This window comes from Humulus lupulus, chromosome 8 (genome assembly GCF_963169125.1).
Source record: "Humulus lupulus chromosome 8, drHumLupu1.1, whole genome shotgun sequence".
In the NCBI taxonomy this organism is placed as follows: Eukaryota; Viridiplantae; Streptophyta; class Magnoliopsida; order Rosales; family Cannabaceae; genus Humulus; species Humulus lupulus.
The window spans coordinates 71,584,654-71,656,742 of record NC_084800.1 but is presented as its reverse complement, the minus strand read 5'-3'; the positions used below and the strand labels follow the sequence as shown (position 1 = coordinate 71,656,742).

Here is a 72,089-nt window from a genome sequence, read left to right as displayed (position 1 = left end):
AAAAAAAAAAAGAGAGAGAGAAGGGGGAAAGGAAAAACAGGGCAAGGCATGATAATCAAAAACCATAAAAGGTTGAGGTTAGCTTACCGTTAGGGCCATGCCCATTGAAGACTCCACCACGCCCACCGGGCTCCTGGTTTCGATGGCCCTGAGCTCCTTCTCGTTGAACTTGTATATGTGACAGACGGAGTAGTTCGCCGACTCATACATTATCCCCCGGAAGGCCTCTGGAATCTTTTCCAGGTCCTGGGGATCAACCGGGATGCGCACCTCGGAGGTTGAAATTGCCGAAGTCCCGAGCTCCGCCCCTGTGTCCCGGACGAAGGCCGGAGCTCGCGGAGGGGGTGGGGGCATGCTGCTCCCCCCTGCAACAGGAGGAACAATTCCCACGACCTGAGCGGCGGGGGGCTGCTCTTTCTCCTTTGCAGGAGACTTGGTCGGGGTCCCGGCGGTTTTCTTTAAAGTCCGGGGCTTCTTCATTTTGGGCCCAGAGGCCCCGGCTGAGGGATTCCCCCCGGCGAACGCAGCTCGCAGACTCCCTCCGGGCTTAGACATCTCCTCTGTCAAAACAAAGATATGGTTAGTTCACAAGTTAGCAGCCATTCAGAAACAAAAGCAAAGGGGGAAAAAGAGAAATTCAAGTATATATATACATACTAAAAGGGATCCTACCCCCCGAGCTAGAAGAAGAACCTATGGTTACGACCATCGGCCCCGGAGCTCCTGCGGGAGAATCTAAGTCGATTATTTCCCAAGTTGGCGCAGGTTCTGGATCCGACACTGGTTCCGGGCTAGATTCTTCTACATATTGCCTAAGTCCCAGAGCTATGGCACCCCTCCGGAGTGATGGCCATGATCGAAGGTTGGTCCCATACTCCTCGAATAGGATCGACCTAAAGGCTAGGGTGTTATCTACAACTACGGTACCCCTAGGGCGGCTATCTCGGTAATCCAGCAAAAGCTGGTCGACACAGTGAAGCAGGGTTATATCCAGGTCTGGATCACTTCGGTGACGTTGGAAGAGCTGCCTGGGATTGAACCTAGCTAGCCGGGGGTCGACAATGGCCCTATCTAAATTCCTAAACATGTAAGGGTTACCTTGGCCAGAAGGACCCGCAGCTGCTCCGGACTGGATCCTCTCCTCGTCCGTTCTCTGGGCGACCTCCAACGCCCGCTTCCTGTTCCTCACGATGGGAACCTCGTCCTCCTCATCTTTGTCCCCCGCGACCCCCTCCACGATGGTAGTCCTAGTATCGCGAGCTGGGGGAAGCGCCCGGGTCCTCCTCAAGTTCAGAGTCTGGCCTGGGGAGATCAGCTTACAGGCCACCATCCTCTCGTCTGTCACGAGCTGACGATAGTCTTTTTCACTGGGGGGCAAGCCCGCCAGTGTCTCGTATTGGGCCCCGAGGGTCACAGATTTCTCTGTCCTCGTGAAGATAGCTGCAAAATTATCCTAAGTCAGAAGCAGATAAAAGGGGAGTTAAACGATACTTAACTTACGAGCTAAGGTTGAAAAGCACTTACGAGGACGATTGAAGTAGTGGAGCTCGCAGTTTCGGAACCCCGTCGACATAAAGAATTGATATTTGAAGTCGTTGGGGTGGCTGGGCAGCTCGATGACCGCAGTCGTGTTGGGGAACCGGGTTAAGTAATAAAACCCGTCGCCTCGCCCCCGCTGCTCCGGGCTGGCCTTGAGGCAGAAAAAGTACAAAATATCTGCAGGAGTGGGGACCTCCCACTCCTGTTTCAAGAATAAATATCTTAACCCCGCCTATAGCCGATAAGAGTTGGGGGGGAGCTGGAATGGGGCCAACCTCACGTAATTGAGGAAATCAGCGAAGTACTGATCCAACGGGAGGAAGGCCCCCGCCTTAAAATGCTTGTCGCTCTAGGCCGAGAATGCCTCGTCAAGTGGCGCGCAGCTCCGCTCGCCCTCTGCGAGAGGTCGGGCAATCACGGATTCTCTCCCCAGCTCTATCTTGTGGGAGAGGAAAATCTTGTTTACCTTCGCCTGGTTGGTAATCTTTGAGATGATCCTCTCTGATGAGGACACCAAGACTAAAAATCCAAGTCAAGTTCCAGTTGATCCAAGTCAAGAGGGGAGGAATGATGAGGACACCAGTTTAGGAGCTTGATCAATATTTAGCTTCCTGTAATGAGTCTTTTTATTTTTAATCACGTTTTTTATTTAGTCTTTGTTTATTTTGTGATAAGTCAAACATTTGACTTGTGTGAGTCCAATAGTCCTTTTGTCTTTAATTTTCGGTTTTCATTAGGAAGACAAAAAGCTTGTCTTTAATTTCGGTTTTCATGAGGAAGACACAAGGCTGTCCTTAATTTTTCGGTTTCATTAGGAAGACAAAGGGGCTTGTCTTGATGTAATTTTCGGCTATATAAGGCCTTGAAAACATTTGGAAAAATCAGACTATGTTGAATGAAATTGTGAGTTTATTTCTTCTTGAGTTCTTGAAGAAACTTTTGAACTTATCAAGGAGATTCCTTGTGGCGTTCATCCTGACTTATCAAACGGATTCCATCCCCGTTTGTGGCGTCTTCCTCATACCAAGGTTCGTGCTTGGCTAAACATTGGGTCGCGGTTCCATTCCAATCTCGTGTGTTCTTGGTGGCTGTTCCATATTTGGTGTCGGGTTTTCATCACAATGTTGGTGTGGTTCGTATCAGTTGGTATCAGAGCTTAGGATCATCCGGTTTGGCCTATCCTTTTTCATTTTTTTCTATTCAGTTCGTGTTATTATATTAGGATTTCTGAAAGAAAAAAAAAATCAATTCGTGTTCCTATATTCAATTCGTGTTCATCTAGTCGTGTTTTTCTATTCTAGAGCTTGTTAATTTCCTTGTTTCAATTGTTTCCTTGTTTCCTTTATTTGTTGAGAAATCTGAAACTATTCTAGAGCTTGTTGATTTCCTTATTTCAATTGTTTCCTTGTTTCAATTATTTCTTTATTTCCAAAGTTTCCATTATTTCTTTGTGAAATCCCTTGAAATCCGAAACTAGTCTACACAAAGTTTCAATTCCTTTGTAATCCCCTATTTTGTTTTCTTTTCATTTCTGAAATCATGAATTAGGGTTCTTAACGTGAATTAGGGCTTTGAGTTTCTCTTATTCTTATTGTGAAATCTGAATTGGGGTTGAGTTTTTCTCTTGTTCTTATTGTGAAATCTGAATTGGGGTTGAGTTTTTCTCTTGTTCTTATTGTGAAATCTGAATTGGGTTGAGTTTTCTCTTGTTCTTATTGTGCAATCCGAATTGGCATTGAGTTTTCTCTTGTTCTTATTGTACAATCCGAATTTGTTTTATTGTGAAATCTGATTTGGCATCGAGTTTCTCTTGTTTTATGGTGAAATCTGAATTGACAGTGAGTTTCTCTAGTTTTTCATTGTGAAAATCCGAATTTGCATTGAGAATCTCTTGCTCTGTTGTGAAATCCGAGTTGTCTTGTTTTCGAATCCAAGTCTGATTTTTTTTTCTTGTGTCTTGTACCTGCGTTTGAGGATCAAGAGGAAAGAAAAGACAGAAAAAAAAGAAGAAGAAAAGAAAACCAAGAGGATCCGAGACTAAAAAAAAAAAGAGTCTGGAAACCTCTCTTAAAAAAATTTGTTCTAATCTTGTTCCTTATGGTCTAGAGGCCTTTTTGCCAAAACCCCACACAAGTGTTCCAAAAATCACCATTTTTCGCCACTTTTTCATCGATTTTCGTTTGATTTGTTTAGTAGAATTGGCTGCTTGAACCTCCATATCACCGTTTCATTAGTTTTCAAAGAGCCTAAAGAAGAAAATAGAGTGGAAAAAGGCAGAGGTGTGAGCGTATTTGAGGGTAAAAGCCATCATTGAGTGCAAACACGAGTGTACTTGAGTGACCATTTTTTTTTAGTGAAACACGTGAGGGAGTGCAGTGAGGTCCTTTCTATAATTGTCTAACCTTATTGTTTTATAGATTCTCCATCATGTCACAAAATACAGAAAGAAATGCAGGCAATGACGCTCCACCACCTACAGTTCCAAATCTACAAATTGAAGCTTAATGGGGGAGATGAGGAGGATGTTGAGGGAGGAGTGTGAGCAAATACATGAGCGGTTGGATAGGGTAGAAGAAGGGGCACAACGGAGACCAAGGAGGAATAGGATGCACCAAAGGGAGAATGAGAATGAAGTGGATTTGGAAGGGGTAATTTCTGATGATGAGTTTGATAGGATGTCGGCGGGTAACCATAGGAGGTATGGTGGGAATAGAGAAGATAGGAACCAGGTAGATAATTATTTGGGAAATATCAAGATGAGAATCCCCGCCTTTCAAGGCAAGAGTGATCCTGAGGCATACCTTGAGTGGGAGAAGAAAATGGAGTTGGTTTTCGATTGTCACAACTACTCTGACATGAAGAAGGTAAAACTAGCTGTCATTGAATTTACTGATTATGCTATTGTTTGGTGGGATCAGTTGTGCATCAATAGGAGGCGAAATGGAGATCGTGCCATTGACACTTGGGAGGCTATGAAGAGGGTGATGAGGCGACGGTTTGTACCATCTCATTATTATCGAGATCTATACCTTAAGTTGCAGGGTCTTCGTCAAGGTTCCAAGAGTGTTGATGAGTATTATAAGGAGATGGAGATGGCTATGATTAGAGCCAATGTGGAAGAGGATCGGGAGGCAACAATGGCAAGGTTTTTGAATGGGTTGAACCGAGAGATTGCTAATCCAATTGAGCTACACCATTATGTGGAATTGGAAGATTTGGTGCATATGGCAATCAAAGTTGAGAGGCAGCTCAAGAGGGGTAGTACAAGTTCAAAGCCAAGACCGAGCCCACACAATTCAAGTGCAACACCTTGGCGGTCAAACTATCCAAAGAAGGAAGAAGACCAACCTACTTCATCCTTTACAGCAAAACCAGCCACGACCCCTCAAGGTAAAACAGCTCCTACTAAGTCTCATTCTAGTGAGATAAGGTGTTTCAAATGTGAGGGGCGAGGACACATAGCTAGCCAATGTCCAAACAAGAGAGTTATGGTGATTCGAGAAAGTGGCGAGCTCGATTCTGAAGATGAAGATGATCTTGCTGACATGCCACCATTGGAAGATGCTTCTATCGATGATGAAGAGTATGGGCCAGAATCTGGTGAAATGCTTGCACTAGTCACAAGACGAGCCTTAAACTTGCAAGCAAAAGAAGAGGAAGAAGAGGTGCAGCGAGAGAACATCTTTCACACTCGTTGTCATGTGAAAGACAAGGTATGCAGTGTTATTATTGATGGTGGTAGTTGCACTAACGTTGCTAGTTCTTCCATGGTTGAAAAGCTGGGGCTCCCAACGCTTAAACATCCTTGTCCATACAAGTTGCAGTGGTTGAATGATAGTGGTGAAGTGAGGGTTACAAAACAGGTGCTGGTATCATTTCGAATTGGCAAGTATGAGGATGAGGTATTGTGCGATGTGGTTCCCATGCAAGCTGGACACCTCCTTCTAGGAAGGCCTTGGCTATTTGATCGGCGAGTCCAGCATGATGGCTTCACCAACAAGTACTCATTCACGTTCCATCAACGAACAATCACTCTAGCTCCATTGACGCCAAAGCAAGTATATGAAGACCAAGTGCGGTTGCAAAAATTGAGTGATCAAAAAAAATTGAGTGAGCAAAAGAAGGAGAGTGAAAAGATGAATGAGAGTGAGAAAAAAAAGAGACAAAGAGAGAAAAGGGTCGAATCAAGTGAGAGAGAAAAGAAAGAGAAGAGTTCGATCAATGAGGGAAAATTAGAGAGAAAACAAAATAATTTTTATGCAAAAAAAAGTGAGGTTAAGGAGGCTCTTTTAAACACTAACCAACTTGATGCTAACAAGGGTCGTCACAAGCAGGCTTTTGATCCCGGTGATTGGGTATGGTTACACATGAGGAAAGAGCAATTCCCAGCACAACGACGTTCCAAATTGCTACCTCGAGGAGATGGGCCGTTTCAAGTGCTAGAAAGGATCAATGACAATGCCTACAGACTCGATTTACCAGGTGAGTATACTGTTAGTGCTACTTTTAATGTTTCTGATTTGAGTCCTTTTGATGCAGGTGACGATTTGAGGTCAAATCTTTCTCAAGAGGGGGGGAATGATGAGGACACCAAGACTAAAAATCCAAGTCAAGTTCCAGTTGATCCAAGTCAAGAGGGGAGGAATGATGAGGACACCAGTTTAGGAGCTTGATCAATATTTAGCTTCCTGTAATGAGTCTTTTTATTTTTAATCACGTTTTTTATTTAGTCTTTGTTTATTTTGTGATAAGTCAAACATTTGACTTGTGTGAGTCCAATAGTCCTTTTGTCTTTAATTTTCGGTTTTCATTAGGAAGACAAAAAGCTTGTCTTTAATTTCGGTTTTCATGAGGAAGACACAAGGCTGTCCTTAATTTTTCGGTTTCATTAGGAAGACAAAGGGGCTTGTCTTGATGTAATTTTCGGCTATATAAGGCCTTGAAAACATTTGGAAAAATCAGACTATGTTGAATGAAATTGTGAGTTTATTTCTTCTTGAGTTCTTGAAGAAACTTTTGAACTTATCAAGGAGATTCCTTGTGGCGTTCATCCTGACTTATCAAACGGATTCCATCCCCGTTTGTGGCGTCTTCCTCATACCAAGGTTCGTGCTTGGCTAAGCATTGGGTCGCGGTTCCATTCCAATCTCGTGTGTTCTTGGTGGCTGTTCCATATTTGGTGTCGGGTTTTCATCACAATGTTGGTGTGGTTCGTATCACTCTCCGCCTCAAAGAACGCGTCAGGGGCCACCTCGAGCTCTTGTTCCACCACTGGCCCGAAGTTGGGGATCGGGGATTCGGCCATCACCTCCTTTCCTTTGTCTTGACAGGAGGATGAGCTTCCTACAGGCTTCTTGGGAGCATTCATCTTGGGTCCCATCTGGTCGCCTAGCGAACAAAAAGAAGAAATTTTAGAAAAAGGCGACCTAAGGTGGAAGAGAATCTGAGTGTGTTTCTTTGACACGAGCTGAGGTAAGCCCAGCCCGTGGAGAGTGAGACCACGCGGTTCTAAGAACACGCGCCTGTGCTCCCAACAGATCTCCGATTACTCATAATTCATGTGTCAGGAGGGTCAGGATAGAGTTTTCCTTGGAAGGAAAGTTTCAGTAGACAAGGAAGGCAAAACCGCCTGTGAAGCGTGTCCCCTAAGCTACCCGGTTTTGCACCCAAAAATACTGAATACTCTTGTACGCCTTGGATTTCCCACGGGCTGATTAGCAGGTCGAGCCTCAGACTAATCAAGGTAGTCCGTAAACTTCCCCAGATCAGAGATTTTGTTTTCCGGGTCGTACCCACTCAGCTCGAGGTATCCTCAAGACTCGCCAAGGCTGCCCAAGACTGGGGGGAAGGAATCCTTGAGGCCGAAGGTCGGGTCAAGGAAGCAGCTCGTGGTACGAGCTTGTCATGGATCGCTGACCCTTTGTAAAGTCAACATACGCAAGATAAACGTGCATATATCTGACATCACGTGTCCGATATCCCCCTGACTTCTCGGACACGCAACAGGAACGTGCGCATTCAGACACCCACGGCTGGGTTGGGCCGTGCGGCCCATTATCTCCTTACATACTGATTAGACCACACTTATGTGTCAGGTTTAGGAATTAATCATAAATGTTACAGAGTTGATGCGACAAATGGTAAGGTCACGGGATGACCTCCCTACCAACTTCCAGGTGCCTTCTCCTATAAATATGGGGACCTTGGGAGTTGATAGGGGTTGGAAAAAATAATCTCTGAAGATACATATACTTTGTAAACCAAATACCCAGAATACATCAATAATATTGACTAGTGGAGTAGAAGGATTTTAACCTTTGAACCACTTAAAAACATGTCTTGGATCACCTAGTTCATTCTCTAAGATTTCACATCTGTGACGGTTCTACTTTCAGCACTAATCCATTTCTCTTCTTCTCTTAATTACCTGTTGGCGAAGAACCGCGTCAACAGTTTGGTGCTTTCATTGAGAGCAAGTTCGATTAGTGCTGCCACAAACATCCAACTATGGTGACCACTCGATCCAGGCATGGCAACGAAACAGAACAGCATGATGGGCAGGAGGCCCACCATGTTGCCATCCCTGATGAGCAAATTCCTGAAGTCCAACAGAGGCCAGGAAAGCAGCCGGCGGGCCAGGACGACTCTGGTAGTTCAGCACCCCGGCCACCTAATCCGAACCCGTGTTATTATACTACGGTGGAGATGGAGAATGCTCAACTAAGGAGCCAGTTAGCAACAGCCGGTCGGCAAATCCAGGATATTCTGGCCCGACTACCCCCTCTCACAACCAACGTTAACGTTGGAGAGAGGCAAGGTGAGGCTCCTAAGTCTCGCCGGAGTAATCGGTCTAGACATAGCCGTTCAGATAGGCCTCATGCAGCCAACTCCGCCCCTTCATCACACCATCAAGAGACAAACTTCAGGGAAATGCCTGGGGTCAGACAACAGCAATACAGCCGTTTGGTCAGGACGTCAACCCCTAGCTCTCAACCTTCCTCGAGGGCGCTCGGGCGAGCTCGAGGAAACTCTCGAAGGAGATCCGGGGTGGGCCAGCAGCGCCAGCCCGTCCCAGAAGACCGTCCTGCGCCTCGTCCAGCTCGCCCTGCGCAGGACCAGCAAGCTGGCAGGGCTGAAAGGCCCCCACCAAATTTGATCCGTCCGGACAGAACTAGGATCGCCTCCCCAGTCAGGCATCCTCCTTCTCCAATCAGATACCCATCTCCTCAGCCCATTCGGGACATCCCAGCCTACGGGAGTAGCAGGAGAGACCCGCCGTCGGCTGGGCCTTCCTAGCGCAGTAGGGTGCCAGGGGAAGGATCAGATTGTAACCGCCAAAGACACGCTCCAAGCCTATCCAGCAGGAGCCACTGGACCGATAGTCGCCGGAGTGATCTCTCGGGAGGAGACCTGCGTCAGCGACTGAGTTCGGCACAAAGTCACCAGACTACACAGGGAGGCGACCTCCGAGATCACCTCAACTCTCACAGAGACGATCGAATCAGAGATGATAGGCAGGCCCGCTCGGCGGGAGTCCGATCCGAAGTACGTAACGGAGGGAATGTCCCAAATAACCTATCTCAAGATAGGAGGGGCAACATCCCACCTAATATGTACAATGGGTCCGGGGCTGTGGAACAGCCCCGGAATAACCCAGGATCTCAGGACAAAACCCTCGAGCGCCTAACTCAGATGGAGGAGCTGATGAGAAATCTCCTAACAGAAAAAGAGAAAGACGAGTATGATTCGGGCGACGAAATGGAACTCTTCGCCCCCAATATAGCAGCGACGGCCTACCTATTTGGTTTCCGTATGCCCCATTTGTCAAAATTCAACGGGGGCGGGGACCCGTCGGATCATTTGAGGATGTTCAACACCCTAATGATGGCTCATAACATTGGCCCGGAGCTGCGTTGCTTGAACTTTCCTTCCACACTGATCGGACCTGCCAGGCAGTGGTTCAAGCAAAGTAAAAGACAGTCAATCAGTTCCTGGAAGACTTTTTCAATCGACTTCAAAAGGGCATTCCGTGCCTCCCAGGCCTCCCGAATCCAGGCAGACTCCCTAGCTAACGTGAGGCAGCAGCCCGGTGAAACGCTAAAAGCCTACTTGAGCAGATTTGCGAATGTCGCTGCTCGAGCCCGGGACGCTGACGATAGCTCTAAGCTCATGGCCATGAGAACCGGAATCCTAGTCGGAGGAGACCTGTGGAAAGATATTCAGAGGAAGGGAGTTGGCTCGGTTAACGAATTCCTTAACAGAGCCCAAGAATGGATAAACTTAGAGGAAGCTAAAGCTTCAGCCGTGGGGACCAGCCAGGTTCCCGAGAAGCCCGCTGGAGCAGGGACGGAGATCGCGGTGGCAATCCCTGGCGACGCGCAGAACAACCAGCCCGGTGGTGGCAAAAGAAAGGGGAATGGTGAAAACAGCCATCACGGCCAAAAGAAGAATAAGTCTGTGGATAAATTCAAGCCCGTGTTCACAACATATACCGAGCTCACCCAGTCCAGGGAAAATATTTTCCTGGCCAACGCTGCTCTGGTCCCCTGGAAGAGGCCGGAGCCATTGAAACACCACAAGGGAAAGAGAGATACGTCGAAGTTCTGCCGTTTCCATAACGACATCGGCCACAATACCGACGATTGCAGGCATCTAAAAGATGAAATCGAGACTCTCATTCGAGCAGGCCCCTTGGCGCAATATTCACGAAACAGGGTCCCAGCGGGTCGACCAACTCCAGAAGTCCCAGCCAATCAGCCCGGGCCTCGGGTAGATCAGGACGTCCCTCCTCCCGTGATCGAGGGAGAGATATCCACCATCTCTGGAGGGCCGCATATGGCTGGCACGAGGCAGAGTACGAGGCTTTATTGGCTGGGCTGAGGGTAGCTAGTGAGCTAAAAGTGAGCTCCGTCCAGTGCTTCAGTGACTCCCAGCTTGTGGTGAACCAGGTTCTGGGAGAGTATCAGGCGCGGGGACCCAAGATGGCTGCCTACTTGGCAAAAGTAAAAGCCGAGTTGTCCACATTTGGGCGAGGTTCGATCGAACAAATACCTCGGGAGTAGAACGCCAACGCAGATGCTCTCGCCAAACTCGCCACCTCGGGAGAGGCAGAAACCCTGGGGTTGGTACCAATAGAATTCTTGGAAAAACCAAGTATAGAAGGAGATCGGGCAGAGGTCGAGATGGTTGATAGTAGGCCGACCTGGATGACTCCCATTCTTGAGTATCTCGTCGAGGGCAGGTTACCCGAAGAGCGGAACGACGCGCGGCGAGTCCTTTATCAAGCTCCTAGATATACGCTAGTCGAAGGAGTGTTGTACCGACGTGGGCACTCCCTACCTCTCCTCCGGTGCGTTCTTCCAAGTGAAGCGAAGGCCATCCTGCAGGAAGTCCACGAAGGATTCTTCGGAGACCACACTGGGGGGCAAAGCCTAGCCTTAAAGGTTATCAGGCAAGGTTATTATTGGTCGACTCTGTCCAAAGACTCAGTCTCGTACGTGAAAAGGTGCGACAAGTGCCAGCGATTCGCTGTGGTTGCCCGAGATCCTCCGGTCGAGTTAAGAATGATCTCGGCTCCTTGGCCATTTGCCGTTTGGGGAATAGATCTAGTGGGCGCCCTGCCCACCGGGAAGGGCGGGGTTCGTTACGCCGTGGTGGCCATTGACTACTTCACCAAGTGGGCCGAAGCAGAGCCATTGGCGACAATAACATCAAAGAAAGTACTCGACTTTGTGGTGAAAAGCATCATCTGTCGATTTGGCCTTCCTAAGAAGATCGTCTCCGACAACGGCACCCAATTTGACAGCGATCTGTTCACCGAATTTTGTGAAAGGCACGGAATTGTGAAAAGTTTCTCATCCGTGGCCTATCCTCAGGCGAACGGCCAGGTCGAGGCTGTGAACAAAACTCTAAAGGCAAGCCTCAAGAAGAGGCTAGACGAGGCAAAAGGGGTCTGGCCAGACCAGCTCCCCCAGGTCCTGTGGGCGTATCGGACCTCGCATCGAACTCCCACGGGTCACACTCCTTTCTCCCTAACCTTTGGGAGTGAAGCAGTCCTCCCCGTGGAGGTTAAAGTTCTGTCGCACAGAGTCCAATCCTACGACCAAGACCGGAACCACGAACTTCTATGCCATTCCCTAGACCTGGTTGATGAAAAGCGGGAGGATTCGCAACTCCAACTCGCCCATTATCAGCAAAAGATCACTCGCTACTTCAACACCAAGGTCAAAAAAACGCGCCTTCAACGTTGGCGATTTGGTCCTAAGGAGAGTTTTCCTGGCCGGAAAAGATCCCAAAGATGGGGTTTTGGGACCAAACTGGGAAGGACCATACCAGGTCATCGAAGTCATCAAGGAGGGAACTTATAAGTTAGCTCGACTTGATGGAGGGGCGATCCCGCGAACTTGGAATGCCATCCACTTAAAGAAATACTATCAATGATCCACTTGTAAGGCCTGGAGGGCCACTTTCTATGTATAAATAAGAATTGCAAGTGTGATTTCAAAAGTAACCACGAAAGACCCTTTTCCAGTTACTTGGGGGGCATATGGTACCTGGATACGACTAGGTCTCCTTAATGACTTAGATGTTGACTCTTATTCATGGATAAGGGTTAACGCGAACGAAGTCCTATCCTGGTTTTAACCGGGTTATAAAACTTAGAAGTTAATATAAATTCATTGATCGTGGTTCTTCTTAAAGAGCTCGGGATATGGATAAAAGTTAACACGAACTAAGTTTTCAAAATAAGTTCCTGGTTTTAACCGGGTCATAAAACTTAGAAGTTAATATAAATTCATTGATCGTGGTTCTTCTTAAAGAGCTCGGGATATGGATAAAAGTTAACACGAACTAAGTTTTCAAAATAAGTTCCTGGTTTTAACCGGGTCATAAAACTTAGAAGTTAACTTAAATTTATTGATCATGGTTCTTCTTAAAGAGCTCGGGATATGGATAAAAGTTAACACGAACTAAGTTTTCAAAATAAGTTCCTGGTTTTAACCGGGTCATAAAACTTAGAAGTTAACTTAAATTTATTGATCGTGGTTCTTCTTAAGGAGCTCGGGATATGAATAAAAGTTAACACGAACTAAGTTCTCAAAATAAGTTCCTGGTTTTAACCGGGTCATAAAACTTAGAAGTTAACTTAAATTTATTGATCGTGGTTCTTCTTAAAGAGCTCGGGATATGGATAAAAGTTAACACGAACTAAGTTTTCAAAATAAGGTCCTGGTTTTAACCGGGTCATAAAACTTGGAAGTTAACTTAAGTTTATTGGTCGTGGCTCTTTCTTAAAGAGCTCGGGATATAAATAATGGTTAGCATGAACTAAGCTTATATATAAAAAAAAACATTTATATATAAGTTAAGGTGACCAAGTAAATCGTCTCGAGGTGAAAACACCTCATTAAAAGGTTACAAAGACAATAAAGATGATTGCAAATGCATGAGGAGTGCCCTAAGCCCCATCAGCTGGTCCTTTGGAGGTCGCGGTCTCGCCCTGCTCCGCCGCACCAGAGGCTTCCTCAGTCTCCGAGGGCGGTACCTCTTTGTTTAGGCGGGCTTGGAGTTTCGGCAGCAAAAAAGCCCAGAGGTCCGGTGGCATAAAAGAGAAGTCAGCATCCGGGTTATGGGCCCAACAGAGATAGAACAGGTCCTGCATTGACTGCTCCGAGATGGCCCACTCGGCTTCCAAGGCGGCCTCCAGGGCAGTCTGGGCCTCGGTCTTTGCTGCCTCGAGATCTGCTCGCGAAGTGGCAAGGGAGGCTTCAAGTTCTCGGTTCTTTGAGCGGCTCCTCTCTAGCTCGGCCTTCGCAGCCGCCAGCGCATCTTTCGCCGCTTGAGCTTCCCGAAGGGCGGCCTAGCGCTCAGCCTCCATCTCCTCGAACTGAGCCTTGGTCCTGGCGATACCTCGATGAGCGGCAGCAATGCCCTGCAAGAAAGGAATGATAAGTTGGCTAAGTGGAAAAACAAGGCAGTGTGCAAGTGTTACAGCTTTAAAAGAGTGGGGCAGATTACCGTTAGAGTCATGTCCAGCGAAGACTCTATGACTCGGACCAGGCTCGTTGCTTCGATAGCCCGGAGATCCTTCTCTTTGAGCTTGTAGAAGCGGCCGACGGCATAGCTCGCCGACTCATACACCGTCCCCCGGAATGCTTCGGGGATCTTTCCCAGATCATGGGAGTCGACCGGTATGCGTACGTCCGGGAGCATGGGAGCCCCGACCTCCAGTACCACGTCCTGGGTGGATGGTGGAGATCGCTGGGGTGGCGGGGGCATGTGGCCTGCTCCGGGAACAGGAAGGATCGCCCCCTCGACCTGGGATGGCGGGGTCTTTTCCTTCTCCTTAGCCGAGGATTTGGTGGAGGCCCCGGCCGCGCTCTTGGACTCTCGGAGCCTTTTCAACCTTGGCCCTGCTGGGGGATTCCCGCCGAAGACTACACCCCGCAGATTACCCCCGGGCTGAGACATCTCTTCTGCCAAAGACAAAAACATGGTTATTACAAGTTAGCAAACATGCAGAGGTTAAAAGCAAAAAAGTATACGAATATTAAGGGAGACCTACCCCCCGAGCTGGAAGAGCCTAGGACAATTATCTCCCGAACTGGCGCGAATTCTAGGTCCGGTTCTGACTCAGAACTTGACTCTACTACATACTGTCTAAGCCCCGGAGCATAGGCACCCCTCTGAAGTGATGGCCATGTGCGTAAGTTGGTCCCATACTCCTAAAAAAGGATCAACCTAAAAGCTAGGGTGTTATCTACTACTATGGTACCCCTAGGCCGGCTCTCTTGGTGATCTAGCACGAGCCGGTCAACACAATGGAGCAGGAGTGTATTCAGGTCCGGGTCCCTCCCGTGACGATGGACGATCTGCCTAGGATTGAACCTAACCAGCCGGGGGTCTGCAGTGGCCCTATCTACGTTCTTAAACAAATAAGGGTTACCTTGACCAGAAGGACCCGCGGCTGCTCCGGTTTGGATCCTCTCCTCATCCATCCCCTGAGCGACCTCCAGGGTCCTCTTTCTATTCCTCACGAGTGGAACTTCAGCTGTTTCGTCCTCCTCGTCCTTCTCTTCCGCGACCCCCTCCACGGCGATAGGTCTGTTTGCGCGAGCTGGGGGCGGCCCCCGGAGCCTCTTCAGGTTCAGAGTCTGATTTGGAAAAATCAGTTTGCAGAACACCATCGTCTCGTTCGTCACGAGCATGCGGTAGTCCTTTTCACTGGGGGGCAAGCCCGCCAGTGTTTCATATTGACCCCCGAGGGTCACAGACTTCTCGGTCCTCGCGTAGATGGCTGCAGGATTGGGCTGGAATCAGAATGAAGTACGGGGGAGCTAAAATTAAACAAAACTTAAAAGGCGAGCTAGGGTCAGGGTTCACTTACGAGGACGATTAAAGTAGTGGTGCTCACAATTTCGGAACCCAGTTGACATGAAAAACTGGTCCTTGAAGTCATTTGGATGACTTGGCAGCTCAATGACCGCCGCCGTATTGGGGAAACGGGTTAAATAGTAAAACATGTCACCTCGCCCCCGCTGATCCGGGCTGGCTTTGAGGCAAAAGAAATATAAAATATCAGCAGGAGTAGGGACCTCCCACTCCTGCTTCTTGAACAAGTACCTCAACCCCGCTAGCAGACGGTAGGAGTTGGGGGGGAGCTGAAAAGGGGCCAACCCCACGTAGTTCAGAAAGTCAGTGAAGTACTGGTCCAGGGGGAGGAAGGCCCCTGCCTTGAAGTGCTCGCCGCTCCAGGCCGCGAACGATTCGTCTAGCGGTGTACAGCTCCGCTCGCCCTCCGCAGCAGGTCGGGCTATGACTGAGGCCTTCCCCAGTGGGATCTTGTGGGTGAGGAAAAGTTTGTTGATCCTCGCCTGGTCGGTCACCTTTGAGACGATTCTCTCTGCCTCAAAGAATGCGTCGGGGGCCACCTCGACTTGTTTCTCCACGGCCGGCCCAAAGTGGGGGATCGGCGAGCTGGGCATCACCGCCTTTCCTTTCTCTTGCTGGGAGATCGAGCTTCCCACGTTCTTCTGAGGTAGATTCCTTTTTGGAGCCATCTGGTCGCCTATCGAACAAAAGAAAACACTTTAGAAAAGGCGACCCAAGAAGAAGGACGAAGCAATCATTATTAACACGAGCTGAGGTAAGCCCAGCCCGCGGAGAGTGGAACCACGCGGTTCAATGAACACGCGCATATGCTCCCAGCAAATCCCAGATTACTCGGAATTCGTGTGTCAGGAGGTTCAGAGTAAAAATTTGCCTTGGGGGGGAAGTTTCAACAGGCAGAACGTTGCAAAACCGCTTTTGAAGTGTATCCCCTAAGCTACCCGGTTTTGCACCCAAAATTCCTAAAGATCCTAACCAGAAATTGCTCCTGGAGGAGCATATTGAAACCCATACTCTAAGGCGATTTCCTACAACAAGCGTGCCCTAGCCCAAAAGGGGTTGTCACCCTCCTACCCTCGCAACCCAGAGAACCCTTGCATGCGGCTACAGTAAAAAAAATTCACCTAAGCTACAGTGGCATGTTTTCAAAATGAACGGGTCAGAAAACTTACAGTATATGGCTGGATGGAAAACATGAGTGTTGCGTTGGTAGGAGCCTCGTCGATGCAGTAGCTTCCAAAGCTTTGGAGAAACTCGTGCGCCTAAGCTTCTTGAACAAGGAAAATGATGGCAGTATAGTCGAGGGTTTCGTTCTTCTGAAAGTCAGAGAAGGAAGAAGGAAAGAGATTTGGGGAAATTTCTGAATGAAGGGGTGGTCTGTGCGTAGGATGGCCACCCCCTTTTTATATAAGGGAAGGATCAGGAGTAGAAGGCTCTTGGATGGCCCTAGTGAGGGATCTGAGGCCTTCCACTCGAAATATGAAATGGCGGCTGGGCAATAGGCTAGGCCATTAAATGCGGTTCTCGTAAAACGTACCGTCACCACCCACGACGTTCCACGTATCAGACGCCTGCACAAAAAGTGGAATGTGAAGGGTTGTAGGGAAGTCTAAAAGCCCCTACTGTGGTCTTCTATATATGACGTCATATACCACGAGCAGGAGCTTGGGGGGCAGATGTACGCCCTAGATTTCCCACGGGCTGATTAGCAGGTCGAGCCTCAGACTAATCAAGGTAGTCCGTAAACTTCCCCAGGTCAGAGATTTTGTTTTCCGGGTCGTACCCACTCAGCTCAAGGTATCCTCAAGACTCGCCAAGGCTGCCCAAGACTGGGGGGAAGGAATCCTTGAGGCCGAAGGTCGGGTCAGGGAAGCAGTTCGTGGTATGAGCTTGCCATGGATCGCTGACCCTTTGTAAAGTCAACACACGCAAGATAAACGTGCATATATCTGACATCACGTGTCCGATATCCCCCTGACTTCTCGGACACGCATCAGGAACGTGTGCATTCAGACACCCACTGCTGGGTTGGGCCGTGCGGCCCATTATCTCCTTACATACTGATTAGACCACACTTATGTGTCAGGTTTAGGAATTAATCATAAATGTTACAGAGTTGATGCGACAAATGGTAAGGTCACGAGATGACCTCCCTACCAACTTCCAGGTGCCTTCTCCTATAAATATGGGGACCCTGGGAGTTGATAGGGGTTGGAAAAAATAATCTCTGAAGATACATATACTTTGTAAACCAAATACCCAGAATACATCAATAATATTGACTAGTGGAGTAGAAGGATTTTAACCTTTGAACCACTTAAAAACATGTCTTGGATCACCTAGTTCATTCTCTAAGATTTCACATCTGTGACGGTTCTACTTTCAGCACTAATCTCTTTCTCTTCTTCTCTTAATTACTTGTTGGCGAAGAACCGCGTCAACAACTCTAAACCAGCATACCAAAAATCCTACCCAGAAATTTTCCCTAGAAAATGCATCCTGTAAACCATGCTCTTAAACGGTTTTCTACTGCAAAGATACCCTAACCTAAAAGGCTTTAACCCTTCATTCCCACAAAACCCAGCAAACCCTTGCATGCGGCTACAGTAAATATTTACCTAAGCTATAGTAAAAAATAATTTCGAAACATGCACAGTCAGGAGACTTACAGAGTGTTTGGCTGGGAAGTGGATGAAGGTATCGCCTGGGTTGGGGCTTCGTCGGAGCAGTTGGTTCCAAGGCTTCGAAGGAGTCTTTGCGCCTGAACTTCTTGAGCGTTAGGAACGGCGGTCGGGAAGAAGAAGGTTTTTTCTTTTGAAGATGAAGAGAGAAGAAGAGGAAAATTTCTGAAAATTTTCAAATGAACGGGTGGCCCATGCGTAAGGTGGCCACCCCTTTTTATATGTGTGAAGGGTCATGTGAAGAGGGTCGTTGGATGGCCCTGATGTGGGATCCAAGGCCCTCCACTCGAAAGGCGAAACAACGGCTGGGTATAGGCTAGGCCATTAAATGCGGTTCTCGGAAGACGTACCGTCACCAACCACGATGTTCCACGTATTCGGCGCCTGCGTAGATTATGGGATACGAAGAGTTCTTGGGGAAGCCTAAAAGCCCCAGCTGTGGCCCTATGCGACGTCGTGCACCACGAGCAGGGGCTTAGGGGGCAGATGTACGCCCTGATTTTCCCACGGGCTGATTAGCGAGCTAAGATACGGACTAATCAGGACTACCACGTGAACATCCCCAAGACCGGAGCTGCCATCGTAAGGTCCTACCTCCTTAGCTCGAGGTAACCTAAGGGTTCGCCAAGATTGCTTAAGGACTGAGCCTGGGCTCTGAAGACCACAGGTCGAGGGAAGCATCCAGCCCGTTGTGCGAGCTGGAGTTGAAGGCTGTGACCTTTTATAAAGTCAATCACGCAAGGTAAACGTGCATATATCAGACATCACGTGTCTGATATACCCCTGACTTCTCGGACACGCAGCAGGAACGTACGTATTCAGACACCCACGACTGGTTTGGGCCGTGCGGCCCATTATCTCCTTACCTATTGATTTGACCACACTTACGTGTCAGGTTTAGGAATTAATCATGAATGTCACAGAGTTGACATGATAGGTAAGAAGGTCACAGGATGACCTTCTTACCAACTCCCAGGTGCCTTCTCCTATAAATATGGAGACCCTGGGAGTTATAAGGGGTTGGATTCTATATTGTAAGAAATACCCTGTAAACGAATACCCAGTGCATAGCAATAATACTGACTAGTGGAGTAGAAGGATTTTAACCTTTGAACCACTTAACAAACGTATTTTGAGTCACCATTTCATTTCTAAGATCATTTATCTATTTCGGTTCAACCTAAGCACTAATCCCTTTCTCTTCTTTTTTTAATTACCTGTTGGCGAAGAACCGCGTCAACAATCATTAATGTGAATAACGAGGAAAATTTAGAAGAGATGATGGGGGAGTGGTTGGAGTATGCTGAAACTAATTTGTCAAGTTCTGATGGTAGCATGTGTCATACATTATAATTTTATTCTTTCTTTTGTCTTAGGAGCAGATGGTCATGGTTGCTTGATGCATGCCATGAAATGAATGCTGGATTTTGGATTGGACTTTGTTTTCTATCTAATCTTTTGAACTTGATTTGTGTTGTTGTAACCGACAAGATTTAGATTTAATTTGTGCTGTAATGGACTATTGACTTTTGACTTAAAGTTTAAACTTTAACCATGTGTTGAGATTTGTGGTTGTAGGCTTTTGGTTTTACTTGTGTTGGCTTTTTGTTTTAATTGTGTTGTGTCTTGGATTGGACAATAGACATTGGAGTATTGGACTTTTGATGATGTGTTGTAATTTGAGGTTATGTTATGCTCTTATGGACTTTTACTTATGTTTCAAATGTTCAAATGTGTGAATGTAATTATATTTTATGTATTTATGTTTTAAAAACGCACAAAAATGGATTCCAACAATCCAAATTTTTTAGTTTTTTTTTTACTAAAACTTTTTCAAAAAAAAAAAAATTTAGTCTAAAACAGTCAGATTTTGGATTGCACCAATCCGGACCGAAAATCAAAATTTGGATTTAATAATATGAAAAAACCACCAAAACCGACTGATGCTTAGCCTATAGTTAAGTAATTTAACAAGCTGAATCTTTTAAAAACTAATCATTATTTTTTTTAATTAGGATATATTTTATTTAAAAAATAATAATTATGTATATATTCCTTAAAATATTTTATTTTTTTTATTTTAACAATTAACATTTTATTTTTATGTGAAAGAAAAAAATAATGAAAAAATGATTTTGTAACCTAACAAATACAAAATTAATATTCTAATAATAATTATTACTAATTTTTTTTAATAATAAATACTACAACTTAATAAATATCAAATCTATTAGTTTTAATATTTTTCATTGAAAAGTTTTCGTCAGTAGCCATTAACTAGTATATCAAAAATAAAAAATAAAAACATAATTTTATTATTTTCTTTTTATTTAAAACAAAACTGCTAATGAATCAAATTTAAAAACACTTAATTGAATTTTCAAGTCATAAAAATATTATTTTTAATTAATATTAAGGGTGTTCGTGATGCGGGTGGTGCAGTTTTTTGATAATTTATTGGACCATACTGCATATGCAATTTGAGCAATTTTCCAAACAATAACCTGCGCTGCATAAACCGCACCGCAAAAATGTGGTGTGATGTGGTGCGGTGTGGACGGTTTATACCTATCGCCAAATAATTTAACAATTAAATATTATAATTAATAAAGATTCATAATAAAGCTCATGACTAAAGAGTGTTTAACAAAATAATATATATACAACAAACTAATAAATTTTTAGTAAAACAATAAAAATACAACAAACTAATAACAAAGAAAAAAATGTGATATAAAAATAAATATTTTAATTAAGGAGGGATATCTTTAGGTTAAAGTCGAATATGTGTTAGTATCTTATGAAACATAATAATTTTTCTAGATGTTATGTATATTATTGTCGATGCAACAATTTTGTTCTTTCTGTTTTGGGAGGTACTTGCCGTCAAAATCTAATTCTCTGATCTCTTTCCGGCAGTGTGGATGGCTCCAGTGATCGCCGAACTGTCTGGGAGTACCTGTAAGAGAGACACTCCGATGCTTAAGTCATATTTTTTTTCCTCATGTGTTTTCTTTAACGAAATGATGATATTTATAGGGTAAAATAGGGTTGAGCACAAAATCCGAAAAACTGAAAAAATCGAGTACACCGACCTTTCGAACACCGAAAAAACCAAAACCAATTAAACCGAACACAAAAAAAACTGTTAACGGCGTAAACCGCCACTGTTCGGTCAGTTTGAAAAATCTGTGTGGACCAACCAGTTTGAACCGAAACCGACTGAAATTATAAATATATGTATGTTATGTTATGCTTATGAACTTTTAATTAATTTTTCAAACTTTCAAAATTGTGAATGTAACTATGTTTATGTATTTATGTTTTAATAAAGCACAAAAATATATTCCAACAATCCAAATTTTTTAGTTTTTTTTTTAACTAAAACTTTCTAAAAAATTATGGAAATTTAAAAAAAAAAAAAAAGAACTTCGGTTTGGTCAGTTAACCGACCAAACTACAGTCCAAAACAATCGATTTTTTTCTTTAATTGGTATGGTCGGTCGGTTTTTAGATCCACCAATCTGGACCGAAAATTGAATTCTAGATTTAATGATATGAAAAAACTGCCCAAACTGACCGATGCCTAAACCGACCAATGCTCAGCCCTAGGGTAAAAAATACTAAAGAGTCAGTTGGTTAAGTCTACTCCCTGATTGGTTAAATGAATAACTGAATTACCTGCCAAAATGTCTTCGAACCCTCCTGATTTGTAGAGGACAAAGGCGTAGTTTGCCACTGATCCATGGCCTCTGACTTCGGCTCCTCTCTCGAGCCTAAACGCCCCGTTTTACTCATCTTAAAATAGCAAAACATTTTGGCCGAATATTTTAAGCTCAATAATTATATTGTATAAATATATATGCATTAAGTTTAAATGTAGTAAAATTGAACAAATTAATATATATATAACGATGCAATACGGTACGATTTGAACCGCACTTATAAAATTCAAAACCTCACTGCGAAGAATTCTAAATTGCAAATTATGATGTGGTGTGAGAGGTTTGGTGAACACCCCTAATTAATATCATAAAATTATTATATTCCAAATAAAAATTAATATAAATAATTTAATTAGAAGACATCTAAGGTGGTGCTAGAAACTACCCATTGATGTGCAACGTCTACTCATGTAGTTGATATCATTTGAGGGCAACTGGCCCCAATATCAGTACCATGGCATGGGTGCCTTTGTACGACATTGGTGCTATGTATTAATTTTACTTTTTCTTTTAAGAAATATGTATTATAAGATTAGTAAAATATAGTATGGTGGGACCATTTGGAGTGTTTTATTTTCTTAAAGCAAAAAAAAAAAGTGTCCAAACGTTGATGTTGTTGTTGAAGAGAGGGAATAGAATATAGTATTTAATGCCATTTGACCAACTTTCAAAACACTTTTTTTTTGGTACTCTTATTAAAATCACTATTAAGATCTTATTAAAAAGAGTGATGGTACTTTCAGTTAACTCTTGTATATTACAAATGTTGTGGCAAGCTAATAATGTGAGAGTCTCTACAATATTGTGTCAAATTAGTATTGCAGTGCTAAAATACAACACATTATTTGAACATGTTGCTCTAATAGTGTACTAAAAATTATGTCAAATTTTATAAATACTAAAAGTTGTACCAAATTTTGCACACAATATAACGTGATGCATATTTTGCATCACCATAAATGTTACACTTTATATTTACTTTTACGTCATTTTTATTAATTTAGTATTATTTTTATCTATCATCATTAAATGCTAGATTTTTGTTACTTTATTATTATCTTTAACTATTAAGATTATTTTTTTTATATTTTTAATAAAATATCAAAGGAGCATGAAATAATATTGATTTTTATATCAGTTTTTATAATTATGCATTAGAGTATAATACTAAAAATTATATCAAATATATCATATATATATATATATATATATATATAATTTTTTTTATCAAATACAGAATAATATATTAAATATAGCCAGATTGTTTTCGCATACTAAGGTAAAATGACCTTATAACAATAACTTTTTGGAAGAATTATATTGTCATGGAACCATCAAGCTGATTGATTTAATGGCCAAAATAAGTTGAAAAGACATCTTATAAGTTACAACTATAAATAAGAATTCAATCCTAGATTCACTTCAATATTAATACAATATAAAGTGGAGTGCTACTATCATTCTAATATGTAGTTTGTTATTGATTTTTTATTTGAATACTTATTGACATGTAAAATGTATTAAACTATTTTATATTTAAAGTGTTTGTAAAATTTAAGTATTAAATAATCAAATAAAAAAATGTAATAGAAAATGTAAAATAAAGTGCATTTAATTTAGAGAATTATATTTACACCTCATAAATTATAATAAGAAAAAATATTATATATTCTTCCTTAAGTAAAATGAATAAACTATATCAATTAAAAATATTTCATTATATTCATAAAATTTTAAGCTTAGTTGGTATATCCCATTTTAGATAGAATTAAAATTTAGTTTTTTTTTCTCATTTAAATTTAATTCACTAAAAATTATATAACAATAAAATAAATTATTATAAAATCATATAATATAAAAATAAATTTATTGTGTTTTTTAATTAATTTTTCCTAACTTTATATTTGGCATTGTATTACATCTTTATTTTTTATTTTATTATATACAAAATTTTAACATGAGAAAATTATGTTATTATTTATAATAAAATTTTATTATTCATATTATTAAGAAAACATAAAATTTATCATTTAAAAAATGTAATTTTAATTTTTAATAAATGAAGTGCGTGATTTTATTTATTTATTTATTTTTGTAAAAAAAAGAAAGTGTGTATTATTCAAAATCTAATATGAGAAAACTATATTGGGTGTAGTTATAAATAAATGTATATTTTTTATTCATAAAATAAGGTGTATTTGGATATTTATGAAGGAAAAATATTTAATTTTGATTACTTTAAGGGTTTATACTATTTTGGTTTATGTGTTTTGGCATATTATTTATTTGGAGCTCATGTTTAGAAAAATTAATTTTTTGACCCCATATTTTTCCCGGGTTCAAATAGTTGCATTTTGCATGAATCCAATTTTAGTAAAAAAAATCAATATGACCAAAATGCTCTAATTTTATAAATTAGTTAATTAAACTAAAATAAAAAAATGAATAAATTACAATATAAATATTGTAATTATTACAAATTATATTTTAATTAATAAAAAACCTAACAAACTATTTTTAGTTAAATAAAAAAAAATTAAATACCATAAATACAAAACAAAAATTAAATTTAAATCAAACCTAACTAAAACATCAAACTTAAATCCTAAATTAACTCATCTTTCTCTTAAACAAATTCATCAAACCTCACATTCATATCAAATGAATTTGTCAAACATCATGTATAGTTCTCCTTTAAACATGTACAACTGCCTAAAAAACACGTGACCTCCTCCACACGTGTTAAGCATTGATACCTAGCAAGGAGCTAGTCCGCATGAGTTATGCTCGATGCATATCCTAATGCTAAAGTATTCGAGAACTGTCGAGGGCCTCGAGTGTCCCATTCTTAAAAATAAGTCCATAAGACGGACTCCGAGCAGGATGCTCCTTATTAGAAAACATTTGCACCCTTCGAGAAAGGCGAGGACCACCCTACCACGTGTGACCACCTACCTCTGACATAAGTGATTGTTACTTGGGAATGTGGGCGTCCCTTCCGTACAACCGACAAAGAAGCATGTCAGAAGATCAGAATCATACTTGGGAGTAGGTAGTGTGCCACCTGACAGTGACACCACCACCTCGTACGTGATGGTACAGACGTGGACCTAGAAGCCTCCAAGGAGCTTCTCGCAAGGAAGAGTTTACTTGGTGGACAAGTCTAGGCTTCCTCGCATGCCACCTTGAGAACACTTTATCCTTTTTCCGTGTTGTAATTCGTGATTAACCTTGTAAAATTATATGTTTCATGTGCTAAACTCTGATTAGAGGGTATTAATCTCTCCAAGCCGCTTATAAATAGGGCTAGGGATTCATTGTAAAACCAAGCCAACTTGGGCAAGCAAAAGTACGTCCAAATTACCAAAAGAACTTGAACACGTGCAAGTTCTTCATCCATACAATTAACTCATTGATTAGGCTTAATTAATAAGTTGATCGACATAAAATCTCTGCTAGCATTTTCATATTCTAGTTCTTCTTCATTTTCTCATCATTGATGAAATCTTGCGTCAAAAATTTTAATTTAAAATAGTGTAGGGTTTTGGTTTAATTTATATATTTGTTTATTATAATTATTTTAAAGTTTTAATCAATTTAAATACATTTTAATTTTTTTTACAAAAACTATATATTTTAAATAAATCCCAAATAATGTATTAATCTATCTTCTCCTAATGTGGAAATGAATCTAGACACCACATGGCCAACGCTGAAAGTTGGAACGCTCTGCTTGCTTTTTTTGTCTGTTTGATTACTAATATTATTAAACCTTTTGCCATTTCATTAATTGAATAATTAATATATAAAATTATTTTAAGATATGGTACTAAAAATTACACGCACACACAATAATTGAAAAATGGGTCAACAAATAGTGGTCCCGTGAGAGAAGGCCACGTGTCATCCATTTTATTGTATTTTTCTCAAACCAGGGGTTTGGTTAGGGTAATCTAGGGAGAACCCAAACCTGATAGTGATACTCTCTTGGCTCGTTCTTGGACTTTCCGCTCTGTTACTCTCTCCAAGATCTCTATCCTTTTCATCTCTATTCTCTAACCTAAGCTAAGGTAAAATTTTCTTCTTTCTTTCAATCTCTTTTTCCTGTTTTTCCTTTCATTTCATCAATTGTTTTTCAGTAAACAAAAAGTTCAATCATTCTTGATGACCCTTTGGGGTTCTGGTGATTTGAATTGTGAACTTTTGTTGTTTGGTTGGTATCATTTCAGTGACTTTATGTGTGTCTAGGACTAGAAGTTTCTTCGTATAATAATGTTTTAGCTCGTTGGTTTTGTTCTCTAAATTTTTACTCTTGTTTGGTAGGTGATAGGCATTTAATGTTTTTTCTTTCCCATCTTTTGTATGAGTTTATGTATGTGTACATAAAGTCCCAGTTTGATTTGTGTTGTTTTTAGTTAAGATGTTATGTGAAGTGAAAAATGCTATAGTTTACTTGCTCTGACTTTAGACGGCTTCTGGGATTGTTTGTGGGTTAGAGAATTGATGGAATTGGATTTATCTGAACTCTGAAGTACAATAACTTAGGAATGACAAAAATGAGTTGTTCCCAGATTAGATTAGTGTGCAAAGCTGAGATTTATGAATAAAATTGTACCAAATGTCTTGCGGTTGATGCACCACAAACCCTTCTTCTGAAATCTATTTCAGGCTCATTCAATGCATAAACACCTACTGATAACTAGTATATCACTAAGACTATGATACTACAACACTAGATGAATAGCAACTAGAGTGCTCTCCCAATTAAAGGTTACTACTAAATGAGTTGTTTTCATACGTTCATGCCCTTCCCCCTTGTTCTGCCTAATCTTGAACTATACTTTGGACAATGCTGTTGCTTGGTGAGATAGTTTAGAAAGTTGTAGTGGCTCCACAAGTAATGTAGATTTTTGTAGTTGCAGATGAAGTCTAGAGTTCTAGGTTTAATGATTGGTCCAAAGTTTGAAACCACATCTGCCACCACTGTTCCATGTGCTTGATATGCTACGTTGAAGCCCAGGGTTACAGTTTTGCTTAAATGGAATACTATAATAAATTTGACTTCCTTGCAATCTACAAGTTTTTCTTTTAGATATAAATGTGTATGGATTGATACAAGAGTAGTTAATATCAACAAATCTAGACATAGATATGATGGATAAATATACACTTTTAATATAGGACCTCCTTCACGTTCTGCTAGCACTGTTTTTAGTAGCAAGATGTATGAAATTGAATTAGTATGGAACTCCCCTGTTGTCAGAAGGTTTACTAATGCCTTTCCTTTAGTTAGCTCTAGTATCTGCAGATGAAAAATGTTACTGCAGTAAGAATCACAATGGTTGGTTTTGTTACTCAAAATAGAACCCTATACCATATATCTAGTTTACTCAACCTAATTAGGAGGATATAAATCTTGGTTGCTTTCATGGTCACAATCTTATATATTTTATATTGGCTTGGCTGGTTTGCCATTTATCTTACTTTTGCAATTAGGATGTTAAAACAACATACCTTTGTTGGTTTCAGAAAAGGAGTAATCTCGTAGAGAATTTAGAGATTATTATGTCATGGAAGAAATTGATTCAGAACCTATTCACCAGTCTTTTAAATGATACCCTGAATGAGTGGAGAGCTACTTTTCCTTGAACTTCTTATCTCCTTCACAAGAAACTTTAATTTCTTTTTTGATACCAGGTGTAAAAGATGGCTACTGTGAGTATGGCAACAATGAAACTTGCAACGATTTCTTCATTTAAAACCACACCACATAGTAAACCCTTTGCCTTAACTCAGAATAGATGTTCTCTGGGTTCTGTAAGGAGAACGTCTAAAGCATTTGGACTCAAATCTTCCTCCTTCAGAGTATCTGCAATGGCAGTCTACAAAATCAAATTGATTGGAGAAGATGGAAATGAGTGTGAGTTTGAGGCCCCCGATGATGCTTACATCCTCGAGTCAGGTGAAGAAGCGGGTTTGGATTTGCCATACTCGTGCAGGGCTGGTTCTTGTTCGACCTGTGCAGGGAAACTCATTTCAGGATCAGTGGACCAGTCGGAACAATCATTCCTCGATGACGACCAAATCAATAATGGGTACATTCTGACCTGTGTCTCAAAGCCAAGTTCAGACTGCGTGATTGAAACACACAAGGAATCTGATCTCTACTAGGGAATGTGATACGCGTAGTGGACCTTGTTCAGATGAATAAGTAATGGACGTATGTGGCTTGCCAACTAAGTTGCAAGCCAAGTGAGATGGTGTTAGCTGTGATGTCCATGTACACCAGATTTATGCATTGAGTTTTATTTTTTATTTAACTGAAATGATCGAGTAATTTTCTGGTTACATGTATCGAGCATGACTCGAAAACATTCACATTACATTTGGTTCTTGAATTTGATGTTGATCTCCCTAATATTAATTCTCTGTTTGTGTTCTAATATTTATACTTAGTTTTAAGTAAGATTGCATATGGTCAGTTGGCTGAAATGAAAGAGCTGAAGAAAGGATGTGCTTGAAATCTTTGACATTTGGAAAGTAATTTATAACTATGTTCACAACTAGTTTTCAGGGATAGGACAACTAAAATGCCTTCCCAAATAAGATAACTATAATCATTACTAATAATATCATGTCATGTCAATTATTAGAGCATTTCTAACGAAGTACTAAAAATGTGATGCATTGTTAGAACATCTCCAATAGATGGTGTATATTTTGTGCTAAATTTTGTTTAAAATATGTATCAAGTATTTGACCAACATTTTGTATTTGTACTCTAAATTACATGATGCAAACTAGCTAAAAAAAGTCAAAACAATTATTAATGCTTATTGAAAATATACAAAATAATTATTTTTTTTTATTAAAATATAAATTAAAAACCTTTTTCAATTAATAAATTGTATTAATGCGTGGCAAAAGAGTAATTAAAAATTGTGATATTTATTGTGGGCCAAATTTGACCTAACTTTTATTTTGTGCCAAATTTAACACAACTTTTTGCATGTGCCAAATTTGGTACAACTTTTAGCATATGCCAAATTTGGCACACATTTTAGACTATCACTGGAATTTCATTTTATGAAGATGGCCTAAAAAATGGCAATACACCACTTTTATAGCAGGAGTCTTATCAACTAGTGCACCCCCACTAGCTGCATTGATTATACTCCTATCTAGTGATTGTAATCATTCATAAAAGTACTAAATTAAGAGTTGTTCACTTATCTGATGATGAGGGCAATTAGCACACAACCGCTTGAATCTCTCACAATATTCATACAATGACTCCCTTGTATATTGCCTTATACCGCAGTTCTCTTTCTTGATGCTTCCAATTTTAGATGCTGGAAAATATCGTTCCAAGAACATAGTCTTCATACCATTCCAGGTTTCAACAGTACCAGGTGGAAGATAGTACAACCACTCTTTAACTGCATCATTCAGGGAGAAAGGAAAAGCTCACAGCTTAATTTGTTCTTCAGTCACTGCAGCAGGTTTCATACTAGAACAGACAATATGAAACTCCTTCAAATGTTTATTCGAGTCCTCACCAACCAACCCATGGAAAGAGGGCAATAAGTGAATGAGGCCCCACTTCACATCAAAGTTGACATACAAAGGTGGATAGTGGATGGAAAGTGGTTGTTGGTCAAGATCTGGTGCTGCCAACTCTTTCAACGTCCTTTGTTGGGCCATTGTTTTATAGGATCGAACTTATTCGTTAGAATCAATTTCGTTATCAGACGGTAATGGCTCTTTAACAGAATCTACACGTTGATAATGACGCTGAAAGAATGGATTATCAGTGATAATTCTGGGAGAGTGTGACGCTGACGATGCCTCAAGATAATCTTTGATTTTTTATAGTCGATCTTGTGTATCATCTTCACCAGACATATACACCTGACAATCCCAAGGTAAAAAATAATTAGTTGCAAACAAATAAATTTGAATAATAAAGTGAATAACAACAGTCTCTGACAACGACGCCAAAATTTTGATGCGTGTCGTATGCCGTATCAAATTTACCAAATATTTTCTTTTCAGTATCACAAATTATATCAATATAATGGTAAATACGAGTTGAACCCACGAGGACTACATTCAAATTATTATTCAAGAATTAACAACAAAAATTAAATGAGGGATTTTTTTTTTCCTCAATTTGAAATTTAAATAACATAAACATAAACACAATAATAAGTTGATATTATTATTTAAAAAAAGAGTTAAGAGTCATTCTCCACCCTCCACAATCATTCAAGACCAACAATAATAAACATTATTCTAATTTCCCAATTAAATTATTAACCTTATATATAACGCTGAAGCAGTCAATTATCCAAATCTCTCAATTACAATAAATCAAGCGAAACGCTCAATAATTAAATCTTTATACCAAGCAATAGATTCATGAAACAGGTAATCTATTTAACCTATGAATAACATTAATTTCCATGGAGATAGATTAATCTAAGCAACAAATCACTTTAGCATATAATTCGTTTAACCTATATTCTAAACTTCATCATAATCAATAATACTTATGACAATACTATCAATTACAAATTATCACATACACTTAGAACCCTAAACTATTAGGTGAATAGTAATTCTAAGATGATAGTAGAACAATGAAACATCCTAATTAGTTGGTCATATAACAAGATATCACATAATTCATAGCATTAATCATAGAAGAATAGAATCAATTTAATATTGGAGAAATCAATAAATAACATTCATTATTGAAAATCAAGATTTCATGTCTTGGGTTTTGAAATAACCCTTAACCTAAAAGAATATTACTACATAATCACAAACATAACCAATAACATAATCATAATTGAAATTAAAGAGTTTTGAAGAGAAGAAGAAAAAACTAGTTTGATGTAGGAAATATTGTTGTTCTCTCTTCTCCTCTGTTCTTCTCATCTCTAGAATTCGCAATTAAAACTACTCAAAACATTAGCCCTAAACCCCTATTAATTATCTTTAAAATAACATAAAAATCGCAAATCGCAAATTTACGATGTCTGGCTGCAACCTGGAAAAATGGTTGCCGCGACCAGAGTACCTGATGCTTGAGAAAAATTGCCTTGAGTCGCGACCTGGAAAAGTAGTGGCCGCGGCCAGTGTACGCATTCCATTAAAAATTCGGATTTAGGCCACTACCTGAAGAAGTACTCGTTGCGACCAAAACCTGTTGTTTCCAAAATCCTAATTCCTTGTAATTAGGTTGCGACCACCACTTCTTTAAGCCGCAACCAACACTCCAAATTTCACTTCACTTGATTTTGTAAGCCGCTACTTAAGCTTCATTCATCGCAACATCACTATATGTGCTTAGAGACTTCAAAACACTTTAGAATTACATCTCAACTTCATCTTGCAACTCCTTTTTGTAACCTATAGATTTCTTAAATCATAATTGCATCAATTATATCAGTGTTATCAACAAAAACTACAACTTAGTTTAAATATAAAAAACTTACAAAATGAAGCTAAAATATCTCAAAACACAAAATTAGCATCATCCAACTACGAAAGAGGTTGCCAAAAAATATATAAAAGAATGAATTTATCACCAACCTTTATTTAAGGAGCTGTTTGGTATGAGGAGTTCACAACTTTCATATTACTGAGAAAGTTTTATAATCTGATTGTATAGATACTTATATCACTGTGTTTGGTTGTGTACTAAAATCTTATTTATGATTCCTGTGAATATCACTTTCTGTCTTTGGTTGTATATAGGAATCTGTCAAATTTTTATATTATCATAAAATTATATATAATAATATATGTTATCAAAATAATAAATAATATAATTATAAATAACAAATGGCATTTTAAAAAATTACCAAATATTTCCTTATATTATAATTTATAAACAATTTTACTCATGAAATATTTTTTTTAACATAATATAGCTATTAAATACTAGAATCAAGTATTGTACGCCCTGATTTTCCCACGGGCTGATTAGCGAGCTGAGCTGCGGCCTAATCATGATTATCTCGTGGGTATCCCCGAAACCGGAGCTGCCGTCGTAAGATCATACCTCCTTAGCTCGAGGTAGCCTAAGGGTTCGCCTCTGGTATCTTAAAGACAGAGTCCGGGCTCTGAAGGCCGAAGGTCGAGTCAAGCATCCAGCCCGTAGTACGAGCTAGAGTTGAAGGATGACCCTTTATAAAGTCAGCCACGCAAGGTAAACGTGCATATATCAGACATCACGTGTTTGATATATCCCTGACTTCTCGGACACGCAGCAGGAACGTGCGTATTCAGACACCCACGGCTGGGTTGGGCCGTGCGGCCCATTATCTCCTTACCTACTGATTTGACCACACTTATGTGTCAGGTTTAGGAATTAATCATGAATGTCACAGAGTTGACTTGATAGGTAATAAGGTCACGGGATGAACTTCTTACCAACTCCCAGGTGTCTTCTCCTATAAATATGGAGACCTTGGGAGTTAATAGGTTGTTGGATGATCTCTTGTAAGAAATATCCTGTAATCGTATACCCAGAATATAGAAATAATATTGACTAGTGGAGTAAAATGATTTTAACCTTTGAACCACTCAAAAAACGTGTCTTGAGTCACCATTTCATTTCCTAAGATCATATATCTGTTTCGGTTCAACCCAAGCACTAATCCATTTCTCTTCTTTTCTTAATTTCCTGTTGGCGAAGAACCGCGTCAACAGTTTGGTGCTTTCATTGAGAGCAAGTTCGGTTAGTGCTGTCGCAAACATCCGACTATGGTGACTACTCGATCCAGGCACGGTAACGAGACAGAACAACATGATGGGCAGGAGGCTCATCATACTGCCGTCCCTGGTGAACAAATTCCTGAAGCCCAGCAGCGGCCAGGAAAGCAGCTGGCGGACCAAGATGACACTGGAAGTTCAGCGCCCCAGCCACCTAATCCAAACCCTTGTTATTACACTGCGGTGGAGATGGAGAATGCTCAGCTGAGGATCCAGCTAGCAATAGCTAACCAGCAGATCAAGGATGTGCTGGCCCGACTACCCCCTCTCACAACCGACACTAACGTCGGAGAGAGGCAAGGCGAGGCTCCTAAGTCTCGCTGGGGTAACCGGTCCCGGCATAGCCGCTCGGACAGACTTCCGACAGCCAACTCCATCCCTTCATTACTTACCCACCTGGTTTCCGTATGCCGCACCTGTCCAAGTTCAATGGAGACGGAGACCCGTCGGATCACCTAGGGATGTTTAACACCCTAATGATGGCCCACAACATTGGCCCCGAGCTGAGGTGTCTAATCTTTCCTTCCACACTGACTGGACCTGCCAGGCAGTGGTTCAAGCAAGGTAAAAGACAGTCAATCAGCTCCTGGAAGACTTTCTCGGCAGATTTCAAAAGGGCATTCTGAGCCTCCCAGGCTGCCCGCGTTCAGGCCGACTCTCTGGCTAACGTGAGGCAGCAGCCTGGCGAAACTCTGAAGGCTTACCTGAGCAGATTTGCGAACGTTGCTGCTTGGGCCAGAGATGCGGATGATAGCTCCAAGCTCATGGCCATGAGAACAGGAATCCTCGTCAGAGGAGATCTTTGGAAAGATATACAAAGAAAGGGAGTCAGCTCGGTTAATGAGTTCCTCAACAGGGCCCAGGAATGGATCAACTTGGAGGAAGCGGAAGCCTCAGCTGCAGGAACCAGCCAGGTCCCTGATCAGCCCGCTGGAGTGGGGATGAAGGTCGTGGCAGTGACCCAAAACGTCACACAAAACAACCAGCTCAGTGGAGGTAAAAGAAAGGGTAATGGTGAAGGCAGCCAGCACGACCAAAAGAAGAATAAGTCCGTGGACAAGTTCAAGCTCGTCTACGCGACTTATACAGAGCTCGCCCAGTCTAGGGAAAGTATCTTCCTAGCTAACTCTACTCGCCTCCCCTGGAAGAGGCCCGAGCTGTTGAAGAACCAAAAGGGGAAGAGAGACACCTCCAAGTTTTGCCGTTTTCACAACGATGTTGACCACAACACCGACGATTGTAGGCATTTAAAAGATGAGATCGAGACTCTCATCCGGGCCGGTCCTTTGGATCAGTATGCGCGGAACAGGGTTCCAGCAGGTCGACCTGCTCCAGAAGTCCCGGCTAGTCAGCCCGGGTCCCGGATAAATCAGGACGTCCCTCCTCCCTTGGTTGGAGGAGAGATATCCACCATATCTGGAGGTCCACATGTGGCTGGCACGAGCAGGGGTGCCCAGAAGAGGTACGTGAACGAACTTAAGGCACACAATGGAGAAGAGTTCGTTCTGGAGCAGCGCCTGCCAAAGCAGCAGCGATTGGAGAAGCAACCGATCATTTTTACAGAAGATGATACGGGTCGTGTCCAGTTCCCACACAATGACCCCCTGGTCGTGGCAGTTCAGCTCGCCAATCGGAGGGTTAGGAGGGTACTGATCGACAATGGGAGTTCGGTGAACCTCCTATTCCGGTCCACTTTAGAAAAGATGGGTTTGACTGTCGCCGAGCTGAAGGCAACCTCCATGATGCTGTATGGTTTCTCGGGAGAAGGATCGGCAGCCATAGGGACGATCGAGCTGGTGATCACCCTGGGAGAAGGACCTCAAACAATCTCGAAGCTCCTCGAGTTCATGGTCATTGACTGCTCTGCTGCGTACAACGCAATTTTAGGACGACCTACGCTCATAGCTTTTGAAGCCCTCACTTCCATCCGCCACCTCGCGATGAAATTCCCTACATCCACGGGAATATGCACTGTCCATGGTGATCAGCTCGCTGCCAGGGAATGCTACAACATTTCCATGAAGGGAAAATCTAAACCCGGGCAGCTGGCAATGGCCATCCAAGGTGGTGAAGAGGAATCTCAGGAACCCTTAGCTGATCCTGAGATTGAAAAACCTCAAAGCGCCGAAGGGGAAAATGTCGTCTTAAGTGAGGATATTGACCCCCGAATAGGCGAGGACAGATCCAAGCTCCAGGCTATTAAGGAGCTCGAGGAAGTGAATATTGATCCGCAAAATCCATCACGGATAGTCAAGCTCGGGAAAAACCTCTGCATCAAGAGGAAGGCAGAGCTGATCAGATTTCTGCAGGATAACCTGGATGTGTTTGCGTGGTCCCATGAGGACATGGTGGGAATCAGCCCGAGTGTCATAATGCATACACTTCATCTGGATAAAAGCATTCCCGCCAAGTCCCAGAAGCAGAGACGCCTAGGAACAACCCGGGCTGAAGCCTTGGAGGAAGAGGTAGCCCGGCTAAAAAAATGTGGCTTTATCCGTGAAGCCAAGTTCCCAGTATGGGTCACCAACCCCGTGCTGGTCCCGAAGCCCAACGGAAAGTGGCGGACTTGCATCGACTTCTCCGACCTGAATAAAGCCTGCCCCAAGGATTGCTTTCCATTGCCAAGGATTGACCAGTTGGTGGATGCCACGGCGGGGCACGAGCTCATGTCCTTCATGGACGCGTACTCAGGTTACAATCAGATCGCCATGAATCCGACGGACCAGGAACACACCAGTTTCATGACCCCGACTAACGTTTATTGTTATAAGGTCATGCCCTTTGGTCTGAAAAATGTTGGGGCTACGTATCAAAGGTTAGTGAATAGAATGTTCGCAGACCAGATCGGAAAAAACATGGAAGTGTACGTCGATGACATGCTAGTCAAGTTAAAGACTGTCGATAACCATGTTTCCGACCTGGAAGAATGTTTTAAGATACTGCGGGAGTATGGCATGAGGCTTAATCCACAGAAGTGCACTTTTGGTGTCGCGTCAGGGAAATTCCTGGGGTTCATTGTAAATACCCGAGGAATCGAGGCAAACCCCAACAAGATCAGATCACTACTCGAGCTTCCCTCGCCCAGGTCGCGAAAAGATGTCCAAGGTCTCACAGGAAGAGTGGCGGCCCTCAATCGGTTTATTTCCAAGTCCACCGATAAGTGTTTGCCATTCTACAACCTGCTCCGAGGAAAAAAGAAGTTCGAATGGACAGAAGAGTGCGAAAGGGCATTCCTCGACCTGAAGGCACATCTGGCCGAGCCGCCCGTACTATCCAAACCAAAAGCAGGAAAATCTCTTTTTCTCTACCTGGCTGTCACTGAGGATGCAGCTAGTGCCGTGTTGGTCCGGGAAGAGGACCAGATTCAGAGACCAGTCTACTACATCAGCAAGAGACTTCTCGGAGCTGAGTCCCAGTACCCGTTGATGGAGAAATTGACATTCTGCCTAGTCATGGCCTTGAGGAAGCTCAGGCCGTACTTCCAGTCCCACTCCATACATGTCATGACCGATCAGCCTTTAAGGCAGGTTTTGCAAAAACCTGAAGCATCGAGAGGCTTGTTAAAGTGGGCAGTCAAACTCAGCCAGTTCGAGATTCTGTACACTCCGCGAACTGCTATAAAGTGTCAGGCCCTGGCCGATTTTGTGGCCAAGTGCACAGGTTTCCAGGAGGATCCAGCAGGGGACTCACCCCAAGCCACCTCGCCCCAGGCGTCGTGGAGGATCTTTGTGGATGGTTCATCCAACAAGAACGGCTCCGGAGCTGGAATCATTTTGATATCCCCCGAGGGACATAGATTCCATTCGGCACTAAGATTCGGATTCAAGGCCTCCAACAACGAGGCCGAATACGAAGCTTTACTGGCCGGCCTGAGGATAGCCCAGGAGCTGAAGGCGAGCTCCGTCCAGTGCTTCAGTGACTCCCAGCTCGTGGTAAACCAGGTTCTGGGCGAATATCAAGCACGGGGACCCAAGATGGCTGCCTATCTGGCAAAGGTAAAAGTTGAGCTGTCCGCATTTGAGCGAGGCTCGATCGAACAGATACCTCGGGAGCAGAACGCTAACGCGGACGCCCTTGCCAAGCTCGCCACCTCTGGGGAGACGGAGATCTTGGGGTTAGTACCAATAGAATTCTTGGAGAAACCAAGCATAGAAGAAGTTAGAACGGAGGTCGAGATGATCGATGCCAGACCGACCTGGATGACCCCCATCCTTGAATATCTCGTCGAGGGAAAGTTGCCTGAAGGACGTAATGATGCACGTCGAGTACTGTATCAGGCTTCGAGATATACGATGGTTGATGGAGTGTTATACCGGCGTGGGCATTCCCTACCTCTCCTGCGATGCGTTCTTCCAGGCGAAGCAAAGGCCATTTTGCAGGAAATGCACGAGGGTTTTTGCGGAGACCACACTGGGGGGCAGAGCCTGGCCTTAAAGGTCCTAAGGCAGGGATATTACTGGCCAAATTTGTCCAAAGACTCGATTTCATACGTGAAGAAATGCGACAAGTGCCAGCGATTCGCTGTAGTTGCCCGAGCTCCTCCAGCCGAGCTGAAGATGATCTCGTCCCCGTGGCCATTCGCTGTTTGGGGAATCGATTTGGTGGGCGCCCTCCCTACTGGAAAAGGCGGGGTCCGTTACGCCGTGGTAGCCGTCGACTACTTTACGAAGTGGGCTGAGGCAGAACCTCTGGCGACGATAACGTCCAAAAAAGTGCTTGACTTCGTAGTGAAAAGCATTGTTTGCCGATTCGGCCTGCCCAAGAAGATCGTTTCCGATAATGGCACTCAGTTCGACAGCGACCTGTTCACCAAATTTTGTGAAAGGTACGGAGTTGTGAAAAGTTTCTCCTCCGTGGCCTATCCTCAGGTTAATGGTCAGGTCGAAGCTGTCAACAAAACTCTAAAGGCGAGCCTCAAGAAGAGATTAGATGAGGCGAAGGGGGTCTGGCCAGAACAGCTCCCCCAGGTCCTATGGGCATACCGGACCTCGCATCGAACTCCTACGGGTCATACTCCTTTCTCCCTAACCTTTGGAAGTGAGGTAGTCCTTCCCGTGGAAATTAAGGTACTTTCGCATAGGGTCCAGTCTTATGACCAGGACCACAACCACGAGCTATTGTGAAATTCCCTTGACCTCGTTGATGAAAGGCGAGAAGATTCGCAACTCCAGCTCGCCCATTATCAACAAAAAATCACTCGCTATTTCAACTCCAAAGTCAAAAAGCGCACCTTTAGTGTTGGCGACCTGGTCCTGCGGAGAGTCTTCTTAGCCGGTAAAGATCCCAAAGATGGATTCTTGGGACCAAACTGGGAAGGACCATATCAAGTCATCGAGGTCATTAAGGAGGTAACTTATAAGTTAGCTTGACTTGATGGAGGGGCAGTCCCGCGGACTTGGAATGCCATCCATTTAAAAAAATATTATCAATGATTCACTTGTAAGGCCTGGAAGGCCATCTTTTATGTATTAAGCAATGAGAATCAACTTTTTGTTATATCTGTACATGTTTTCAAGTGTAATCTAAAGTAACCACGAAAGACCCTTTCCCAGTTACTTGGGGGGCATATGGTACCTGGATATAACCAGGTCGCCTTAATGACTTAGAAGTTGATTCATATCGATTGATCGTTGTTTTTCTTAAATAAATAAAAAAAAACGCGAGATATTGATAAGGATCAACGCGAACTAAGTCCTATCCTGAATTTAACCAGGTCGCCTCATAAAACTTAGAAGTTGACTTAAATCGATTGATTGTTGCTTTTCTTAAAAAGCACGAGATATGGATAAAAGTTAACACGAACTAATTTTTCAAATTAAGTTCCTGGATATAACCAGGTCATAAAACTTAGAAGTTGATTTAAATCTATTGATCGTTGTTCTTCTTAAAGAGCTCGAGATATGGATAAAAGTTAACACGAACTAAGTTTTCAAATTAAGTTCATGGATATAACCAGGTCATAAAACTTAGAAGTTGATTAAAATCTATTGATCGTTGTTCTTCTTAAAGAGCTCGAGATATGGATAAAAGTTAACACGGACTAAGTTTTCAAATTAAGTTCCTGGATATAACCAGGTCATAAAACTTAGAAGTTGATTTAAATCTATTGATCGTTGTTCTTCTTAAAGAGCCCGAGATATGGATAAAAGTTAATGTGAACTAAGTTTTTCAAAGATTGTAACCAAAATGCGTGGGGGCAAGAAAGAAGATCAATTAAATGCAAAATTGAGTCAAACTGTCTCGAGGTGGAAACACCTCATGCAGAGGTTACACAAAATATATTAAAAAATAGTGAAGGAAAGGGCACAAGAGAAGAAAGCCCTAAGCTCCGCCAGGTGGCCCCTTGGAGGTCGCCGTCTCGCCTTGCTCAGCTGCGCTAAAGCCTTCCCCGGCCTCGGAGGGCGCTTTTTTATCAAGTCGAGCTTGGTACTTCACCAGCAAGTGCTCCCAAAGACTCGCTGACAGGAAGGAGAAGTCAGCGTCCGGGTTGTAGGCCCAGCAATGGTAGAACATGTCTTCCAAGGCTTTTTCCGAAGCTGTCTGCTCGGCCTCCAGGACGGCCTTGGCCTCAACCTTCGTGACATCTAGATCTGTTCGTGAGGTGGCGAGGGCGGTCTCGAGCTCTTGGACCTTTGAACGGGTCTTTTTAAGCTCAGCCTGCGAGGCCGCCAAGGCGTCCTTAGCCGCCTGCAGGGAGGTCTGGTGCTCGCTCCTCATATCCTCGAGCTGAGTTTTGGTCCTGGCGATGTTCCGGTAAAGAGCAACGACGCCCTGCGAGAAATGAGGGATAATTGCCTTAGAAAAAAGAGAAAAAATAGGGCAAGTGTAATAATAACAAAGCCATAAAAGGGTAAGTCAGCTTACCGTTAGGGTCATGCCCATTGAAGACTCCATCACGCCCACCGAGCTCATTGTCTCGATGGCCCGAAGCTCCTTCTCGGTGAACTTGTATATGTGGCTGACGGCGTAGTTCGCCGACTCATACACCGTTCCCCGGAAGGCCTCTGGAATCTTATCCAGATCCTGGGAGTTAACTGGGATGCGTACCTTGGAGGGTACAATCGCCGAAGCCTCGAGCTCCGTTCCTGCGTCCCGGATGGTGGTCGGAGCTCGCGAAGGGGGTGGGGGCATGTTGCTCCCCCCAGCAGCAGGAGGATTAGTTCCCGCGACCTGAGCGGCGGGGGGCTGCTCCTTCTCCTTTGCAGGAGATTTAGTGGGGGTTCCGACAGCTTTTTCTAATGTCCGGAGCTTCTTCATCTTTGGCCCCGAGGCCCCGGCAAAAGCACCTCGCAGGCTCTCTTCGGGCTGAGACATCTTTTCTATCAAAACAAAAACATGGTTAGTACGAGATTTAGCAATCATACAGAAACAAAAACAAAGGGGGAAAAAGAGTAATTAAAGTATACGCATACTAAAGGAAGCCCTACCCCCCGAGCTAGAAGAAGAACCTATGGTTACGACCATCGGTTCCGGAGCTTCTGCGGGAGAGTCTAAGTCGATTATCTCCCGAGCTGGAGCAAGTTCTGGATTCGACTCTGGTTCCGGGCTAGATTCTTCTACATATTGCCTAAGTCCCGGAGCTACGACACCTCTCCTGAGTGATGGCCATGACCTAAGGTTGGTTCCATATTCCTCAAATAGGATCGACCTAAAGGATGAGGTGTTATCTACGACTACGGTTCCCCTAGGTTGGCTATCTTGGTAGTCCAGCGCGAGCTGATCGACACAGTGGAGCAGGGTTGTGTCCAGGTCCGGATCACTTCGGTGGCGATGGACGAGCTGTCTGGAGTTGAACCTAGCTAGCCGGGGGTCGGAAACAGCCCTATCTAAGTTCCTAAACATATAAAGGTTACCTTGGCCAGAAGGACCCGCGGCTGCTCCAGACCAGATCCCCTCCTCGTCTGTTATCCGGGCGACCTCCAACGCCCGCTTCCTGTTCCTCACAAGTGGAGTCTCGTCCTCGTCCATCGCGACCTCCTCCACGATGATGGGCATAGAGGTGCGAGCTGGGGGAAGCCCCCGAGGCCTCCTTGGATTCAAAGTCTGATTTGGGAAAATCATCTTACAGGCCACCATCGTCTCGTCCGTCACGAGCACTCGGTGGTCCTTCTCACTGGGGGGCAAGCCCGCCAGTGTCTCGTATTGACCCCCAAGGGTCGTAGATTTCTCTGTCCTCGCGAAGATAGCTGCAGGATTAATCTAAGTCAGAAAGGGATACAGGAGTTGTATGATACTTAACTTACGAGCTAAAGATAAAAAGCACTTACGAGGACGATTGAAGTAGTGGAGCTCGCAGTTCCTGAACCCCGTCGACATGAAGAATTGATCCTTGAAGTCGTTGGGGTGGCTGGGCAGCTCTATGACCGCAGCCGTATTGGGAAATCGGGTTAGGTAGTAAAACCCGTCGCCTTGCCCCCGCTGATCCGGGTTGGCCTTGAGGCAGAAGAAGTACAAAATGTCCGCAGGAGTGGGGACCTCCCACTCGTGCTTCAAAAATAAATATCTCAACCCCGCCAACAACCGGTAAGAGTTGGGGGGGAGCTGGAAGGGGGCCAACTTCACATAATTTAGGAAGTCAGCAAAATACTGATCCAATGGCAGGAAGGCCCCCGCCTTAAAATGCTCGTCGCTCCAGGCCGTGAACGACTCGTCGAGCGGCGTGCAGCTCAGCTCACCCTCTGCAGGAGGTCGAGCGACCACAGATGTCCTCCCCAGCGCGATGTTGTGGGAGAGGAAAATTTTGTTGATCTTCGCCTGGTCGGTAATCTTTGAGATGATCCTCTCCGCCTCAAAGAACGCGTCAGAAGCCACCTCGAGCTCCTGCTCCACTGCCAGCCCAAAGCTGGGGATCGGAGAGTCCGGCACCATCGCCTTTCCTTTGTCCTGCTGAGAGGTCGAGCTGCCGATGGTTTTCTTTGGAGCGTTCCTCTTCGGTGCCATCTGGTCGCCTAACGAACAAAAGAAAAGATTTCATAAAAGGCGACCTAAGCGTAAGGAAGAATCAAATTGTTCTTTGCACGAGCTGAGGTAAGCCCAACCCGTGGAGAGTGAGACCACGCGATTCAATGAACACGCGCCTGTGCTCCCAACAGATCCCCAATTACTCAAAATTCGTGTGTGAGGAGGGTCAAATTAAAATTTTGCCTTGGAGGGAAAGTTCCAATAGGCATGAAAGGCAAAACCGCCTGTGAAGCGTGTCCCCAAAGCTACCCGGTTTTGCACCCAAAATATGTCAAAATTACTACCCAGAAATTGTCCCCAGAAAAGGCATCCTGTAAACCATACTCTTAAGTGATTTCCTACAGCAAAAATACCCTAACCTAAAAGGCTTTCACCCTTCATACCCACAAAAACCAGTAAACCCTTGCATGTGGCTACAGTAAATATTTACCTAAGCTACAGTGAAAAACGTTTCCAAAACACGCATGGTTAAGGGACTTACAGAGTGTTTGGTTGGAAGGTGGATGAAGGTGTCACCTAGGTGGGAGCTTCGCCGAAGTATTTGTCCAAAGCTTTGAAGGAGTCCTCACGCCTGAGCTTCTTGAACACTGAAAATGGCAGTCACAAAGAAGAGGGTTTTTTCTTCTGAGATGAAGAGAAAAGAAGGAGAGAGTTTCTGAGAAATTTCGAATAAAAGGGTGGCCCATGCATAGGGTGGCCACCCCTTTTATATACGCGAAGGGTCACGTAAGAAGGGCCGTTGGATGGCCATGATGTAGGATCCAAGGCCCTCCACTCGAAATACGAAACAATGGCTGGGCATAGGCTAGGCCCTTAAATGCGGTTCTCGGAAGACGTACCGTCACCAACCACGATGTTCCACGTATCAAGCGCCTGCGTAAAGTGTGGAAGGTGAAGAGTTCGTGGGGAAGCCTAAAAGCCCCTACTGTGGCCTTATACGACGTCGTATGCCACGAGCAGGGACTTAGGGGCAGATGTACGCCCTGATTTTCCCACGGGCTGATTAGCGAGCTGAGCTGCGGCCTAATCATGATTATCTCGTGGGTATCCTCAAAACCGGAGCTGCCGTCGTAAGATCATACCTCCTTAGCTCGAGGTAGCCTAAGGGTTCACCTTCGGTATCTTAAAGACGGAGTCCGGGCTCTGAAGGCTGAAGGTCGAGTCAAGCATCCAGCCCGTAGTACGAGCTAGAGTTGAAGGATGACCTTTTATAAAGTTAGCCACGCAAGGTAAACGTGCATATATCAGACATCACGTGTTTGATATATCCCTGACTTCTCGGACACGCAGCAGGAACGTGCGTATTCAGACACCCACGGCTGGGTTGGGCCGTGCGGCCCATTATCTCCTTACCTACTGATTTGACCACACTTATGTGTCAGGCTTAGGAATTAATCATGAATGTCACAGAGTTGACTTGATAGGTAAGAAGGTCACGGGATGACCTTCTTACCAACTCCCAGGTGCCTTCTCCTATAAATATGGAGACCTTGGGAGTTAATAGGTTGTTGGATGATCTCTTGTAAGAAATATCCTGTAATCGTATACCCAGAATATAGCAATAATATTGACTAGTGGAGTAGAAGGATTTTAACCTTTGAACCACTCAAAAAACGTGTCTTGAGTCACCATTTCATTTCCTAAGATCATATATCTGTTTCGGTTCAACCCAAGCACTAATCCATTTCTCTTCTTTTCTTAATTTCCTGTTGGCAAAGAACCGCGTCAACAAGTATAATTTTAAAAAATACAAAAATACCCTTATTGTAATGCCCCGAATTCTCCGTTGTGTTTAACGGCGTGAACAGTAGGCCGGGAGGGCCATACTTGCTTAATTATGTTATTAATTGATAGAATGCATGTATATGTTGATTATATTATGATATGATGTGAAATGCATGCATGTGAGTCCATATTTCTAATTACAGGGGTGTGATGGTAATTTGGCCCGTTGAGGGTAAATTGATTATTTGTACGCATGTTGGTGATATATTTTGAGACCACATTATGATGTGGGTTTGTTCGAGCCATTTGGCAAGAGACGATCAAGGAATGTTAATTATTGGTTGGGTCATAACAGGCTTAAGCTCGGGGCTCGGGGTGAGTCTCGGGGTGCTTTTGATGATTAAAGTGTTACCGGGCATTAAAGGGTAATGGGATGTGAATTATTGGTGTTTGAGTGTATTGAGATTAGCGGGAATTGGGAAGCGTTAATTATGATTAACGGTGTAGGTGGAAAGTGTCAAAATTACCCTTGAAGTGGTTATAGAAGCTTTAAAAGACCTAGGGGTATTTTAGTCTTTTGGCTTGGATATATATGAAGTTTGGAAGGCTGTAGAATAAACAGAACCAAAAACAGAGTTTTCTTCTTCTCCTTCCCGTACCTTCTCCTTCCTTCATTTTCCTTGTGAGTTTTTGTGATCTTGTTGAGGATTTGAGCTTGGGAGCTAGGCCTTGGTACTTTGGGAGAGTGTTCCACTGTGGAAGAGCACCATAACTTGAACTTGAGGTAAGCTTTTAGCCACTAGTTTCCATGTATGCTCTGTTTTCGTTTTAAGATTTCAGCTCTAGATTTTGGTATGGGAAGTTGGAATCAAAGGGAGTTAAATGGGTGTTTTACTTGGGTTATGATGAGGGAGAGTTGTGGGTGATGTTTAGGGGTTTAATTGGGTGTTTGGAAGAGGTTTTGGGTTGGTTTGAAGGGTTGGTTCCAAGGGAAAACGCAAGGGAAAAAAACAGGGGTTTTGGCTGAACTGGAGCTTGCGCTGCGGCATAGCCAGGGTGAGCCGCGGCCCTTGGGGAATACTGAGTTTGGGCACCTCTGTTTGAGGGGCGGGCCGCGGCATGGCCAAGGAGGGCCGCGGCCCTTAAGGCATTTTTGGCCAAAATGGAGTTTTTAGCATGGGGATTCAAACCTAAGGCCTCGGGGTTGAACCTACTACCCGGTTGAGTAGTGTTTGATGTCCTGGAGGTTAGGTTTTGGTTTGGGAACCTTTTATTGTTCATTTTACTGATGGAATCCCATAATTGGTTATGACCAGGTAACCGCTAAAGGACCAAGAGGTCGATCGTTCTCAGGGTTGTTCTTTTATTCATTCTTGCTCGAACCAGAGGTAAGAAAACTGCACCCCAAGTGTGACATGCATGGATATTCGTGAGGCATGTTGGTTATGTAATATGGACATAGATTGAATATAGAATGCTTAGCATAAGTTGCTCACTTGTGCATGGTACTGACTCATTAGTCAGGTTTGGCAGAGGTGCTAATATCAGATGTGAAGCTGTGATTCATTAGTCAGGTTCGGCAGTGGTACTGGGCACTGGTCACGTTGCACTGACTCATCAGTTAGAATTGGCAAAGGTGTTAGCATCAACTGTGAAGCTGAGACTTATTAGTCAGGTTCGACAGTGATACTGGACACTGGTCACATAGCGCTGACTCATTAGTTAGAACGGCCTTAGTGTGGATCACGCAAGCCAACAGAGATTAGATCTAATCGACTATTAGCATTGAATGGCTCAAAGAGCATTAATGCCAGACCGACCCCGAGGGTCGATGAATGAAATAAGCGCTTGGAGGCTAGTGGCTTACCTAGCAGCCACTCTCCCCCGCTAGAAACATGTGATGTTCACTCATCGATTTGGAAGTTTTATGTTCAGTGTGATTACAATGATAATCATTTGATAATGTTTATGAAAAGTATTATGTTTTCTTGCTGGGCTTTGGCTCATGGGTGCTATGTGGTGCAGGTAAAGGGAAAGAAAAGCTCACCTAGCCTTAAGTGGAGAGCTGATGTGGTGATGTGTACATATGCGGCCGCTTGACCACCACGGCCAAGGAGTTCTCAGAGGAACTAGGGGGCTTACCCTATTTTTGCCGCTTAGGTCGGCGGGATTGTAAATTTAAAACAGTAGTGACCTTTTTGTACTGAGAACTACTTGTAAATGTTTTGATTAGCTCTGCAGAGCAGTTTGTAATGAAAATCTCCATTTCCTTTTTATTGGTTTTATACCTTAACCTGTTAATTACACTTAGAGCACGTTTTTGACCAAAGGACTCAGGTAGTGAGTCAAATTTCCGGTCCACCATTCACCGTAACTGTTCTGGGGTAGCCAGGGTGTTACACTTATATTATTTTTAGTAATGTTTCATTTGTTATTTTAAACTAAAGTAATGATATAAATGTTGGGGTTTTATGCCCTAATTAAAACCAAAATTCTTTGTAATCTCATTTTATTATCAATAAAAGAATAGAAATCATTTTTTGACTTGGTTAATCACTTTGCTCACATGTTTTATTTTCATGATTATTTGTTTAATATAAACTTCTATTAAATCCCGAGCATATAACTAATCTTATTTATAGTGACGTAATCACAGTGGAATATAAATATGATTATATGTTCAAAATAAGTTAGTCCTAAGATTAGTCAGTGCACCGGATTTACACTGACTTGCCAATCTACGATATGATCTACTTACACATTACAGTGTTATGTTCTTTCCAGAACATTAGCAAAGTAGATAAGATCAAATGTATTTGTTACATCGGACAGGACCGATATTGACAGTTGATAAGATAAGTAAACATACCGTTATTATCTATTCTAGTCATATCATATAGTTGACCATAGGTCAATTCAATCTCAATTCTGAGTGGTTAGTATTCTAACTGATTGTATTATTTGAGTTCTTTGACTTGTTCGTTACCAGCTTACCCTACGGACTAGCCCATACTTACATCTTGGGAACTCGGTAGTATAATTGAGTGGGAGTGTTAATCATAGATATGAACATCTATAGCTTCTGATGAAGAAGTGAAACGATGGTTTCCTTTTAGTTTGGTTCAAGGTGATAAATGATAGAGATCTCATTTCAGTAATTAAATTAGTTTACTGAAATATCATTTACAAGGAACTAAGTGTTTTAAGGATAAAATACAATGAGGGGTAAAACGGTATTTTAGTCCTGTCTCATTGTAGACCGTCTATAGAGGATTGAGTGACAATTATGGTTGTAACAATGGATAATTAATAGCGTATCTATATTTGTTATAGAGCGTTCTATGAATTCAAGAGTGCAATTCCAAGTCTATAGTGGAGTCACGAGGAATTAATAAGTTAGTAAATTTATTTGTTAGATTTATGAAAACTTATTGGAGCTTGATTTCATAGGCCCATGGTCCCCATTGTACCTTGGATAAAATCATCTAGATAGTCTCAATTAATTGATTTAATCATCAATTAGAATTATCAAAGTTGACCAGGTCAATTTTGGATAGTTTCACAGAGTTGTGTAATTTTGAGAAGAAAAGAGAAATTATGGCAGATTTATTAATTAAGATAAATTGGTATCTAAATTAATAAATAAATTTAAATCAAGGTTCAAATTATAAATAATTAATTTGATAAAGGATTTAAATAATTATTTAATTAATTAAATCAATAGAAAATAACACAAGCCTTGATTTTAAGTCCAATGGGCTTATAATCAAATGGGAAATTTCACGGGCCTATAGCCCATGATAATTTCGACCTAGGGCTTCAAAATGGCTGTTATTTTATTGATTTTTTAATTAAATTAAATGGCCTAATTGAGTCTATAAAAGGAGTGCTTATAGAGAAGTCAAAACAGGGGTTTTTGATAAGTCAGATTTTCTGATAGTTTTATATTCTCTCTAAACACAAGTCATTTTCTAAGCCACTTTGTTATTTTCTCTTCTTCTCTCTATATCTATCTCATGTGTTGAGAATTGTCCACACTAGTCTAGGTGGTTCTAAGGATACATTGGAAGATCGTGAAGAAAATAGAAGATCGGTTCAGTTTCTTGATAATACTCTGCGACAGAGATGATACAAGAGTTAGAGAAACTGAAGGAAGGACTCTTAATTCCGCTGCGTATACTGTAAGTATTCTATTTTTGTTTCTCTTTGAATTCAATTTTAGAAACATGTTTTAGGCTATCTCGTATTAATTTGTTTAATATTAGATATACATGAAAATAAATAAATGTCATGTATAAGCTTAATCCAACAATAAAAGCCTTATATATTTAAATCTTTAAACAAACAAACATTATTTATTATTTTATAACTTGGTATATATATATTTGTTTTTATATAATATGCTTCAAAAATAAAATAAGTCATTAACTAAAAAATTATTGGTTTAAGATTTTTTTTTTTTAAAATAATAATTTTGAAGTGTTTCACATTCCTGGTTACTGAAAACCACCTGCCAAGTGGGTTTCACTTGAATCCAGAATCAGAAAAAGTTAAAACTCATGGAGTACATTTTCATATATTAGAAAAATTCAAACTCAGTACCAAACATGAGAAAGTGTTCAGATTCTCCTTCCCGTTTCCAGATTCCTACATACCAAACGACCCCTAAGTTCCACCCCAACCCTTGTCATGCCCAAGCTCGCCCTTTGGTGAAGTTAAAATAGAGTTAGGTTTATGTTTTGGTGAAGAATGTGAATCTAAGTAAGGGGTTTTCATCAAATTTAATATGCACTTTTCACTACACCAAAATACCTCTTTTGTGTCAGTCAAACGCGTCAGTCAACGCAGTTGACTGACGCCGTTGACCGAGAATAAATATTTGTGGCAGTTGAGTACTGCCGCAAATCCAGGGGCATTTGCATCAGTGATAACACTGACGCTGTTAATTGGCGAAGTTTGCGTCAGTGGCAACTGATGCAAACGGCTAAGCAAAACGTGCGTTTTGCTTAACCGTTTGCGTTGTTAGCGTCAGTTGCCCACTGACGCAAACTGTAACGCCCCAACTCCAGGGACCGCTACAGTGCACATTGCAAACAGTGCTAAACTCGCTAATCGAGTCGTTTAGCCATAAACATGTAATTAAGTGTGATTAGCGATTTAGGGATTAAAAATTTCGGTTAAGATGTAACGTTTCACTAGAACGTTAATATATACATTGGGATCCCAAAAATATAATCTCAGAGTTTATTACAGAAGAATATTTACAATAGGCCGTTCTAAGCGGCAAAACAGGGTTTAACCCTAGTTCCACTTTCAAACCTCGCCCAAGTATTGGTCGAGCAGCTGCATATGTACACGTCATCACCTAAGCTCTTCAACTCAAGGATGGTCCAGCTTCCTTTTGCCTTTACCTGCACCACAAAGCACCCGTGAGCTGAAGCCCAGCAAGAAAACGCATATGCTCATAAACAGTCAAATCACGATATCAAATCATATCTAGCATGCCTAGCAAACATAGCTCTATTTAGCATGCAAATGAGTTCAAACGATGCTGGGGTATCCAGAATAAGAAACCCTGCTCTTCTGATTGGAGGACTATCAAGTCAATCCTAATCAGATGAGTGACTGCCAAACAAGTCACTAATCAAATGGAAGAGTGGCTGCTAGGTAAGCCACTAGCCTTCAAGCGCTTACTAATCAAATGAGTGTCGCAACACTTGAGGTTCTGATAAACCATGTTGAGTGACCAACAAGCAAGTCACAAATTCAAGTGGAAGAGTGGCTGTTGGGTATGCCACTAGCCTTCAACAGGTTCTGGTAAACCATACTGAGTGACTGACAAGCAAGTCACTAATTCAAATGGAAGAATGGCTGCTAGGTAAGCCACTAGCCTTCAACAGGTTCTGGTAAACCATACTGAGTGACTGACAAGCAAGTCACTAATTCAAATGGAAGAGTGGCTGCTAGGTAAGCCACTAGCCTTCAAGCGCTTATAATATTCATCGAACTTGGGGTTGGTCCTGCATTAATGCTCTTTGAGTCATTCAATGCAGAAGGTTTGATCTAATCGACATGGCTTGCGTGGAACACGCTAAGGCCGTTCTGACTAATGAGTCAGCGCTATGTGACCAGTGCCCAGTACCACTGCCGAACTTGACTAATAAGTCACAGCTTCACAGTTGATACTAACACCTTTGCCAAATCTGACTAATTAGTCAGTACCAATCACAAGTAAGCAATGCTATCAATGTGTATCATATGCCAATTATCCAAGAGCAGGGTATTTAGCACGCTTACTTAACAGTTGCTAGCATAATAATGATCATGCACAAACACAGAGACTCAAGCTCTGACCAATCTCATATTCATCATTCATGGCATGCCCTAATCACATGTTTCTCGTGCATCACATGTATCACACTTAATCATCCAGCATGCCTCAGTAATAATCATATGCAAATGAGCAAGATTGCTAAGCATTCATTATGCTATCAATGTTTACATTTAAACATCCTACATGCATCAATCATAACCATGCATGTCACACATGGGGTGCAGTTTTCTTACCTTGGGTTCGAGCAAGAAATATTAAAAGAACGACCCTTGAGAACGATCAACCCTTTGATCCTTTAGCGGTTACCTAGTCATAACCAAATATGGAATCCCATCAATAAAATAAATCATAAAAAAGTTTATAATCTAAAACCACACTCCCGGGATCCATCACGCACTCTCGAGAATCTTAATATACTCAAACGGGGCAAAGGAACCAAACCCCAATCCTTAAAAGTCATTCCGAGCCCTAAAATAGGCTTGCTGAAAAATGGACCAGCGCTGCAGCCCTATTAAATGGTGTTGCATCCCTATTAAATGGCGCTGCAGCCCTATTTCCAAGTCAGAGAGCCCAGCTCCCTGCCCTGCCTAGCGCTGCTGTGCCCTGAATGGAGCTGCTGCGCTAATTACAGACCAGAAACTTTCTGGTTTTTCTTCCTTGCGATTTCTCTTAAAACCAACCCTCCAAATCAATCCCAAACATCCAATTTAACCCCAAATCATCATCTATATCACACCCTCATCAAAACCCACTCAAACTTACACAAAAACTTCCATGAATTCCCACCACTAACACCTCAAATTCCCAACTGAAAAACCATAAGGAAAAACAAAGTATTGCTTATATTCAAGGATGAAATCTTACCTCAAGCTGGTTTTGAGTCCTCTTCAATGGACGAACTAAGTTCCTAAGCTCCCACCTTTGATTTCCTAGCTTGGTTCTTCAATTTGAGGTCAAAAATCAGAAAAGGAAAAGAAGAGAAGGAGAGGTACGGGAGAGAAAGAGATGAGGATGATGATGCTCTGTTTTTTCTATTTTCTACAGCCATCAAAATGATACATATCCTTTGCCAAATGACCTAAATTCCCCTAGGTCACTTAAAGTTTCTAAACTCATCCCAAGGGTAAAAACATCATTTCCCGCCTATCTCGTTAATTATAATTAACACCCTCCATTTCCCGTTATTCACAATATTCTCAAATGCCATTAATTCTTATCCCGTTACCCTTTTAATTCCCGGCAACGTTCTAATCATTTAAACATCCCGAGACTCACCCCGAGCCCCGAACTTAATCCCGTTATGACTAGACCGAAAACTTGCATTTTCCATGATCGTCTCATGCCGAATGGCCCGAACCAATCCACATATCATGTGGTATTATTTATAATTTACCGAATCACCCCCATGCATAAAAATACACAATCACACCCTCAACGGCCAAATTACCAAAATGTCCTTGTAATTAAAATATGAACCCATATGCATGCATTCATCATCATATAATAATATAATTCACATAAACATGCATATAATCATTAAATATCATAATAAATCAATTATGGCCCTCCCGGCCTCCTAATTAAGGTCCTAAACCTTATTAGGAAATTTTGGGCATTACACAAACAGTGCGCCCAATATTAAATCCCAACCATCGACCCCGAGCTCATCATTCTCCCAAATTCAAAACTTATGTTTTCTCCCAAGAACCAGCGACGCCTTCGACTTCCTAGACCTATTTTGGTGAGTTTTATTTTATTTTTTAATTTCAAGGTTAAACTGATGAATATAATATGTTTATGAACCTTATACATATATATTTTTTAAAATTTTTGTATAGATTTTTGATTTTGAAGAATATATTGTTGAAAAACCAAAACCCGAAAACCCTCCTCTTAATTTTTTCTCTGACTGGGTTCGTAGGGGTCATGTATGTGGTTGGGGTCGTGGGTGTCGTGGGGGGTGGCTGGGGTCGCGGGGGTTGAGAGGTGGCTGGCTGGGGACTGGGTACAAGGGGGCTGGGGTGGCTGGAGGCTGGGTACACTGGTCGGGGTTCATAATGTTTTATTTTTTATTTTTTTAATATAGCAGCGTTTGCGTCAGTGAGGCACTACCACAAATGCCAAGTTGTGACAATGTCTCACTGACGTAGCGTTTGCGTTAGTGGGGAACTGCCACAAATGCCAGATTTGTGATAGTTCCCCACTGACGCAAATGTCAGCCTGGTTTGCGTCATGAGATTCCTGGTCACATATAAAACTGACGCAAAAACTCGATTGTGGTAGTTAGAAACTGACGCAAATGACAATTTTTGTAGTAGTATTTTTTTGTCATAACCAATCCAATCCATACTAAATGGACTTTTTAGTAATCAAAATCCTTAGGAATAACAAAATACTCAAAATTTTATTTTTGAATTTCTTAATAATTAAGAAGAAATTAATCAGGCTGAGAACTTGAACAATTTTGCCAATACATTAGAATTAGAAGAGTTATTTTTCCACATAGTTATTTTTACTGGTTTGAAAGAACTTGATTGTTAAATACCTATTATAAGATTTACAAATAAACTCATTTCATCTTTTTTCTTTAATTACAATATCGATAGATTTTTTTTTTATTTTCTCTCGAAATAGTTGATGTTTCAATTTTTCGAGGAAAATAATTGATATTTTACCAATTTTCTTAAGAAACATTGAATGTTTCAATTTTCTCAAGTAATAGTATATATTTTTTTTTATAAAAAAAAAACAAATAAATGAGGAAAAATCATAAAATTGAGAAAAAAATAAATAGTTGATGTTGTATAAATGATAAAACACATTTGTAAAAATGATTTTTTTATATAAAAAAATGTATACATTGTAATTTTCGAAAAAAGAGAGAGAAAATTACATTTTATATGAGATTTTTAATAGAGTGCAAAAATATGGTTTTTTTCAAAAAAAGTTAATCTATGACTTTTTTTTTAGAATATTCACTTTTATGAGTTTATTTTTCCATATTTTTGTATAAAAGTTGGTTTATGTCATAGTTTTACTATTAATCAAGTTTTATTAATTTGGAACGGTATATTTGTAATTTGATTATTACTTTTTGTTATATTATTTTTATATAACTCATTTTATATTAATTTTTTCTTTGGTTGTTTTGTAATTTTTTTTTGTAATATGAATTGTGTTTATTATTATTTTTTATTTATTATAAACATTTTTTTCTTTTTTTAGATTGTACGTTTCTTTTTGTCGAATCCTAGGTAAGGTAACCATTTACTTGATTGATCTTTGACAGTTATGTAAAGAAAAATCCAAGAGCTAGGTTAAATAACATGTACCAAGAGGGGTAACCAGTTACCCTGAGATGAGTAACCTTCTGCCATAAGAGGGGTAACCAGTTACCATAAGAGGGGTGACGAGTTACTCATATTAAATAATAAAAAAAAAAATTGAAGGAAAAAAGAGGAAGAACATCTCATTAAAAAAGGAAGAATAAGTAACTATGATTTTAGTAACAAATGTGACTAGTTACCATAAGGAACCCAGAAATACACACACACATCATAATGTGAAGGTAACCAATTACCCCCAGAAGTATACACACTAAGAATGGGAAGGTAGCCAGTTACCCCCAGAAATATACACACAAAGAACGAGAATGTAATCAGTTACCACAGACCCGAAGAAAGAAAGAAAAAAAAAAACAAATCCACCGTCTTTCTGTTTCTCCCATCTTCTTCTCTTCCTTCACCAAGAATCCTAGCCGCTGTTTGCCTCTCGTTGCCGACCCTTCACTTCGACCACCTCCTTGCATCACCTCGTAAATTGAAAAAATATTCAGATATGAAAATGGTCGGCAGTCGGGGCTGGGACTCGCCTAGGTACGACGAGGCTAGGGTGGAGCTTTTAGGTTCTTGGTTTTCGACTTGGAGCGTTGGGTTCGGGGTCAGGTTGCAGATGGGTGGCGGTGGATCTCGGGATCGACGACAGAGATGAAGATGAGGAGGGTGGTTCGTGTCTAGGTGTGGGTTGCCGTGGGGATGGGTTTGGAGTTACACCGTGGAGGAGGTGCGAAATCGCACCTGGGTTTGGATGGTGGGGCTCGGGGGGAGCTGGGGTCTCGAACGGTAGGGGCTCTCGAATGGAGGGTCACTGGAGCTGGAGGGGATTGCGCTGGCTGGAGCTAGGGGTGATGGTGCAACTAGGTTTTGGAGAGATAATGAGTTTGTGTGGCAGAGTTTGGAGAGAGAAAGGTTTGTGTGGCTGGGTTTGAGGTAGAGAATAGTGATATGCTAATTTTACAATATCCTGTTTGACTGATGTGTTTTGGTTTTAAATATAGCTACTATATTTAGTTAGCTAATAATTGTGTTCTCATACTTTGTTTTTTATTTAATAATTTTTTTTATATAAATTAGTTAAAGTATAATTATCATATTTTGGCATAAAAGCTATATTTTTAAAAAATTAAAGAAAGTAAAAGAAGGTAAAGGGTTGGAAAAAGCCCAATCTGATCGGCAAATTGGGCCCAAAACCCTAATGCTACGGAAGCCGAAACCCTACAAGTGAAGGAGCCGAAACCAGATATATAGTTTCTTCGCGTCTATTTTCTGTGTAGCCGATATATCTTTCCCGGGGCTGTAGAACTTCATCCGTATAGCAATGGTAAGTTTCTAAATCCACGCCGTTTCTGTTTCGCTTCCGGGAAACCGTGAAAACTTTACTTTAATCTCTGTGTGTTCTCTTGTTTCACGGAAATTTCTGATTTCAATTTCTTTTGTTTTTTACTTGCAATTGTAGGCGCCGAAGAAGGAAAAGGCTCCTCCACCGTCATCAAAGCCCGCTAAGTCCGGGGGAGGCAAGCAAAAGAAGAAGGTATTGTTATAGTTTTAGGGTTTGGAGCTTTGTTTGAGTTGAGCTTAGTCATTTTGACTCATTAAGATCTAGGGTTTAGGTGGTAGTATCAAAGTGAATATTATGTTGATGAATGGCTAATTTTTTAGGGGTTTTTGTTTTAGATTTTGGTTTGTTGAATGCCAGATTCATATGATAGTTGCTTTAGTTTTATCATACACATGAGTAGTATGTTACACTAGTTCTTGGATTTTTTTTTTGTTAATCTACTATATCTTCGGGTCTTTGATTTGGGAAATTTTTTTCAACATGACCTAAGAGAGTGAAATTATCAAAATAACTGATCTTTTTACATTGGGATACCGTTATGGTTGCTCACTGTAAAAGATGTACCATGAGCTTCCACAAAGGTCATTTTGCCCGGAAAATTGTTTAATTAAAGTTTTTCAAAGGTCATATTGCACAAAATCTTTTTATTATTTTAATGAGTATATTTTTTTAGTCATGATAGTGAGCATTGAATCCACTAAGATCATTAAGGTTCCTTGGTGGTATGATGTTCATGCATATCTCAGACTGTTTGGGTTTTGGTATGCAGAAATGGAGCAAGGGTAAGCAAAAGGAGAAGGTTAACAACATGGTTCTCTTCGACCAGGCAACTTATGACAAGCTTTTGAGTGAAGCTCCCAAATACAAGCTTATCACTCCATCGATCTTGTCTGATAGGTTGAGGGTAAGTTATTAAAAAAAATGTGTTAATTGTGTTTGTGAATTCTCTATCAGCCTCACATACTTGTTTAAATACTTTTTTTTAACTTGTGTGTTTTAATCTTTTTGATCGTATAATCCCTTCTAGCTCTTGAAATCATTTTGTGGATTATTACCTCCTGTTTATATCATAATGCGTTTGAAACTAAATTATGTTCTGTTAGGAACAGAAACAAAAGAAGATAATTTTTATAATGCTTACATGCAATGTAATTTGTTATTTCATCTCGAAACTGAATTATGTTCTGTAACCGATTTTGTAATATATTTAATGCGTTTGTATTTTGCTCACTGTCCGGTAAGTAAGAGTTCAAGTATCTTTTCTGGGGGAATGAATTATGCTTTGTAAACTATCTGAAGCATGTTTGTTTTACCATACCTTGTTCATTGAGTAGGAGTTGAGTTTGAGAAGAAAAACAGTACAGCCTTGTTATAAAATTTTAATGTTTTGTATTAATTTACTTTCAGATTAATGGATCGCTAGCTCGCAGAGCAATCAAGGATTTGATGGCGAGGGGTTTGATTAGGATGATTTCCGCTCATTCCAGTCAACAGATCTACACCAGGGCCACCAACACCTAATTTGCAGAAACATCACCTCTAGATGAGATGAAAAGCTAGTTCCAACTTTCTACTTTTGTTCTGTTTTCGTATCTTGAGGAAATATTTCAGTTTTATTATCGTGTACTGAATGTTTAGGTTTTTTCTGGGTATTGCTTTTGATCATTTAGTTTATTCCATACTTTCCCAATTTTGGAGGAGCTGACAATTGTTATCCTATTGTTAAGAGAGTATCTCCTCATTATTTTGATATAAAAGCTGGAAAAACAAATTTTAAGAAAATTGCAAGGAAGCATTTCCAAATGGTGGCCTTTTTTTATCCCGAAGAAAGTGGCTCAACATTAAAACAGTGCTTGAAAGTTGTGATCATGCGAACTGAAAAATAAGAAAATATTTTAAAACAACTCAAGTAAACAAAGATACTGGAGCCAATGTTTATGTTGAACCCCATGTTTATAGTCTCGTCTCTTGAGAACTAAATAAAAGTATACCAAAATGTAAACAAATATACTGGAGCCAATGTTTATGCTGAACCCCATGTTTATAGTCTCGTCTCTTGAGAACTAAATAAAAGTATACCAAAATGTTCATTAGTTGAAATATTGATTCCAACGCCACTGTCTCTACTATAAAATTCGCTCCATGAAAAATTTCTTCCTTCAAGAATTGTCTCTTAATTACTAAAATTTCTTGGTCAATAAAAGGTACATTTAAAATAAGGTTGGATATACTCTCCTCAATTCGATTCATGCATAATAAAACTTGCTACAAGAGATAATGAGCTAAATTAAGTTAAGATTATAAGGCTGCTATTTTATCAAACTTCTATATTCGATCTTAAATGTTAAAATTATTAATTTTATAACACATTTTTATTGTCTATAATTGGGCTGTTAATCTCCTATAAAATTGTAGTTGTTCTTTTATTGTCTATAATTGGGCTCTATTCCTCTCTCTATATATTTTTGGGAAATTTACAAAAATACATTAACATTTAAAAAATATATGAAAAATACGGTAGATTACAAAAATACGGAACTTTTATGAAAAACACGGAGTGGCAAAAGCGTAAATACGGAGTAACAGTGAAATATAACTTTTTTTGTTAATAGTCGTTACAAATTCGTAAACATGTGTTACAGATACGTAAACCAGCAACATAAAAATATTTTTGTAAACAACATTTACTAATATATAACTAAGTTTTACATATTTGTAAACAAGTTTTACATTTTTGTAGACAATATTTACAAAATAATTCGTCGCTATTTTTTTTTTTTTTTTTTTTGTAACAATGGTTTACATAACTGAAATTTTTTATATTTGTGACTAATATTTTTAAAAGTAAGTTGTGAATTTAGTTAACGTATAACATACAAAAATATATAAAACTAAGTTAAAATGTTAAATTGCATTAAACAAGTAACATATATATATATATATATTTTTTTTTAATTGTAACTAACATTTACGAAAATATTTTATAGTTAAGAAATCATAACCAAAATATACATAAAAATATTATACTTTTCCATATTGTTACAATATTGTACCAAAAAATTACAAGAACCTTCATATTTATGCTATATAACTTAAAAATATAAATTTAAGATATTCATTATTTCTAAAAACACTTTATTAAATATATATATATATATAATGGTGAAATACAATATTTTTTTAAACAAGTTTTACATTTTTATAACAACAGTTTACAAAACTAATTTCACAACCAAAAAATTTATTTTTGTAACTATCATTTACATAAATATTTATAAATTGATTTAACATGATTGTTATAAAGATTTATAAATTTAAGTTTAATTTCAATTAATTCGATATTAACTTGTATAAATATTTATTTTAATATTAATAAATATATTCATTTTAAATAAAAATAAATCAATCTACTGTATTGAAGGTAGTATTATTATATTATTTGGTACACCTGAATTCTCATTAAGAATGGAGACAAAAAAGCAACAAAAAAAAAAATTAAAAAGAGATGAGTGAAAGAAAATAATTTTTATATATATTATCTCTTATAGTCAAAGCTAATGGATATAAATACATAAATATAATTTAGTTTGAAATTATGCATCAACCGCACAAAGAAAAGAAGGGCCAACATATATACGGTTGGGGACATCCGTATTTTTGTAATTAATGTAATATACCGTATAAAACGAATTTTTTTTTAAATTACAGTGGGAAAATTTGACATTTTAGAAAAGATTTAAAAAAAAATAAAAACCAATTCCATAGTTTGTTACTATATTTCTATATATATATTTTGGTTATTTGCGGCAAAAATAATTATGTAACATTTCAATACCAAATTTTTTTTTAATATAACATAAATTAATTCTAAAATTAAAAAATAGTTTATTTAAGTTTGAGTATTTAAATGCCTCATTTTACAATTTCTTTTGTAAAAAGTAATTGTCTGCGACGCGGTTTAGGTGGCGTCGGACATCTGCCACTGGAAGTGGTTACTCGCCCTTTAAGAGGTGGCTGAAGAGTGCCAATGGAATCACCACCACAGTAATTCCTAGGGCTGTGCAGAAATTTTTACAACCCGCCCAACCCGAATAATCCGCCCAAACCAACCCGAAAAAACCGCCAAAAAACGCAACCCGAATAAACCGACCAAAATTTAAACCGCCCAATTATTTCATTGGGCGGGTTGAAAATATAACCCAACCCGCCCAATATAACCCAACCCGCCCAATTAAGCATTATATATATATATAAATTAATTAAGTTTTGTTTTATTTTTTTACTATAAATTTAAAATATTGTTTTAAGTTTAAAAAGATAAACTTCACACTATTTAGTATTAGTATTTAAAAGAAAAAAATTACAAAAATAAAAAATAAAATAAAAAATATATATTTTGTTTGGGCGGGTTGACCCGCCTAACCTGACCAACCCGACCCTCGCCCAACCCGCCCCAAATTATTGGACGGTTTAAAAAAAAAAAATTTCTTAATTGGGCAAGTTACGGGTCATTTTTGCTAACCTGATTATGACATTGGACGGGTAAAAATGCCTTGTAACCCGCCCAATGCTCACCTAATTCCACTTCACTGTTCTCTTAAAGAAAAGAGGACATAAACTACCATCTGCCTCCCTCAAGCCCACGTCAAATGCATCCCAACCACTTTGATGCCCCACTTGGTTACGGGCCCACGCTAACGAGCCCGGCTGATTTTATAATTAATACTCATATATACCCGGGTAATTGATTAAACCTGTACGATGTGGGATTTTATTAGGATGTTTAGGTTTTTTTGGGTATTACCTTTGATCATTTAGTTTATTCCATACCTTCCAATTTTTAAGAGTAGCATTTCCTCATTGTTTTGATAAACTAAATGAAGGTATGGAATAAACTAAATGATCAATGCTACTCTTAAAAATTGGAAGGCATTGGACCTGAAGTGGTAGCGCCGAAAAGGGTTATATACTAGACGTGGGCTCGCAAATTTATTGTTTGATAATCAACTATTGGGCTCTCTGGAACGAACCGTTATGAGTCATGGAACAACTAATGCTATTCATATTTGGAGTGACTCCTTTAGTTACCAATTTTCTATCTATGATTTAATAAATTCCTTTCTTTTTAATTAAAAAAACATACAAATATAATTGAAATTGGAATTACCAGCTATAATTGAAAGTATACAGAGAAAGATAACGGTACAAATGAAGCTTTGTAGTCCAATAATGGTTTATTGGGTTAAAATCATAAGCTTAGTTGTGTCAAATTTAGTAAAAAAGAAAATAATACAATTTTTGACTAAATATTTATAGTTATACTCATAAGTCATTTAATATTTATAAAGAATATACAAAAATTAATTTTTTTATTATTCAAATTATGTCCTCAATTTTTTTATTATTATTAATGATGTATGATTGTGAATTACTCAGTTATAATAATTAGTAAAGATAAATTAAAAAATGTTATTTGTTGATAGGTGAAATTTCACAAATACTGCTAATTTTGTCAAATTTCACTTACTTTTTGGAACAAATTATACTAAGAGGTGATAAATATAGAACTGGAGTTACTCCACTAGATCTTAATTAGTTGACTTCAGATTCTTTGTGGGTGTAGATAACACAGTCTGATTTGGGGTAAGAGACACAAGTTAGCACATACCCCTTCTCCACTTGCTCCTCGTCAAGAATTGATCCTTCAGATTGGTCCACTGATCCAGAGACCAATAGCCCTGCACAAGTTGCGCATGAGCCGGCCCTGCACGAGTAAGGCAGCTCCAATCCCGCGCCCTCGGCCGCCTCAAGGATGCAGACATCATCCGGCGCATCAAACTCGTTCTCTTCGCCCTCAGGACCGATCAGTTTCACTCTGTGAACTGCCATTGCTGATACTCTGAACGACGAAGCAGACTTCAGTCCGAATGATTTCCAACTTCTCCTCACTGAAGAACTCAAGGGCTGTCTGTTCTGAGGCTTGTCAAAGGATCTGTTGAACACACAGGCTGTTGGAGGCTTCATTGTTGACATGTTGATTGTAGTCATGCTTGTACCTGTAACCTAACAATAGTGAAATTTCTCTTGTTTTACAAACCCCAATTAAGATATTAGTGCTCAAAGTTGTGAAACATATTCATTGATGTCTTACCATATCAGAATGTTAACTAGAGTATTACACGTAATCATTTCTACATGAACAGTAATACAAAACTCTAGAACATGAATATATATATATATATCAGCTCCACTTACCTGGTCCAATAAGCCAAAGAGAGTATTCAAATTCCAATTTCCTCAATAACCAGATGATGAACTCGAAAAATAAATGAACGTTTAGAGGATCAAAAGAGAAGATAGTTTATGAGAAAAAGGACAAAGACAGGTGTATGAGCTACTGGCTTCAGGAATGTCCGAGAGTCAAGTATTGAAGTTGACACTGGTGAGGTGTCCCACATACATAAGTTTCTTTCCTGAGATACAGTTGGTCACAATTTATTCGTGATACGTGTTATATCAAGCTACATAGTACATATAATTAAACATATAATTTAACCCTGTTGCATACATTTATTATCACTATATTATATTTGTTTAGTTTGTACTGATTTTAATTACTATTCAATTTGTGTGTATATTAATGTTAGAGGTAAATTTCAAATATAAATTTGTATTTGAAATTCAAACAACTTAAAATGCTAGATTGTTTGTCAGAATATTAAGAAAATTTATTATCTAAATAACATAAATTATCACAAATTTAAACAATACAGTTATTTTGTTTGAAGTTTAAACAAGTTAAAATCTGTTATGTTTTAAATTATAATTTGGTATATAATTATAGTATAACATTATTTTAAGGGTTGCTATAAATGTGACAGTGACAAGATCTAATGTATATTAAGTAGTCCCCTCCAAAATAAAAGAGAAAAGTATATTATGTAGGGGAAGTAGTAATATTTATAATAAATGGTTACATGATAATGATATAGATACACATACAGATGTAAATACGGGCCGGGTTTTCTAGCAAGGCACGAAACTGACATGAGCCCGAGAGGCATGAGCACGCACGACACGAAAAAATATGAGCCTGGGCCAGCCACGATACGAATTGAAAATTGGCACAGCACGGCACGATACGACATGGGCCTGAGCACGACACGACACGACAAGCCCGAAGGCACGACACGAAAGCACGAACAAACTAGCCCGAAAGCACGACACGATAAAAAACTTGATATTTTGACATTAATAATCATAATAAATTTTTATTTGTCAATTATTAATAAATTAAAATGATAATAGAAGTCTTATTTTTTTCAATGTTTATATTTTTATAATTATATTAATTTATTTTAAGATTTGTGAGTTAAATTTTTTAACATTTATTAGTAGGTATTAAAATTCTAATAATTATCTTTTATATAATTTTGTCTAAAATATTGTTAAAAAGTATATAAAAATATCTAAAATTATAGTTTAAACAAAGAAATGTATTTGATTTGGTGGTAAGTCCATTGATGGTTAAAGAGGAGGTGGAGGGTTTAATTCTCCATCCTCACATTTTTTGGCAATAATAAAGTAGGTCTAAAAGTGGGCCCGAATATAGAAAGTGGGCTGGCCCGAATAAGGAAAGTAGGCCGGCCCGACACGGCACGACATGGGCTGGGCCTATTCTTTCAAAAATTAGCCGGGTCGGCCCGACACGAATTGAATATGGGCCGGGCCCGGTCCAACTTTATCGGAGGCACGAAAATGTGGGTTGGGCCGGGCCGGCCCACTTTTACAGCTCTAGACACACACCCTTCACTAAAAAATACTCATATTATTTTACTATAGATTTTAATATCTGTCAAATTTTTAATAGAGATTAAGAATGTTTATCAGTAGTTTTTAGTTAATTACTATAAATTTTATTTATTTTAGTACTAAAATGACTATTTATATTAATATTGGGAATATGGGTTTTCATTATTAATTATAAAGAATTAATTACGAATAAGGTTTATAGTAATTGTCCAGAAATTGGCTGAATAAAAATCAAAGTTAATGCAGGCAGAGGTGGCTAGAATAGTGGTACTAGCTCTAGAGCAATTGCTAGGAATGTAGATGGTAATAAATCCATTTTTGTGAATCAAATTACAACAGCCTTCTTGTTGCCATGCATGATGGCAAAATACTTGGTTTTGGTCAAAGGTGAGATGGAAACGGAGAGGTGTTTTCTACACTTGAAGAGACTCGTATTATTGCAAAACATACTTTTTAGTGTTAAAGCTTTTGCTAAGATGGACTGAGTGAGGAGGAGGAGGAGGTTGTTCCTCCAGTTGCAATTTATGCCCATAATGCAGAATTGCCCATGTTGTGTTCTTTCTGAGTTGTTTGCTGCTACTGGTTTTCATATTAAAAAAAATATATGCTTTTACTTATTTGTTGTAGTAGATTTTGTAATGTAATTATCATGTGATTCAACAATGCCAAAACCAAAAATGGTGGTCTGCAAACGTGAACCGGAACCGTGCTTCGTGTGTGTGTGTGGCTGATCCAGTTCATCAGTCTACGACTGAATGACTCATCTCCATCTCTCGTGGAGGAACACATCCCGCAGCTTACAGCTCGGGGAAATAACGATCTCCACCTACAGGGTGAAGAACGATCTCTGCCCCCAATGGGCTCCAATCTCAGCCCACACACACAAAGCACCCTGGCCCAAGCCCACGCCAAATGCATCCCCACCATCCTTTTGCCCCACTTGGTCACAGGCCCACGTTACTAGACCCGGCGGTGCGTACTTCGAACGGAAGGTTATATAAAAGCATTTGATTCATTGTTATTGTACGATGTGGGATAATTTTTATTTTACTTTTCATTCGCGAATGAGAGATGTCATAATTTTTTATTATTATTATTTACAGTATCAAATAGCATTCGATAATATTTCTAGATATATATATATATACTAGGTCACGCGCATGGGATACAAATTTGATGTTAATATTAACGTAGTTTTATATATTGAAATGTACCAATAAAAACATATAATCAAACGATATATATAAGATATGTACAAGTGGAGTTGAAATGTCAAACCGTACAAGTAGTTTTGCAATTAGATATTACTATTAATTAAAAGACAGTTCCAAAAGATATATACATCTCCCTTTGTTGGGTCAAGAAATAAGTGAGATTATATGGTGTTAACTTCACTGGAGGAAGTGCCAGAAACGCTATCAAGAGAAGCAGATGAAGCATCGAAAAATTCGTGATGTTCTTCAGGAATATTATCTTCAACAGTTGGAAGTTGTTTCTTTTGATGATGTTGGTAAGATTGCAGTAATCATGTATTTCATAATATCTATATTGCGAGAATATTTCATGATTTTCAAATATATGACATGCCTCTCATTACGTAAAGAACGATTGACTTTGTCTAAGTGGTTAGTCGCTTCTTGCATATCATAATATATACTATATAAAATTGTATAAAGTTTTTCTTTATCTATGTAAATAATAAAGTTTGTTCTTTTTAATGAGTTGGATTTATTTATTTTTCTTGAAATATTTGTCATAGTTTACATCTTACACCATGACAAAACAAATTAACATAACGCTGTATATTACTTAGTACCTGAGTAATTTAGAAAGACAAAAACTATCATAACAGATATATAAAAATTACTTAATACTTGAGTTGTGTATTCGACAACGAGTTTGTTTGCAGAGCAACTAAAAAAGCTTTCAACATTTTGGCGAAATATTATCGCTCGTAACTATTGTGTTGTATCATCTAGGTTCCCGAAGACTCGGGCTCTACAAATATAAACAACATCTATGATAATATGATGACTTATATTTGTATTATTACGATTGTATAAAAATTTGAAGTAAATCAAAATTAATTGCAAATAATAAACCTTAGTTCAGCTGTGACCTTTTTCTCGCAATCCATGCAATTGAAAGATTCATTGCATTCAGCACCACTAACTTGTTTGCAATTATTACAAACCATGCAACAAAGCTTCTATGTTGGATTTGTGATTGAAATTGATGCTTTAATCCAATATATTTTATCCTGAAATATTAGTAATATTTATAAATATAATAATTTGTATGTATATATTCAATTAGTCATATGAAAATTGATATATAAATTACAATTAGAACATTACCAGACTTTTATAGCTGTAAGGTGAAATTTAATTACCTCAACTAGTTTAATGGTGTCCGTAGTTCTTATAAGATCTAATGGAGCCTTCGTAAAAGTAGATGTTTGTTGAAGATACATTTTTTCACTTATAAGGCCATCAATGTAACTCTCATTTTCATTACACATGAGAGAAGTTAAGAAAAGATAATAAATATCATTTAATATTCTCATAAATAAAATTAACAAATAAGTAATTGAAATTATAAAAATAAGAGACTATAAAATATTAGTCGCGCAAGATTTGAATTTCAAGTATGATAAGCTTGATCATGATAGAAGAGCCTATTTTCGTTGACAATGACATTTCTGAAATATGACATTAAATATATTACATAAAATTGTATATGAATAATTTAAATAGTTAAGTATGGTTGTACTATGATTTAATAAGTAGAATTATATTTAATGAGTAAATTTGAGAATAAATTCTACAAAGCATATGTAAATTAATATTAAAATTTATAATTTGAAATAAATGTATTACTTACAATTAAAATAAGTAATTTTCAGATGCAATGCCACAATTATAGGTTTGTTTCGATGATGTCTTCAATTGCGTTGGCTTCATGTTGATAAGAAAGTCAAGAAAATATAAATGGTTAATAGGAGTATGATTGAATAAATATATATGTCAAGTAATATAGTCTTGGGTATCTTACTCTTGATTCACAAGGACAATTTCCTGTATCTCTTGCAAGGTATTTCGTGTATGAATATGTTTCTTGAGATTGATAGCTGTTGACGCGGTTCTTCGGCAACAGATAATTAATAAAATAAGGAGAGGTATTAGTGCTAAATAATGAACCGTAATAGATGAATGATCTCTTAGTAAAATGATAACACAAATACTTTTTTAGGTGGTTTAAAGGTTAAAATCCTTCTAGTCCACCAGCCAATATTATTGATATCTCTATGATATTCTTTACAGGGTATTCCCTTACAAATTACAATCCAACCACTTGCAACTCCCAAGGTCTCCATATTTATAGGGAGAGGGCACCTGAGGGTTGGCCAGGGAGGTCATCCCGTGACCTTCTTACCCATCATGTTACTTCTGTGACATTCATGATTAATTCCTAAAACCTGACAATGAAGTGTGGTCTAATCAATAGGTAAGGGGGATAATGGGCCGCATGACCCAACCCGTCGTGGGTGCCTGAACACGCACGTTTATGCTGCGTGTCCGAGAATTCAGGGATGGATCAGACACGTGATGTCTGATATATGCACGTTTACATTGTGTGGTTGACTTTTGTTGACGCGGTTCTTCGCCAACAGGTAATTAAGAAAATAAGAGGAAGAGATTAGTGCTTAACTATGAACCGAAATAGATGAATGATCTTTGTAAATGGACTGGTGACACAATTACGTTTTTTAGGTGGTTCAAAGGTTAAAATCCTTCTACTCCACCTGTCAATATTATTGCTATATGCTTGGTATTCTTTTACAGGGTATTTCCTTACACAATAGAATCCAACCCTTTGCAACTCCCAGGGTCTCCATATTTATAGGAGAGGGCACCTGGGAGTTGGTAAGAAGGTCATCCCGTGACCTTCTTACCTATCATGTCAACTCTGTGACATTCATGATTAATTCCTACAACCTGACACGTGAAGTGTGGTCTAATCAATAGGTAAGGGGGGTAATGGGCCGCACGGCCCAACCCAGTCGTGGGTGTCTGAATATGCACGTTCATGCTGCGTGTCCGAGAAGTCAGGTATAAATTAGACACGTGATGTCTGCTATATGCACGTTTACCTTGCGTGGTTGAATTTATAAAAGGTCACAGCCTCCAACTCTAGCTCGTACCACGAGCTGGATGCTTCCCTCGACCTGTGGCCTCCAGAGTCCAGACTCAGTCATTAAGTAATCTTGGGGAACCTCTGGATACCCCGAGCTAACGAGGTAGGATCTGACGAGAACAACTCCGGTCATGGGGGATCCACGTGGCTGATATAATTTAGGCCGTATCTTAGCTCGCTAATAGCCCGTTGGAAAATCAGGGCGTACAACTTTATAAGAGGTCAGAGGTGCCAACTCAAGCTCGTATCTTGAGCTTGATGTAGTCTCAGCTCATGGTGTCCATACTTCTGACCCGACTCCTTAGTAATCTCATTAAGTCTTTGGTTACCTCGAGCTAAAGAGGTAGGACCTGTAACAGCAGCTCCAGGTACATAGAATCCACGTGGCTGGTATAATTATGCCCTTTCTCAGCTCGCTAATAGCCCGTGGATATTTAGGGCGTACATTTGCCCCCAAGCCCCTGCTCGTGGCACATGACGTCACCTGGGGCCACAGTGGGGGTTTTTAGGCTTCTTTGTGGATTCTTCACATTCCGTCCATTACGCTGGTATCGAATACGTAGAGCATCGTGATTGGTGACAGTCCGTCTTCCGAGAACCGCATTAAATGGCCTAGCCTATCTTCGGCCGTCCTTTCGTCTTTCGAGTAGTGATCCTCGTATCCTAAATTAAGGCGATCCAACGACCCTCATCCTTTGTCCTTTTACGTATATAAAAGGGCTGGCCACCTTTCGCATGGGCTACTCGTTCATTTGAAAATTTTCTCATCTTCTTCTTTCTTCTCAGTCTCAAAACCCTTTCTTTCTTCCGGTCACTGTTCCCAGCATTCCAGAAGTTCAGACACGAGAGCTCCTTCGAGACTCTGGTACCAGCGATCCCAATAGGATTTCAACCCAGACGACCCTTTCAGTCTCTTCACAGCAAAACATTTCTGTAAGTCCTTCGTTTGTGCATGTTTTAAATGTTTTCCTTCACTGTTGCTTAGGTAAACTTTCCCTTTAGTCGCATGCAGTAGGTTGCTTGTCTTCTGATCTTTTTTTGTTGGTATTTTATGCGTAGGTTTTTATCCTAGGGGTATCGACCATAGGAAAAACCATCTAGGAGCATGACTCATAGGATACACTTTCTGGGGTGATTTTCTGGGTAAAATTTTTTATGCCTGTTTGGAATAACCAGTTCTTAGGGTGCAAAAACCGGGTAGCTTAGGGGACACGCTTCACAGGCGGTTTTGCCTACTGTTGCCTTCTGAAACTTTCCTTCCAAGACAAACTTTTATTCTGACCCTCCTGACACACGAATTCCGAGTAATCGGGTACCCGTTGGGAGCACAGGAGCATGTTCATAGAACCGCGTGGTCTCAATCGCCACGGGCTGAGATTACCTCAGCCCATGTAAAGGAAACACTTCGCGCTAGATTCTTTCTTATGCTTAGGTTGCCCTTTCTAAATTTTCTTCTTTGTTCGCTAGAAGACCAGATGGGACCTAAGAAGAGCGCACCCAAAAAGAGCGTTGGCAGTTCGTCATCCCAGCAAACCAACAAAGGAAAGGAGGTGGTCACGGACTCCCCGATCCCCAACTTCGGTCCAACCGTGGAGAAGGAGGTTGAGGTGGGGACCGACGCCTTTTTCGAGGCCGAGAGGATCGCCTTAAAGGTCACCATAAGAGTGGGATAAACATCAGTAAGATGCCCCTCCACTTGACAAATACCACAAGGTCTAACTTGTTGACCTTTTTCTATTTGTTGCATCATAGCAGTCAACTGAGCGAGTTGTTGCTCTACATTAGAATTCACATCATTAATTCTTATTACTGCTACTTCTTTACGAACACCAAACTGTTGGGAATTAGCAGCCATATTAAAAATCAAGAACCTGGTTGCAGCAGGTGTCTTATCCACCAGAGCTTTGTTGGGAATACTTACACAAGATCTTATTTATTTTCATGTAAATAATATATTAAATAAATTAATATAAGAAAACTATTGACCCTTGATTTGGCCAACGACACAGAGTCAAAATAACGACAAAGAAAAAAAAAGGAAATCAAGAATGGAATCAAATGGGAAAAAGGTGACACAAGTGATTTATAGTGGTTCGACCCCAACTATGTGGTAATAACCTACGTTCACTTAGTGTTCTTATTGATGTTGAATCCAAATGTAGTGATAAAAGAACTAGGGTTCTTGAGTTTCACCAGCCTTAGGAGAAAGTCAACAAAATCTTGCTTTCCCATAACTTTGAGATAGGGAAGGGCGCCCTGGACGCCCGACCTCCCCTTGAAGACGAGCGGAGCTGCGCACCGCTCGACGAGGAGTACGTCGCCTGGAGCGACGAGCATCTCAAGGTTGGGGCCTTCCTCCCACTGGACCAGTACTTCGTGGATTTTTTAAATTACGTGAAGCTGTCTCCCTTCCAGCTCCCCCTAACTCATATCGTCTGTTAGCGGGGTTGAAGTATCTATTCCTGAAGCAGGAATGGGAGGTCCCCACGCCGGCGGACATCCTCTACTTCTTCTGCCTCAAAGCCAGCCCGGAGCAGCGGGGGCGAGGCGACGGGTTCTACTATCTGAACCGTTTTCCAAATTCGCTGCGGTCATCGAGCTGCCCAGCCACCCCAATGACTTCAAGGATCAGTTCTTCATGTCAAAGGGGTTTCGCAACTGCGAATTCCACTACTTCAACCGTCATCGTGGGTTTCTTCTAACTTTTAGCTCATAATCTGGCTGCTGATTCGTCTCTTTTCATTCATTGCTAACTTGAAAACTATCGTGCAACAATTTTTGCGAGGACGTCTAAGTCAGTGACCCTTGGGGGTCAGTACGAAACCTTGGCGGGGCTTCCCCCAAGTGAAAAAGATTACCGCCAGCTCATGTCTGACGAGATGATGCTGGCGTGTAAGTTAATCTCCCCTAGCCAGACTCTGGCCTTGAGGAGGCCGCGGGTCATCCTCGCTGCTTGCGAGATGCCGCCCATCCCCGAGGAGGAGGCCGCAGATGAGGACGAGGTGCCCCTCGTACGCCGGAAGCAAGCTCTGGAGGTCGCCCAGGAAGTCAATGCGGTGAGGATCCAGTTCGGGGTAGCAGCCGACCCCTCTGGTCAAGGTAACCCTTACTTATTTAGGGACTTAGACAGGGCCACCGCAGACTTAAGGCTTGCTAGGTTTACTCTCGGCCAACTCGTTCATCGCCACCGAACAGACCCAGATCGCAACATCACTTTACTCCAGTGTGTCAACCAGCTCGTGTTGCGTAATGACATGGGCCACCCTAGGGGAACTGTAGTAGTAGATAACACCCTAGCCTTTAGGTCGGCCCTCTTTGAGGAGTATGGGACCAATCTTAGGTCGTGGCCCTCCCTTCTGGAGGGTGTAGTAGCTCCGGGTCTTAGGCAGTACGTAGAGGAGTCTAGCCCTGAGGCGGATCCAGATCCAGAACCTCTTCTCACCCGTGAGGTCATTACCTTAGACTCTCCCGTAGAAGCTCTGGGGCCAGAGGCCATGACAATAGATTCCTCCTCTAGCTCGGAGGGTAGGACCTTTTTCTATACACTAGCCCCTTTTTTCTTTATGATCAAAGTATTTTCACATGTATATTAATACTTTGATGTCTTTGTTTCAGCCGAGGAGATGGGGGGAAATCCTCCCTCTGGGCCCTTGGTGAAGAGGCTGCGGATGACGAAGAAGGCTGTTGGGACATCCTCCAAGTCCCCGGCTAAGGGGAAAAACCTAGGCCCCTCTACCATTGAAAAGGTGCCTCCACCCCCTTCTGCCGTAGAGAAGATGCCTCCACCTCCCCCGCGACCTCCCGTTTCTGGTCGGGAAAAGGAGGCGCCCACTGGGACCTTGTCAACTACGACCCCCGAGGTGCGCATCCCGGTCAACCCCCGGGCCTTGGAGAAAATCCCTGATTCGGGGGACGGTCTACGAAACTGCGCCCTACACAGTGGACCACTATTACAACGCCACCCCGAGGGACCTGCGGGAGATCGAGATGAGGAGTCCTAAGAACGTGATGGAGTCTTCATTGGGAATGACCCTCACGGTAAGTAAGCTCTGCCATTTGTTTCTTTTCATTTGCTTTATTTCTAAGGCACCCACCTTACACATTTTTTCTTTCTTGCAGGCGGTTTTGGCTCTTCACTGGAGCATATCCCGATCCAGGGCCAGGCTCGAGGAGATGAGGAGCAAGCATCAGACTGCCTTGGCCGCCCTTGCGACTGCCCAGAAACAGGAGTAGGACGCCAAAGCCGCCCTGGCGACCGTGCAGGCTGAGTTGGACGCATCTCAACCTAAGCTGCTGGAGGCTGAGTCCACCAAGGTTGGCATGGACATTGCGAAGGTGGAACTTGAAGAAGCTAAGGATGCCCTTGTGGCGGAGAAGGTGACCTCCAGCGCCTCCATGGAGACCATGCTATACCATTGCTGGGCCTTTAACCTGGATGGTGACTTTTCCTTCTTGGGGACGGAAGCGTGGGAGTCCTTCCTGGGGAAGTTCAAAGCTCGCCTCCAACAAGAGGCGCCTTCTGAGACCGGGGAGACTCCGACTGCAACCAAGCAGGAAAGTGAGGGGGTGACTTCATCAGAGCGGCCTGGCGGGGCTTAGGATTTTTCTCCTCTTTTATCGTTTATATTATTTTTTTTGTAATTTTATATTATGAGGTTTTTTAACCTCGAGACAATTGATTTCTTCAGTTTTATTTCAACTGATTTACATATTTTTGCCTCTATCTTATTTCTCTTCTATGCATTTGGTAATAATCTTAGTTTATGTTGGTGTTGTGATTGACATCTTATGCTTTTCTAAGAAAAACATATGTTAACCAACTTCTAAGAATTAAGTACTGGTTGTATCTAGGACATTAATTTGAAAACTTAGTTCGTGTTAATCTTTTATCGGTATCTCGTGCTTTTTAAGAAAAACATCGATCAATCGATTTGAACTAACTTCTAAGTTTTAGGACCTGGTTATATCCAGGACGTTAATTTGAAAACTTAGTTCGTGTCAATCCTTTATCAATATCTCGTGCTTTTTAAGAAAAACATCGATCAATCGATTTGAACTAACTTCTAAGTTTTAGGACTTGGTTATATCCAGGACGTTAATTTGAAAACTTAGTTCGTGTCAATCCTTTATCAATATCTCGTGCTTTTTAAGAAAAACATCGATCAATCGACTTGAACTAACTTCTAAGTTTTAGGACCTAGTTATATCCAGGACGTTAATTTGAAAACTTAGTTCGCGTCAATCCTTTATCAATATCTCGTGCTTTTTAAGAAAAACATTGATCAATCAATTTGAATTAGCTTCTAAGTTTTTAGGATGACCTGGTTATGTCTAGGATACAACTTAGTTCGCGTTAATCCTTTATCGATATCTCGTGCTTTTTAAGAAAAACATCGATCAATCAATTTGAATTAACTTCTAAGTTTTTAGGATGACTTGCTTATATCCAGGATACAACTTAGTTCGCGTTAATCATTTATCGATATCTCGTGCTTTTTAAGAAACACATCGATCAATCAATTTGAATTAACTTCTAAGTTTTTAGGATGACCTGGTTATATCCAGGATACAACTTAGTTTGCGTTAATCATTTATCGATATCTCGTGAATTTTAAGAAAAACATCGATCAATCAATTTGTATTAACTTCTAAGTTTTTAGGACGACCTGGTTATATCCAGGATACATATGCCCCCCAAGTAATTAGGAAAGGGTCTTTCGTGGTTACTTGACATTACATCTACAAATATACACCATAATGTAAAAAGATTTACTTCTCATTACTTAATAAACAAAAGACGACCTTTCTGATTAAGCCTTACAAGAGGTATCATTGATAATATTTCTTCAAATGGATAGCGTTCCAAGTTCGTGGGACTTCTTCTCCATTAAGCCGAGCAAACTTGTAGGTTCCCTCTTTTATGACCTCGGTTATTTGGTAGGGCCCTTCCCAGTTCGGTCCCAATACTTCATCTTTGGGATCCTTACTGGCTAAGAAGACTCTTCTGAGGACCAGGTCGCCAACGCTAAAGGTGCGTTTTTTGAGCTTTGAGTTGAAATAACGAGTGATCTTTTGTTGATAATGTGCGAGCTGTAGCTGTGAATCTTCTCGTCTTTCATCAATCAGGTCGAGGGACGCACAGAGCAATTCGTGATTGCGGTCCTGGTCAAATGCCTGGACTCTATGCGAGGCTACCTTTACTTCGACAGGAAGGACTGCCTCACTCCCGAAAGCCAGGGAGAAAGGAGTATGACTCGTCGGTGT

At 40.8% G+C, this 72,089-nt stretch overlaps 3 protein-coding genes across 4 annotated transcripts; 2 read left to right on the top strand and 1 right to left on the bottom strand.

The window, feature by feature from the left end:
* Positions 1–27,040: 27,040 nt before the first annotated feature.
* Positions 27,041–27,505, top strand: LOC133795600 (uncharacterized). The gene has a single exon (XM_062233054.1). It carries the CDS (start codon positions 27,041–27,043, stop codon positions 27,503–27,505), a length of 465 nt encoding a protein of 154 aa, XP_062089038.1.
* A 26,144-nt stretch (positions 27,506–53,649) lies between these two features.
* LOC133797751 (small ribosomal subunit protein eS25y) lies at positions 53,650–55,598 on the top strand. Its single transcript, XM_062235774.1, has 4 exons — positions 53,650–53,798; positions 53,934–54,008; positions 54,586–54,720; positions 55,224–55,598. The coding sequence occupies exons 1-4, from the start codon at positions 53,796–53,798 to the stop codon at positions 55,335–55,337; spliced, it is 327 nt and encodes a 108-aa protein (XP_062091758.1). The 5' UTR covers positions 53,650–53,795; the 3' UTR covers positions 55,338–55,598.
* Positions 55,599–59,271: 3,673 nt separating this feature from the next.
* LOC133793874 (ferredoxin, root R-B2-like) lies at positions 59,272–60,200 on the bottom strand. Of its 2 annotated transcripts, none has more exons than XM_062231120.1 (2): positions 60,072–60,200; positions 59,272–59,879 (listed from the first exon to the last, which is right to left on the bottom strand). In XM_062231120.1, the coding sequence occupies exon 2, from the start codon at positions 59,862–59,864 to the stop codon at positions 59,409–59,411; it is 456 nt and encodes a 151-aa protein (XP_062087104.1). In that variant the 5' UTR covers positions 59,865–59,879; positions 60,072–60,200; the 3' UTR covers positions 59,272–59,408. The 2 variants fall into 2 exon arrangements, with proteins under 2 accessions (XP_062087104.1, XP_062087105.1); XM_062231121.1 differs by having other exon boundaries at positions 59,272–59,872.
* Between the last annotated feature and the right edge of the window lie 11,889 nt (positions 60,201–72,089).

What these genes read in the sequence shown, in the direction of transcription:
- LOC133795600 (XM_062233054.1), top strand. Translation starts at nt 27,041, where the DNA reads ATGGCTACTGTGAGTATGGCAACAATGAAACTTGCAACGATTTCTTCA.
- LOC133797751 (XM_062235774.1), top strand. An exon ending in GAGGCAAGCAAAAGAAGAAG is followed by an intron (nt 54,009 to 54,585) that starts GTATTGTTATAG and finishes TTTGGTATGCAG; the next exon opens with AAATGGAGCAAGGGTAAGCA. An exon ending in TCTTGTCTGATAGGTTGAGG is followed by an intron (nt 54,721 to 55,223) that starts GTAAGTTATTAA and finishes ATTTACTTTCAG; the next exon opens with ATTAATGGATCGCTAGCTCG.
- LOC133793874 (XM_062231120.1), bottom strand. Translation starts at nt 59,864, where the DNA reads ATGACTACAATCAACATGTCAACAATGAAGCCTCCAACAGCCTGTGTG.